Source organism: Notamacropus eugenii, chromosome 2 (genome assembly GCF_028372415.1).
Source record: "Notamacropus eugenii isolate mMacEug1 chromosome 2, mMacEug1.pri_v2, whole genome shotgun sequence".
Classification (NCBI taxonomy): Eukaryota; Metazoa; Chordata; class Mammalia; order Diprotodontia; family Macropodidae; genus Notamacropus; species Notamacropus eugenii.
The window spans coordinates 259,180,592-259,252,680 of NC_092873.1; the positions used below are offsets into that span (position 1 = coordinate 259,180,592).

At 36.0% G+C, this 72,089-nt stretch overlaps 3 pseudogenes; all 3 read right to left on the bottom strand.

Annotated features, from left to right (window-relative positions):
• Positions 1-7,316: 7,316 nt before the first annotated feature.
• Positions 7,317-7,907, bottom strand: LOC140522958 (5-azacytidine-induced protein 2 pseudogene; annotated as a pseudogene).
• A 7,364-nt stretch (positions 7,908-15,271) lies between these two features.
• On the bottom strand, positions 15,272-34,765 carry LOC140522959 (trifunctional purine biosynthetic protein adenosine-3 pseudogene; annotated as a pseudogene).
• A 29,765-nt stretch (positions 34,766-64,530) lies between these two features.
• LOC140523871 (peroxiredoxin-6-like) lies at positions 64,531-65,436 on the bottom strand (annotated as a pseudogene).
• Between the last annotated feature and the right edge of the window lie 6,653 nt (positions 65,437-72,089).

Here is a 72,089-nt window from a genome sequence, read left to right on the forward strand (position 1 = left end):
TACATGTAAAAAATGACTATCAAAAAATTCTAGAGCAGCAGAAGTCACAGAACTACAAAGTGAATAGATTTCCAGTCAAAGGTAACCTGGAAGACTAACAGGAAAGGTCCATCCCATGAAACACTGAGCAAAGTGGAGCCCAGCCCCGACCATGAAGCACAGGGAGGAACAGGACAGGATCAGGCCTCCAGGGCAGAATACTCAGCAGGGAGGGTCCCAGATCCCTCAACCCACAAGCAACAAAGAAAGCTTCAAAGGTCAGTGTGGGAGAGTTTTCCTAGCTGGGCAAGAGGGGAGCAGAATCCCCCCAGCACTGGCCCCAGGGGGTGGCAGAGGCAACAGTAGCAGCAGCAGTCGATGTTCGGATTTTATGGTGGCCGCAGAAGCAGCTTGAGTCCATTGTCCTAGTGGCTCAGCTTAAAGCTTCTGGGGGAATTGAGTAGGGGATGTCAACCTCAGCCCTCAGTGGTGGCCCCACCCCCATCTAAAACCCCTGGGGGAATTGAGCAGCCCTGAACAAGGTCCTGGGGGAAAGAGCAGCACTAGGACCCTCCTCTTGACAAAGGATTCAGAAATCAACTGGCTGGGCAAATGCCCAAACAAGGGGAAAATAATAAGACCATGGGAGGTTATTTTCTTGGTGAACAGGTATCTCCTTCCATCCTTTCAGATGAGGAAAAACAATGCATACTGTCAGAGGAAGTCAAGGCTTCTGTCTTCAGTACCTTCAAAATGAATATGAAATGGCTTAGGCCATAGAAGAGCTTGAAAGGTGAGTCAGCAGCTGGCTAATGGAGAACCAATAAAGTGGTGAGAAAAATGACCCCTTTAAAAAGAGATTAACTCAATTGGAAAAAGAGGCCCAAATAGCCAGCATGAGGAAGAAGGCTTTAAAAAGTTGAATTAGCTAAATGGAAAAGGAGGCTCAAAAGCTCATTGAAGAAAATATTTCTTTAAAAACTAGAGTGCAGTTCAGGAAAGCTAATGAGCACATGATAAACAAAGAAGTTACAAAACAAAATCAAAAGACTGAAGAAATAGAAGAAAATGTGAAACATCTCATTGGAAAAACAACTGACTTAGAAAATAGGTCCAGGACAGACAATTTTAATGAAAAATTATGGGACTACCTGAAAGCCATGATCAAATAAAGAGCCTAGACATTGTCTTTCATGAAATTATCAAGGAAAACTGCCCTGATATTCTAGAACCAAAGGGCAAAATAAATATTGAAAGAATCCACCAATCACCTCCTGAAAGAGATCCAAAAAGAGAAACTCGTAGGAATATTGCGGCCAAATTCCAGGGTTCCTAGGTCAAAGAGAAAATATTGGGAGCAGCTAGAAAGAAACAATTTGAGTATTGTAGAAATATAATTAGGAGAATACAGGATCTGGCAGTTTCTACATTAAGGGATGGAAGGGCTTGGAACAGGCTATTCCAGAAGTCAAAGGAACTAGGATTAAAACCAGGAATCACCTACCCAGCAAAACTGAGTATAATACTTCAAGGGAAAAAAATGGTCATTCAATGATATAGAGAACTTTCAAGCATTCATGATGAAAAGACTAGAACTGAATAGAAAATCTGACTTTCAAATACAAGAATCAAAAGAAGCATGAAAAGGTAAACAGGAAAAAAAAAATCACAAGCGACTTACTAAAGTCAAATTGCTTACATTCCTGCATGGAAAGATAATATTTGTAACTCTTGAAACTTTTCTCAGTATCTGGGTAGTTGGATGGATTGTACACACACGCACACACACACACACACACACACATACACACACCCACATTATATATAGAGAGAGAGACAGAGACAGACAGAGAGAGAGAGCACACAGGGTGAGTTGTATAGGAAGTGATCATATGTAAAAAATTAAAATTAAGGGATGAGAGAGGAATATATTAGAAGGAGAAAGGGAGAAATGGAATGGGGCAAATTATCTCTCATAGAAGAGGAAAGAAAAAGCTTTTGCAATGGAGGGGAAAAGGGGGAGGTGAGAGAGAAAAAGTGAAGCTTGCTCTCATCACATTTGGCTTAAGGAGGCAAAAACATGCACATTCAACTTGGTATGAAAATCTATCTTACACTACAGGAAACTAAGCTAGAAGTGGATAAATAGGGTAGGGGGGAAGATGGAAGGCAAGGAAAATGGAAGGAGAGAGTAATTAGAAGTAAACCCTCTTGCGGAGGGATAAGGCCAAAAGAGAGAATAGAAGAAATGGGGGGCAGGATAGGATGGAGGATATAGTTAGTCTTAAACAACATGACTATTATGGAAGTCATTTACAAAACCACACATATATAGCCTAAACTGAATTGCTTACCTTCTCAGTGAGGATGGGTATGGAGGGAGGAAGGAAGAGAAATTGGAACTCAAAGTTTTAGGAACAAATGTTGAGAATTGCTTTTTTTCACACAACTGGAAAATAAGAAATGCAGGTAACAGGGTGTAGAAATTTATCTTGCCCTACAGGACAAGAGAGAAGATGGGGATAGGGGAACAGAGGGATATTAGAAGGGAGGGTGCGTTGGTGGAAGGGAAAATCAGAATGCAAGGTGTTTTGGGGTGTGGGGAGGGGAGAAATGGGGAGAAAATTTAGAACTCAACATCTTGTGGAAATGAATGTTGAAAACTTAAAATAAATTTTAAAAAAATGTCCTTTTGGAAAGTGTGAAGTTCCATAAAACACTTTAAGCATTTGTAGTTGAATAAGGTTTTCATAATCATTAGACATACCTTTTCCTATAAATCTACATTATATTATCTTAGAAAAGTGCTATGGATTCATGTCTCACTAAGACCAATATTATAGATCTTCCTAAATTTAAAAAGGAACTTAAATGAGTTCCCTTAATGAATGTTTCCTAGACGCCAGAATTCTAGGGATGGAACAGCAATCTTTTTTATGTTATTTGTAGTACTCTTGATAAACACTAATATTTAGTTAGCTGTATACTAGCATTCAGCCATGCAGAAATTTTCTCAAAGAAACTGGACTGATCTATAAAGAAAAAATGCCAGGAAATTGACTAATTACAATCTAAAATAAAAGGCAAAACTTGCAAATTTTCTTCTACTCTATTCCTACAAAACTAGGACACCTAAAAAAAGAAGATCCAAAATGAAGAACCTCTCTAGTGCATGCCTGAAATTCATAGGGCACCGAAATATGACCTGGATAATTATTCATAGTATAATACTGAGGTACTGGACTATTCCCTCCCAACTTGAACTAACATGTATTGTTTGCATCCCTAGGGAATGGCTGCTGCCTTATGTTTTACGGGAAAACTCTGCATGGCTCTTCTTAATGCAGCTTAATTAGCTCTTATTAAAAACATTTACTCATAGGAATAATAAGAAGAATAACTACAAAACATCCTTCCCTCTCCTAAACCTGAAGTACCATTTTTCTATAGGAAGAATGGGCTCAAACTTATACTACTAGTGAGGCTTGTCTAAGATACCTCTCTGACAAAAAATAAGATACAAATCATATTATTTCAGGCCCTGCAAGTCTTTCAAAAAGTCCTCAGACATATTTTCCCAAATATAGTCTCTGCCCTGGGTTCTTAGAGCCTGCTGCTCTCCATATCTATTTGTCTGCTTCCAGTGTTCCTGTTCCTAAATTCTTGAACTTGTTTTTTCTCTTGATTAACTGACTTTCCATCTAGGTGTCTGTCTGGAATGTGTTTTTTTCTGCTGCTTTACTGTACCTCAAAGATTCTTTTACCAAGACAATCTTGACCCACTGAGAAATATAGTTTATGCTCTGAACTCTGTCTTTTCTTCTTCTTTGTACTTGTTTTTTTTTCTTTTTATTTATTTATTTTTAGTTTTCAACATTCACTTCCACAAGATTTTGAGTTCCAGATTTTCTCCCCATCTCTCCCCTCCCCAAACCCCAGGACAGTATGCATTCTATTTACCACTTCCCACAATCTGCCTTTCCATCTATCACCTCCCCCCTTATTCCTTTCCATTCTATTTTCCTATAGGGCATGATAGGTATCTATACTTCATTGCCTGTATATCTTATTTTGCAGTTGCATGCAGAAGCTATTTTTATATTCATTTCCAAAACTTTGAGTTCTACATTCTCTCCCTTCCTCCCTCTCCACCAACCTTTGTTGAGTAGGCAACCATATATATATATATGTAAATATATATTCTTTCCAACTACCCTAATATTGAGAAAAGTCTCAAGTGTTACAAATATTATCTTTCCATCTTTCCTGTAGGAATGCAAGCAGTTCAACTTCAGTTAAGTCCCTTATGATTTCTTTTTCTGTTTGTCTTTTCATGCTTCTCTTGATTCTTGTATTTGAAAGTCAAATTTTCTATTCATCTCTGGCTTTTTCATCAAAAATGCTTGAAAGTCCATTATTTCAGTGAATATCCATTTCCCCCCTGAAGTATTACACAGTTTGTCTGAGTAGGTGGTTCTTGGTTTTAATTCTCATTCCTTTGACTTCTGGAATATCATATTCTAAGCTTTCTGATCCTGTAAAGTAGAAGGTGCTAGATCTTGTGTTGTCCTGATTTTCTTTCCAAAATACTCAAACTGTTTCTTTCTGGCTGCTTGCAATGTTTTCTCCTTGACCTCGGCACTCTGGAATTTGGTTACAATATTCCTAGCAGCTTTTGTTTTGGGGTCTTTTTCAGGAGGTAATCAGTGGATTCTTTCAATATCTATTTTACCTCTGGTTCTAGAATATCAGACAATTATCCTTGATGATTTCTTGAAAGATAATGTCTAGACTCTTTTTTTGATCATGGCTTTCAGGTAGTCCAATAATTTTTAAATTGTGTCTCCTGGATCTATTTTCTAGGTCAGTTGTTTTTCCAATGACACATTTCACATCATCTTCTATTTTTTTCATTCTTTTGGTTTTGTATTATAATTTCTTGGTTTCTCATAAAGTCATTAACATCTATTTGTTCCATTTCAATTTTTAAGAAATTATTTTCCTCAGTGAGCTTTTAGACCTCCTTTTCCAGTTGGTCACTTTTGCTTTTTAAGTCATTCTTCTCCTTGTTGACTTTGTGGATCCCTTTTGTCATTTGGGTCAACCTATTTTAAGGGTTTTTTTTTTTCTTCAGTATATTTGGGTCTCCTTTAGCAAGATATTGACTCATTTTTCATGATTTTCTTGCATCACTCTCATTTCTCTTCTCAATTTTTTCCTGTATTCCTCTTACTTGATTTTGAAAATCCTTTTTGAGGATTTTCCATGGCCAAGATCAATTCATATTTTTTTCATGGAGTCTTTGGATGTAGGAACTTTGACTTTGTTGTCTTCTAGTTGTATGTTTTGATCTGTGTCACCAAAGTAAGATTCTATAATGAGTTTTTTCAACTGTTTGCTCATTTCCCCAGCCAATTATTTGACTTTTTGGTTCTTTGTTAAGGTAGGACTCTGCTTCCAGTGTGGAGAGTTTATTGTCTGAAACTTCAGGGTCTTTGTGAATAGTTTGCAGAGATATTTCTAAGGATCTGTAAATTTTCAGTTCTTCCAAGACTGGATCATCAAAGGAGAGGTGTTTACTCCTCTCCTGGTCTTTGCTGTCATCTGTAAGTGACCACAAACACTCTTTTCTGCCTTGGAACTAGGAAGAGGATTCCATCTCCACCATTGTTACAATCTTCACCAAGTCAGCACTTCCTCTCACCCTAGGACCACCACCCAGGACTGCAACTCAGATCTGAGCATGAGCCAAGCAAGAGAATCTTGCCTCAGTGCCAGCAAAGAGATCACTGAAATCCCCTTTTTATCAAGTTCCTCAATCCCCTTACCATCTGTGAGAGCTCCAGAAGCAGCCTCTGCAGCTATCACAGCTACCACTGACACTGCCCTTAGGCTGAGGTCAGACTGTACTCCTCTCTCACCCAGGTCCAACAGACCTTTCCTACTGACCTTCTAAGTTGTCTTTGGCACTTGTGGGTTGACTAGTCTGGAAACTGTCACAACTGCCAGTGATTCAGTCCTCCTGGGTATAGGGTTAGAGTTTGGGTTAAATTTGTTTGACTCTGTCATTTTGTGGGTTCTGCTGCTCGATAATTTGTTTAGTGTCGGGTTTTTTTTGCTTTGATGACTTGTTTTATTAAAACATATTTTCCCTCCTAATGCAGCATTCATGAAACCAAGGAATGTCAAAAAAATTAAATGATTATGAAGCCTTTTCTTTTCTTCTAGCAATTAAACTTTCTGTAACAGTTACCTACGAAATGCTCACTTAATGTGTTCTGGATGACTAAGAATACCAGAAATCCAAACTATAAATATGTTAACATGCTACTTTAGTAGTTTTGAATGTTCAAACTAAAGAGAAAGTCAATTTTTTTTCAGCCCTAACCAGAATCGCTACCTCCCCTGCACCCAATTCATGTAGCTTAAGAGGTCATAACGTTTTTTTTTATTTCCCTGTGGATCACTTTGGGAGTCTGATCAAGACTATGGAACCATTCTCAGAAGAATATTAAAGGAATAATACACATAGGATTACAAGTAAAACCAATTCTATTGAAATATAGTTTAAAAGCATATAAGTATTAAAGACAAAAACAAGCACAGGGCCCCCAGGTTAAGATTTTATCAAGATACACAAATACCTAAAAATATTTCTAGAGACAAACTCTTGACATGTTTTCTCCTATATAAAGGAAAAACAGACTTTGGGAGATTATGTATTTCACAATCATAATGAAGTTCTAAGTTCAAAAGAGACTTTCTATGTTACCTTATCCAACTTCTATTTGAATAAAAATCACTTCTACAGAATTTGAGACAAGGTAGTCTTGTAGAGTCCCATGAATGAGATTTGTTTCCTCCTGAAAGAAATAAATCCAAAGTTTCAAGATTTGGGAATATTTTCTATAAACTGAACTAACTACCACTGCTCCTGGTTCTGCTCTCTGTGGTCAAATAAAGTGAATCTTTCTTCCAAATTACAGTACTTTAATTCTTGAAGATAGTTATCATGTCTCCCCACTTACATCTTTTCTTCTCCAAGCTAACCACTCCCCAGTTTTCTTCAACTACTGGAAGAAAATTGATGCAATTCAAGGTTTACATAGTTAAGTTCTTCAACAAAATAGCATAATCCAAAGGTCATAGCAAGCCCATAATATATGCTGAAACAATATTTACAAGATATGGTTATATGAGAAGATAGTATATAGTTTTCGTGGCAGAAGATTATTCATTCTCTGTTTCTACAGATGTATTTTAAGTGAACTTTGGGATTCCACAAAAATAGTAGCTCCTATATGGTGATATAGATTGAGGCTATTTAATATCAGAATTCAGTATACCTTTTGTTTAGATTTTTGCAGTTCTATTCTTAGACTAGTATATTCCTATCTCATCAGTTACAGCCCCTGTTCCAAACCATGGATTTTCAGGTCATTGCTCAACTTTTCTACCTCTCAGTTAGGTGAAAGTTGATTTAGATTCCTCATCACTTGCTGAGTCGTGACTTCAGTCTGGAGCTGAAGGAGCTCGAATTCTTTAGTCTATAGTTATTCATTTAATACTTTCAAAGATTCAGAATTATCTTTATTCATTTTATGCATTTTGCTTTTCAAATACTCTCTGTCTTGGCAGATCTCTCAATAAGCATGATAGGCCTTGTTCACTTTTTCCCATCTTATTTCATCTTCATCTAACTGGGTTTCAAAAAGCTTTTTTTCCAGAAATCATATTCTTTTCTTTAAGAAAGAATTCTCCTTTGAATCCTTAAGTCTGTGTTGGATGTCCTTACATGCTATGACAAGGGCAAAGTGTGAAACTATGGACTTATCTCCTCCACAGATTTACATAGAAGTGATGGTTTCTCTCCTCTGAATCTTTCCATGGTTAAGAATATAGATGCCATCTTCCACTAGTGCATCCATGATAATTTCCATCCCCTTAGATTGGCCACCACACTGTTCTAACCAACAGCACACACAGATGCCCAAATAATCTTCCTTAAAGAACACCCCAGAGCATCTCCAAAGTTCTTAGAAGCTTCAGTAATTCCTGACCTCCTGTGTGGTTGGCCCAAAAGAAATTTAAGATCATTTTTTACAGGTATTTAGAAGGGCTTGGATAAAAGCTCAAGCAAGTTCCTGCTTTTACTCTACCATCTTAACTCTGCCCCTTGAACTCTGCCCTAAAGGACTTAGCTCCTTATATCCCTGACCAACTGAGGGAAGTTATTTACTTTAATTCAGTCAGAATAAGTTGTCACATAGCCCAGTGCCACCAGAGTATAAAGTATTATAGTCTAATACATACTAATTATCTCCACTTTTTCCTCTCTAGGCCTTGATGATAAACTCCCATAAAATGTCATCCAGTCTAGTATACACACACACACACACACACACACACACACACACACACACACAGAAACACACCCACATAGATATATACATACATATACACACACACACAGAAACACACACATATAGATACACATACACACACATACAGAGATGTACACATACACATATACATATCTCTTCTCAAAAGATTTCAAAGAAGTCCATGGACAAGAATTACAACAGAGTAGGGGGTATAGATAAATTGAAATCTTCATTTCTGGAAGCATCACCTACATTGATGAGATCATAAATACAGGAAAATTAAACATTGAAGTAGTATTATTTTTTAAAAGTTTAACTATGGGTCATGACAAATTCTCCTACTTTCCCTTATTTGATGTGATAAGTTTATGAAAGGGCAATGATTTCCAATGATCTTCTTCATCTTCTACAAAGAGTTTGATCTAAATAATTTTGAGGATTATTCCAAGTACAAGACTCTATAATTCTGAATTACAATGTTATTCAAATTGCTATCAAACAGAGACCTTTTTCATTATTATATCACTATGTTTAGCAGAGATCATACATGGAGACTTCTTAGAAACCTTTTTCTGTTGTTCTACTAGTACCTTTCCTGTTTCTTCATCTGTGAAATGACATAATTGGACTAGACTATCTCTAAGGGCCCTCTATGTTCTAACATCCAGTGATTCTTTCCTTATTTTGGAGAATGTCAGAAATGCCTTTTTTCCTTAAGATTGTTTTAGGTAAAATCTGAAGTAACAATCTTTTATTATATTGCTTTTTCAATGCCTTTCTGATTCCTTCAATAATCTGATGGAACAACTAATGAGAACTCAAGAAAACACAAAGTTTCCCAAGTAGAGCAGCAAACATTGAATACAAGAATGGAAAATAGATCCTCTGATAAAATAATAAGCCTGGTGTAGGAATTTTTTAACCAAGAGAAGAGAGGTAAATACTGAATTAGTTGCATTTTTATAAATATTTAAAAAGAACTTTAAAAGGTAGACATCAATGATTCATTTTTGTTTTTAACCCTAGATCATGGAAATGGAATACATCAATCAATTAACAATTATTTATTAAGCACATACTGTATGGTAGTTCATATGCTAAGTTATGGGCATGCAAACAAAGAGCAAAAAGAGTTCCTGATCTTAAATATCTCATATTCAAGTGAGCTCCAAGATAGTGGAGAGCATGAATTCACCTTAGCTCTACCACAAATTACTTCAGATACTTGTAAAAAGAGAATTTGAACAAATTTTAGAGTGACAGAATCCACTAGGAGTCAGAGTGGAGCAGATTTCCAGCCCAGGAAAGCCCAGAAGGGAGACAGGAAGGATCTGTTACATGGACCTGGGGGAGCACAGAGCACATAGGCTACAACAGCACAGACTCCATCATAGAAGGGAGGAGAAGGAACAACCAGGGCAGATTGAAGCAAAAGCAGCAGTACAGATTCTCATATGTATCAGTCCAGGATGAGAGTCCAGTGGAACTGAGTGCAAGAGAAGCACAAAGCCCTGGGTAACAACAGCAGGCACTCCTGAGACTATCAGACCACAGATTAAATGTTTGAAAATCACCTATTTGAACTTCCAGGAGCCAAGATGGTGGAGTAAATTGTATGTGCTCTCACCTTCCCCTAGTTGGCCTTGACAAACCCAAAGAATGCTGCTCCAGAAAAAATCCTGGAATAATGGGATCAGCTGAAGGGGTAAACAGACTTTCAACTCAGAGGCTAGGAAAATTGTCAAGAAGAGTCCCACTTGCTGTAGCTGAAGTGAATGACTTCAGGATCATTATTGTCCTGGACAGCCCCACCTCAGTGAACCAAGAGGAGATTCTGAGTCCCAGTAGAGTGGAACCCATAAGGGCCAACACCACGATGTCTTAGCACAGCCAGGGGAATTTGGCAGACACCAATGCAGATGGGGGTTCACCAGTCACTGAGCTTGCCTGTGCTCTAGTTCAGGAAAGGTGGAGATCCCCTGAGGCCAAACCAACCCTCCTCCACACTTCACACAGTGAACCTCATGGAAACCCAGGAGAAATTCAGAAAGACTTCACTTAGTCTTGGTACACATAGGGCAGCTCAGCACCGGTTAAGTTGCAGCATTCTAGCTTCTAGCAGAAAGAACCAGAGGTCATAGCACACAAAGCCTCAGTTCCTAGCACAAGAAACATACGATAGAGACCCTTGTGCCCCAGAAGCAGAGGTTTACTATAAAAATCAAGAAAAAGCAATCACCATTAGTGAGAAGCAAATCAGAAAAAGCAAGACCATAAATTCTTACTATGGGGACAAACACCAAAACATGAATTCAGAAATGGACAGCATTGAGATTGTACTTACACCTGAAGCCTCAAAAGGCAATATGAACTGTTGTTAAACCCAAAGAGCAATCCTGGCAGATCACAAAAAGGATTTTGAAAGGAATATTAGAAAGGTAGAAGAAAAATTAGCCAATGACAATGGCTTTAAAACTACAATTGACAAAATAAAAAAAAAAAATAAGAATTCACCAGAAGAGAACAGCTCTTTAAAAAGGAAAATTGGGCAAATGGAGAAGGAAGCACAAAACCTAACTGGGAAAATTGGACAAATAGAAAAGGAAGTATAAAACATAAATAGAGAAAACAATTCCTTAAAAGGGACAATTGGACAAATGGAAAATGAGGTGCAAAATTTAACTGAAGAAAATAGTATATTAAAAATTAGAATTGGACAAGTAGAAGCTAATATCTCTGAGACATCAAGACTCGGTCAAACAAAATCTAAAGAATGAAAAAATAGAAGAAAATGTAAAGTATCTTATTGGAAAAAACAACTGACCTGTAAAATAGAACCAGGAAAGAAAATCTAAGAATTATTGGTCTACCAGAAAGCCATGATGAAAAAAAGAGCCTGGGCAATATCTTCCAAGAAGTCATCAGGGAAAACTGCCATGAGGTCCTAGATCCAAAGGGCAAAATAGTCATTGAAAGAATTCACAGATCACCTCCTGAAAGAGATACTAAATTGAAAACACCAAGGAATATTGTTGCCAAATTCCAAAATTAACAAGTCAAGGAGAAAATACTGCAAGCAGCCAGAAAGAAGCAATTCAAATATTGAGGAACTACAGTCAGGATCACACAGGACCTTGAAACTTCTACATTAAAGATCAAAGGAATTGTAATATTATATTCTGTAAGACAAAGGAGCTTGGACTACAATCAGGGATCAGCAAAAATGAGCATAATATTTCAGGCAAGGAGATGGATATTCAAAGAAAGAAGGGATTTCTAGACCTCCCTGATGAAAAGTCCAGAGCTCTATAGAAAATTTGATCTTCAAATACAAGACTCAAGAGAGACTTAAAAAGGTAACTGGGGGGGGGGGGGAACTTGTTATTTAATATGGGCAAAATATTTACATCCCTGTATGGGAGGATGATACTTGTTAATCTTGAGGATTGCATATTTCTTATGACATTTAAAAGGGATATACATAGATACAGGCAGTGGGTATAAAATAACTGAGGTGATGTCAAAAACATGATTGAAGGATCCAAGGAGATTGTAATGGGAGAAGAGAAAAGGAGGAGGCAGAAAATTATATCACAGCAAGAGGCACAAAAATATATTGTAGTAGGATAAGAGGGGAAGGAGATGGGCATTGTTTGAGATTTACCCTCATCCGATTTGGTTCAAGGAGGGAATACCATACTCAGTTAATTAAAGAAATAAAACTTGTCCTGCAGGCAGTAGGAATGGAAAGGGTAAAGAAAAAGGAAGGTGGTTAAAAAGGAAGGAAGAATTAGTCATGGAAAGCGGGAATGAAAGGGAGGGAGGTTGATAGAAAGAAGTGAAGACTGAGGGAGGCAGCAGACAAAAATAAAACTCTATTGTGGAGGGTAAGGGAGAAATAAAAGCATAAATGGGGGGAAAGGGTGGAGAAAAAGACAAAGATAGTGATCCTAAATGTGAATGTAAATGGGCTGAACTTTCCCATAAAATGGAGGCAAATAACAGAAAGGATTAAAAACAATAATCCAAAAAATATGTTGTTTACAAGAAACAAATTTGAAACAGGGGAAGACACAGGGAGTAAAGGTAAAATGTTGGAGAAGAATATATTATGCTTCAGCTGATGTAAAAAGCAAGCAGGGGTAGCAATCCTAATCTCAGAGATAGCAAAAGCAGAAATACATCTAATCAAAAGAGACAAGGAAGGAAACTATATCCTGCTAAATGGCACTATGGACAATGAAGAAATTTCATTACTAAACATATATGCTCCAAGTGCTCCAAATTCTTAGAGGAGAAGTTAAGGGAGTTACGGGAAGAAATAAACACCAAAACTATACTAGTGGGGGAACTCAACCATCTGCTCTCTGAACTTGATAAATCTAACCTCACAATAAACAACAAAGAAGTTAAGGAGGGAAATAGAACTCTGCACAAGGTAGTTATGATAGACCTCTGGAAAAAAATCTAATAGGGATAGAAAGGAGTATACCTTTTTTCCCAACTGTTGGAAAATGCACATGGGACATACACAAAAACTGACCATGTACTTGGGCATAAAAAATGTCACAATCCAGTGCAGAAAGGTAGAGACAGTCAATACATCCTTTTCAGATCAAAATACAATAAAAATTATATGTAATGAAGGGCCATGAAAAAACAGAGCAAAAATTAATTGGAAACTAAAGAATCTAATCCTAAAGGAGTGGGGTAAACAACAAATCATAGAAGCAATCAATAACTACGTTGAAGAGAATGACAAAAATAAGACAACCTACCAAAACTTATGGGATGCAGTGAAAACAATTCTTAAGGAAAGTTTTATATCGTTGAATGCCTACAGGAATGAAATAGGGAAAAAGGAGATAAATGAATTGGGCTTGCAACTGGATAAGCTAGAAAAGGAACAAGTTGAAAATCCCCAAGTAAATACTAAATTAGAAATGCTGAAAATGAAAGGAGAGATTAATGAAATTGAAATTAAGAAAAATATTGAATTAATAAATAAATCTAATATTTGGTTTTATGGAAAAAAAACAATAAAATTGATAAACCTTTGGTCAATTTAATTAAAAAAGAAAGAAGAAAACCAAATTCCAATAACAAAAATGAAAAGGATGAATTCACCTCTAATGAGTAGGAAATTAAAATAACACTTAAAAATTACTTTGTCCAACTGTATGCATATAAAAATTGACAATCTAAGTGGATGAATATTTTTAAAACATAAATTGTACAGATTAACAGAAGAGGAAGTAAAATACTTAAATAACCCCATCTCAGAAAAAGAAATTGAATAGGCCATCAATGATCACCCTAGGAAAAACATCTCCAGGGTCAGATGGATTTACAAGAAAATTCTATCAAACATTTAAAAAACAGTCAATTCCAACAATATAAAGACTAAATGGAAAAATTGGCAAAGCAGGACTCCTACAAAATTCATTTCATGATACAAATGTGGTTCTGATACCTAAACTGGGAAGAGCTAAAACAGAGAAGGAAAATTATAGACCAATTTCCCTAATGAGTAAAGATGCAAAAATTTTAAATAAGATTAATATCTTAAATAAATGCAAAAATATTATAGCAACTTATCACAAGAATAATACATTATGATCCGGTAGGATTTATAGCAGGAAGCAGGACTGGTTCAATATTAGGACAACTATCAACATTATTGATCATATCAACAATAAATCTAACAGAAACCATATCATTATCTCAACAGATGCAGAAAAAGATTTTGTCAAAATACAACACCCATTCCAATTGAAAATACTGAAAAGCATAGGAATGAACGGAGTCTTCCTTAAAATAAAAAGGAATATCAACCTAAAACCATTAGCAAGCATTATATGTAATGGTGACAAGCTAGATGCATTTCCAATAAGACCAGGGGGTGAAAAAGGATGTCCTTTACCACCAATGTTATTCAATATGGTATGAGAAAAGTTAGCTTTAGCAATAAAAGAACAAAAAAGAAGTTGAAGGAAAAAAGTGGGCAAAGAAGAAACTAAGATATAACTATTTGCAGATGATATGATGATATAGATAGAGAATCCTAGAAAATCAAGTAAAAATCTATTTGAAATAAACAGTTTTGGCAAAGTTGCAGGTAACAAAATAAACCCACATAAATCATATGCATTTCTACATATTATTAACAAAGTCCAACAGCAGAGGTAGATAAAGAAATCCCATTTGAAGTTACGGTAGACACTGTAAAATATTTGGGAGTATACCTGCCAAAACAAACCCAGGGACTATATAAAACAATTACAAAACACTTTTCACACAAATAAAGTCAGATGTAAGTGGGAAAATATCAGTTGCTCATGGGTAGGCCAAGCTGCATAATAAAAATGACAATTCTGTCTAAATTAATTTACTTATTCAGGATCATACCTATCAAACTACCAGAAAATTATTTTTATTTTTCAATTTTTAAAAACATAAGCTTATTCTTTCATAGTATAATTGAACAAAACAGCGATTGACTCAAAAGAAATTTTCATTTGGTAACATTTAGATACAATTAATGATTATGTTCCTCCAAAAAATGCACAGAGCCAAAACTATACATAGATATTTTAAAAAGCATAAAAGTTAGTGGTGTAAAAATGATGTTAGCATTATTTTTTTGATTCATAAATGGTTTCTGAACTTATAGGAAGTTACCAAGAAGTTTTTCTACTCAATTTGAGACCTGCTGTGTACAAATTTGGTTCAAAGCAGTTCACAATAGTTTTTACTCCATAGCAGTAAATAAAAACCTTAAATTGGGATCTAAGTTAGCCTACTTTAGGGAAACAACACCCTAATCCTAAACTTAGTATAAGAAAATGCTCGTTGCTTGGTACCTTATGTAAAATTTTAGCAATAATTGATGGAGGTTAGGGCTGAGCTAATAATGACTACCATTTCTCTAAAAATATTTTACCTGGACTGTTTTAGGAAAGAGATAGCTCTATAGCCAATGTCTTTTCTATAAACTGCTCCTTCAGATTTAATAAGAGTTATCCCTTTATTGGCTTCTTCAAGAGCTGACATCAGATCTTTCTGGATGACTGTTACCATAAGAACTCTACCACCATTAGTTACTATATCCTCCTTCAGAGATGTGTCTGCTTTGAAAACCTTGAGGCCTAAAGCTTTAGCCTCAAGAATTCCTGGCATTCTGGATCTCTAAGTCTGCAATTAAACTCCAGAACTTTTGGGCCATCCTTGGTAAGCATTATACCAGTATGCAACATTCCTACATATGAAACATCTTCTTGCTGCATGACATCTACGACTTTCTGAAGAATGGTATTTTTAATTTTTAATAACACATCTTTAGGAACTTGAGGTGTTGGACAATAAACTCCCATTCCTCCTGTACTGGGGTCATGATCTTCATCTAGCAATCGCTTATGCTCCTGTGCTGGTGTCATTGGAGCCACAGTCTTACCATCAGTAAAACATAAACAAGACACCTCTTCTTCAAGAACTTATTCAATTAAAACAGTATCACCAGCTGCTCCAAAAACTTTATCCTGCATTATGTCTTGAATCGCTTTGCAAGCCTCTTCTTTATTACTAGCCACAATTACTTCTTTTCCAGCAGCCAGACCACTGGCCTTTATAACAAAAGCAGGAAAGTCTGCACTCATAATGAAGTTGCAGGCTTCTTTAGGGTTGGTGAAAGCTTTCCACCTTGCAGTTGGGATTTCATGTCGGTCCATAAACTCCTTGGCAAATTTTTTGCTGGCCTCTAACTGAGCTGCCTTTGCTGTGGGACCAAAACATCTCCAGCAGATATTAGATTCCCAACAATTCTAGCAGAAAGAGGAGCCTTTGGTCCCACAACTACAAGTTCAGTTTTCTGATCTTTGCTGAACTGAGCAAAGGTGGTATGATCGTTGACTGACACAGCTGAATTTGATATCTTCCCATTTGTTGGCTGTTCCTGCATTCCTCAATTGATAAATAGTCAAAGGGTATGAACAAGTAGTTTTCAGACAAAGTAATCAAAGTTATCTCTAATAATATGGAAGATACTCTAAGTCGCTATTGATGAGAGAAGTTCAAATTACAACAACTCTGAGCTACTACCTCATACCTCTCAGACTGGCTAATATGACAGAAAAGGAAAATGACAAATGATGGAGGGAATGTAGGAAAATTAAAACATCAATGTACTATTAGTGAAATTATATACAGTTCAACCATTTTGGAGAGCAATTTGGAACTATGTCAAAAGGACCATAAAACCATGCATGCCCTTTGAGCAAGCAGTAACATTACTTGGTCTGCAATCCAAAGAGATAAAAAAAAAAGGAAAAGGATCTATGGGTACAGAACTATTTATAGCAGCTCTTGTAGTGGTGCAAAGGAATTGGAAATTGAGGGGATGTCCATCAATTGAGGAATGTCTGAACAAGTAATTGTATGTGATTGTGATGGAATATTATTGTGGTTTGAGAAATTATGAGCAGGATGATCTCAGAAAAGCTTGGAAGGACTTAGAAAACCTAATGCAAAGTATAATGAGCAGAACTAGGAGAATGTTGAACACAGTAACAACAATATTGTATGATGGTCTACTATGAATAACAACTATTCTCAGCAATGCAATGATACAAGATAGTTTTTTAGGACTTAGGGTGGAAGGTGCTATCCATCTCCAGAGAAAGAACTGATGGAGTATGAATATGGATTGAAGCATACTTAAAAAAAAACAAAACTTTTTTTATTATTCATGTTTTTGTTGTTTGTTTTGTTTTGATGCATATTTTCTTTCACAGAATGATTTACAAGGAAATATGTTTTGCATGACTACACATGTATAACCTATGTCAAATACCTTGCCTTCTGTAATGGCAAGCAAAGCTGTTTTCATTTTAGTATAAAGTGCCTCTGAATGGGTACTGAGCTAGCTGGGTAACTCAGCTCATCCTCTCTCTCTCAAGCTCTCTCTCTCCCCTCCCCTTTCCTTTCCTAAAGAAGGTAAATTTGATGTCCAGAAGCAGCCCAGTTAACTTGGGGTTTACTAGCTAGTTTCCTTCCTTCCTTCTTTCCTTCCTTGCTTCCTTTGTCTTCCCCAAAACCTTAGACCCAGTGCACTCTTAAGCCCATACACTGAACAACAATGGGTCCCTGCTTAATCTCCACTCTATGACTGTTTTTGGACCCTCCTGGCTTAGAGTGAATGTCAGTAGTAATTGTTTCTGTTCAAAACAACGACCCTCCCAGCTTGATTTATTTAGTTAGGTAGTATTATTATTCTCATATTACAGTTGAGAAGATTAAGGCAAACCGGGTTAGGGGGTTTGCCTAGAGTCACACAGTGTCTGAAGCCAGATTTGAACTCATGTCTTCCTGACTCTAGGCCTGGTATGGTAGCCACTGTGCCACTTAGCTGCCAAGAGAAAGGTAGAAATGAAAGCTGTTAGCCATAAGGAGCAGTGAAGTGTTTGTCATCAACATGGAAGTTGAAGTAAGTGAGAATAATGGTAAGGGACTGGGATGGGAAAGCACACCTTCAAGTTAGGTTGGTTAGTCATCAAGGAAATCCATCTTGAACCACAGGAGTTTGCAGTTATTTGGAGAAGGTGGCAGAGGTTGATAGCATACACTTAGAAAAAGTTCTGGCTAAACAACAATTTAAAATTTAGAAAGAGAACAAGGAAGATACCATCCTCTCTACTTTACTACTGAGTCTGAGGAAGTAGGAGATAAAATGGCTTCTAGGTTCCCCTTTCATACTATTCATTCATTCATTCATGCTTTCATTCATTCAAAAAATACTCACTGGACATACAACAGTGGAGAAGAATTGCACAAGGTGCTATTGAAACAAATATTAATAAAATGGGATTTGTGCTATTAAAGCATTTTTAATCAAGGAAGTTTCAGCACTTGAGTGTCTTCTTTGAAGATTTGATAAACTATTTCCTCTCTCTTTTGAGACTTCACATAGAATGACGTTTTTATTCAATACAAAGATCTGTGTTCAATGCAAATTGTTTCTACATTTTAAAAATCACTTTTCAGTGTTTAATCAAAAGTGGATGAAATGACCATGCCAATACAAAAGAGAAATGCTTTTAGTCTCTGAGAAGAAGCCTCTGTGGTTTCTCTTATGTTTCAATTCTTCATATGATGAGCTGTATTAATTACTATGAGTGGTGCAGGATGCTTTACTATTAAATAACAGCATTTTCCTGGCATGGAATATCCCATTAGTGCTACATTATAATAGCCTAGTAAATGGAGTTCTAAGTACTTTATCAGCTTCCTGTCCTCTTTTTGAATGACAGCCCAAATCATTAAAAACAGTCAGCACTGAAATGATTTATTTTCATCTAAATAGAGATTACTTCATTTAATTAAATACACTTTTTCATGCTTCCAACAGTGTTTCCTGAAACCTTCCACTTCAATATTTAATACACAGGCACAATGGAATACTACAGGGGATGTGGATTTCAGTCCTTCTTTTGATTTGCCTTGCAAAGTACTTTCAAAACCTATGAAGGTTGTAGAAATGCAATTTCAACCCATCAAATTTGCATAGTCCACACCCACACAAATCAATGGTCACCCTACCCTGGAAGCTTCTCAGCTTCGAATTATAGAGTTGCCCATCAATCATTTCTCCCAGTTCATAATTTAGGAAGACAAATCCATATTTAACCCAGAGACAGAATATCTCAGAGATTTATGAAGACTGAAAAAATGGGTCCATAATTCTTCTACCAATTCTATTACTTTTAATTTTACTATCCTATTATATAAAACCTGGCAAAATATTGGTTTTAAAGGTGGTCCCTAGGAGAATCATTGGGTTTTTATAAGTCCTCTGAGGTGTTCTAATAGCAAATGAGCCTCTTTTTTTCTGGGTCCAAATTATTTTCGAATTGCAGTGTTTACCAACACACACATACATCCACAGATAAAAAAAAGGGGGAAAGAGCAATAAAGAGATTGAAGAGACATCTATAGATATAGGCTTATGTATATGTGATAATACATTAATTTTATTGGTTAAGGGAGTCCATGATTTTATTATGTAAGCATATAATCTCTATATAAAAATATAGATATAAATACGTAATTTCTAATGTATCAATTTAATATATTGTTTGCATTTTGGATATCTCATGTAATTTAAATCAGTTTTTATGTATTAATTCCTTACAATTATAAACTTTAGTTTATATTGATAATAAAACAGAAAAAATAGATTTTATTAAAATTAAAGTTTTTGTTTAATTCACTAGTTTTGATTTCTCATCAGAGGTTTTGAATTTGGATCCTTATAACATTTATTATGAGATCAAATTCTTATCAGTATTTGTTTCAGATTCTTGCTGATTTCTCTTAATAGTATTCACAAGGACCTAAGTGTAGAATTTCTTGGCAGCAATCTCAAAGGTTACTTCTTATTTTCAGGACTAAAAAAGGTTAAAGGAAAATGTTTCACTAGTCTCTTGCAGTTGGCTAGATTTCCATATATATCCATACTATAGTATCATGTAAGACTTTCAACCACAATAAAGTAGAAAGTGGAACAAAAAGTCACTTGGAGCATTTCAGAAATAGATAGTTGACATGAAAATAGCATTATGCATATTTTGCAGAGTGTCTCCATTTGTTTTTTGCAACTTTATGAAGTAGTTATGTATTTTCATCATTTTATATATAATGACTCTGAGGTCCTTAGTGGTTAAGTGGTTTAGCTATAATATCAGAGAATATAACTTTCATAGGCAAACTCAAACCTAGGCTGACATGTCCCCTTCTGTGAAGGTCTGTCCCCTGTAGGTAAAAAAGTAATTTGTACACAAAGCTCTTGTCACCTCATTATAAATGCCACTCCCCCACATTCATGTATACATACACATATATACATACATGCATACATACACACACACACACACACACTGAAAACGAGTACATGAGAGCAATGCTAAAAGACTTTAAGATTCAAAATTTCGCAATACAGCACATCTGACTGGTGGATATCTGACCTTCTCCAGTTTTCAACAGCTAAATGAGAATCCCTAAAGATCACCTACCTCACAGGGTGATAAGGTAAACTATTTACAGGTCATAAATCACTATAAAAAGTGTAAGTGACTATTATATACATTCATGAGTACATACATTTATGAAATCAGCAAATAAATCCCCCTCCCCAACTTCATTATTATTAATATCAAAGGGAATCCATTAAAATTGTCCCTTTCCTGTTATTCTAAACAAATTATCAGCTTATATGATAAAATATCAGCCCTTTGGCAACTTCTCCTATTTAATCCTTTGGGTGTTCATTTTAAGCTGCCTTTATATTTATTGATGAAGAGAGTAGTAATCTGCCTGTACTACTATCTCCCTTCCCAATCTTCCCCCGTTTCCTCAATATCATGGGGATTAATAATGATAATGTGAACTTACTTGCCTTAGAATAAGAGTGAACAAACCAGTGAGATGCTTAACATCAGTGGTGTAAAACTCTAAGAGAAATGGATGCCCTGTGGCATATTGACTCAGAAAACCTCAAATTAACATCATCTACATTATATCATATTTTTCTTTTGGTTAAACTTTTCACAATTATATTTTAATCTGGTTCAGACTGCATTGGGGAACTTTGCTGACAGTAATTCAACACCTCTTCATTAGAGGATATTTCTGCTTTGACTTTGATGGAGTGAAAAGCAGAAAAAGACAGAAAACACAGGAATTGTTCCTGTTTGAACTGGGGTTTGTTTAAAGATCCTGCTGATGTTGAATGTCGCTAAATACTTCTTTTTGACCAAGGATTTAGGAATCATTTCCTAAGAGGACTGGGATAGTTATATTACATGAAAAATAGTTTTGTTTTTATATACACAAATACACATACACTTTAACCAAGATCATGGACAGACAAAACACAGGCAGAAACCATGGGAAATGTGCTGAAATAATTTAGACATGGTAACCTCCATCTGTCCCCTTAATCTCCCACCCTGTTCAGCTTTCCTTTATGTGTTTCCTCCTTCCTATTAGAATGTAAACCCCTTCAGGACTGACACAGTCTTTATCTTTGTCTTCCTAGCACTTAGTATAGTTCCTGGAACATAGTAAATGCTTAATAAATGCTTATGGACTTGCCCTGAATAACTTATTTCCAATTGATTATCTACAAAGAAGTACACTGAAGGGAGCTCAAACCAATGGCATTGAAACATCACCTCTCACCCCTCAAGTGTACCCCTAGAGCACTTCAGGAGATATATTGTCTATCAAGCTCTGACTTGGCATCAGGGATGGTGGGACCTGGGCTAGGGATACCTTAGCACTTACTTGGGTTTGGGTTACACATATATTCATGCTGTGAGATTTTGCTTTTCTGCTTAAGTTATTTTTTTTAACTAAGAATTAGTCTTGCATGGCTTTTTTCAAAGATAAGGCACATCTTTTATTATGCTGTAGGTACGTTGCATGTATTTTGTATTCATTGATTTTTTTATGTGTACATATTGCTTCCCCATATTGAATATAAAATCTGCAGACATCTTTGTATTTCTCTTGGTAAATTCAGCACGTAGAATAATCCCTAGGACACAGCAAGTTCTAAACAAATAAATGTGTGTTGACTAATTGAGTAATGGATGTCACATGTGTCTCCTAGTTCCCAGAGTCTCTAGAAGTGCTTGGGACAAGAATATTCTTTAATAATCACAAATATACTGCCAGTATATTTTTCCACATTATTCTGTCCTGGATATTGAAACTCGTTCTGCTCTCAAACATATTCAGTCACTCTATACCTATAGATATAATCGCAACTACCCAGCACACTTGCAATTGATTTGTGTATTGAAATCTATGACTCCTAACATATTCTCCCACTCCCACCCCATAATTCAGAGTCAAAGATTGTTCAGACTAATGACTGGCTGGGTAGCTGCTTCATGGCCTGCTGTGGCTGTGTTGCCAACTGCAAAATATATATTAAAATCCACCTATACCAATGAATCTTTCTAATGCATTTTAATTCACACTACATCTTTAAGCCTTACTTATAATAATTTCATACACTTCTTAAGTGTAATCTAAACAGTTTTTGGCTCACCTATCAAACTAGAACACGCATCAAGAAAGCTAACTATTATAAAAAAAGGAAACTAACTATTTAAACCTGAATTCTGACCGATAGGAGGGAGGATGATTGTTTTTGTTATTGCAATGAATTTAACTTCATTTTTTGGCAAAATCCTAAGACTATTTATTTTAGTGCATATTTACTAACCTGCATATATTATTTCACAGTTTGGCATCACATTAAAAAAATTAGAGATGATTAGTAGACAATCATAGGGTTCCACAATTATCCTTGTGAAGTCAAAAGAAAGCAAAGGAAGGAGTCTTGCATGTTGGTTGGACTACTTGTGATGAAGTTCTGAGAGAATATAGATAAGAGTTATGCTGGTTGATTGAGCATGGATTAGTTGGTGATCTTCACCCTAAGAGAGAACCCCTGATTCAATTAGGTCACAGAACCATTTGAGTGTACAAATTATACCTACCTAATAGATTATAAATTTCTGTAATTTATCTTTTCCATATCATTAATTGCCAATAATATAGCACATAAAGTAAGCTTTCAATAATTTACAACTGAATTTGAATGTCAAAGATATGAATGAACAGTTGAAAAAGAAAAGAATTAGTGTGAGCAAGCATGGATTAATTAAGAAAAAGTTAAGCCAAAAGAATAACATTTCTTTTTCAAAGGGTTAATGAACTGAGAACTATAATAATTACAAATAATTTGTATACTTTAGGAAAAAAACAATGATGAAGATTCCCTATTGTCTACACCAAAGGCATCAAAACCACTTTAAAATGGATTTGGAAAATATTTAACAAAATAAATAAAAATATAATTGAACATAACTAGTATTAATAGGTGTTTTTTTAAGTCAATATGTAAACTGCAGGTATCCTTATGTACAGCTTAATATTTGAGTTTGAGAAAACTACTCTAAACTATGATATACAGCTAGAAAGTCTAGATTGGCTTTGGAGCTGTCATTAAGATGTGTGTGTATGTGAGTGTGTATGTATACACACATGACAAATATTATAAATGATCAAATAGACCCAGATTTGAACAAAGAAAGAGAATGGGTTAGATCACCATTGGAAAGCTGCACAGTTCTTATAATGGTCTCAAGCTGTTCCCTGAAGCAAAAGACAAACTTTCTAATATTCATATTCTACAAGTACTATTCTATAACCAAATGATAAAGTCTCTGAGGAATTGTAATGGAACCTTATCCAAAAAGCAATGAAGAAGTGCATGGAGGGTATGAACAGGTTAGAGCACATTACAGACAGGGGATTACACAGAAGTGAGTAATGTAAGAGTTGTTATTTGCCCATGTTGTGGGGAGAAGGGAGTAAAGTGGAATCAAGAAGGTGAAATAAAAGTGGGACCCACATAAGTTCTCTCAAGCTGTCCTCTAAATAACTTTAAATTATCATCACAAAATGTAATCTCTAGAGGAAGAACTAATAAAAGAATGATATGAAACTATCTTCCAGTCCAAGACAACTTAGAAGGTCATCAGGAAAGGTCTGTTTCATTGGTATGAGAGAGAAGCACACTCCAAAGTATATAAATTGACAACAACTGCTTCTGGAACTATTGGACAATAAATGGTAAGGGGGTCAGAAAACTCATCAGGAGATAACAGAGTATCGTTTCTTGAAATTGAGTGTAGCGCTCTTACATTACCCATATGCTGTTCCAGGTTCAAGTAGCAGGGCAAGAAGGAACATTAGCACAGGGAAGCCACACAGAAGCAGGGGCCCTGGCCAAAGTTCTAAAGCAGAAAAGAGCTCTTATTGTTATTCACAGACTAAAGCACAGGCCAGGAGAGAAGTGACCATATCTCTCCTTGGATTATACACCTTTGAAAGAACTGAAAACTTGTAAACCTCTCCAGAATTAGCTCTGAAAAGGAAGCAGCAAGAAAGGCTTGAAGCTTGGGACAGTGCCACCTCTGCCCCAAGAGCAGAGCTCAAATTTAACACAAAGTAAAAAGTCAAGAAGTATACTGGAAAAATGATCAATCAAACATAGTAAAAAAGAATCTGACCACAGAAAGTTACTGTGGTGACAGAAAGTCTCAAAACACAAACTTAGGAGAAAACTACAAAGTCAAAGCAGCACTATTCAAAGCCTCAAAGAAAAATGTAAATTGGTCTTGGCACAAGGAGAATTTTTGGAAGACCTCAAAAGGAAGATTAAAAATCAAATTTAAAAAGTAGAGGAAATCTTGGGGAAAGAAATGAAAGTAAGGCAAGAAATCATGAAAAAAGTCAGCAGTTTGATGGAGGCCCAGGAAATAAAAAGAAAACACCTTGAAAAAAACAAAATAAGCCAAATGGTAAAAGAAACACCAAAATCCACTGAAGAGGACTCCTTAAAAAGCATAATTTGCCAAATGGAAAAGGAGATTCAAATTTTCACAGAAGAAAATGATTTCTTAAGAAAAGGAATTGAGCAAGTAAAAGCTAATGACATCAAGAAACAATAAAACAAAACCAAAGAAATGAAAAATAGAGGGAAATGTGAACTATCTTATTGGAAAAACAAGTGATTTGGAAAGCAGGTGAAGGAGAGATAATTTAAGAATTATTTGATCACCTGATTTTCATGATATAAAAAAGAACCTAGACATCTTATTTCAAGAAATCGTTGAGGAAACCTGACCTAGTGTCTTAGAACCAGAGAGTAAAATAAAAGTTGAAAGAATCCACTGATCAACTCCAAAAGAAGATTTTAAAATGAATACTCCCAAGAATATTATAGCCAAATTCCAGAGCTCCCAGACTGAGGAAAAATATTAAAAGCAGCCAGAAAAATAAATTCAAATATTATGGAACCATAATATTACACATTTTAATAACTTCTATAGTAAAGGACTGGAAGACTTGGGCTATGATTATTTTTGGAGAGCAAAAGAGCTGGAGCTATAACCAAGAATAACCCACTCAACAAAACTAAATATAGTCCTTCAGAGGAAAAAATGATCATTTAATAAAACTGAGGTCATTTAAGAATGAAAAAAATAGAACTGAATAGAAAAATTGATTTTCAAATACAAGATTCAGTAATAAAAAGGAATAAAGGATGGAATAAAAGGTAAACAGGAGAGAGAAACCATAAGCAATTAAATAAACTTAATTTTTTTACATTCCTAAATGAGAAGATACTTTCAATCCCTAAGAAATTTATTATTATTAGAGTAGTTAACAGGAATAAATGTATACAGAGGACATATGTGTGAGTTGAATATGATGGGATGATATCTAAAAAAATAAAATTAAGAAGTGAGAAAGTGGGGTGCACTAGAAGAAGAGACAAGAGAGAAATAGAATGGGTTAAATTATCTCACATAAAATAGGTGTGAGAGTGATATTACAATGGAGGGGAAGATGAGGGGGCAGAAATGCTTGAACCTTATTGTCATCAGAATCGGCTCCAAAGGGGAATACAATATACATTCAGCTAGGTATAGAAATCTGTCTTTTGCTAAGAGAAATAGGAGGGGAAAGAAATAAAGGCAGCATTCATGAAGGGAGGTCAGATTTTTGAAGGACATGGTCAGAAACAAAAAAACTTTTAAGGAGGGAAAGTGTGAAAGGAGAGACAGACACAATCAGAGAGAGATAGAACAGAGAGACAGAGACCAAAACAGACAGAGACAGACCCAGAGAGAAGGATGAATGGTGGAAAATAGGATACAGAGAAATACACAGTAAATATAACTGTGAAAAAAAAATTTCTGCAAATTTCTCTGTTAAAGTCCTCATTTGTCAAATATATGAAGAACTAAGTCAATATTTATATATATTATATATCCATTCATATATATATATACATACATACATATATATATTAAAAAGAAAGGAAATTTTATGTGCAAAAATATTTATTGCACCTCTTTTTGTGGTATCAAAAAATGGAAATTGAGGGGATGCCTCTTAGTTGACTGAACCAGTTGTGGGATATATTATTATTATGAGGAATACTATTGTGGTATAAGAAATTACAGAAAGGAAGGAAGAAAGGAAGAAAAGAAAGAAAGAAAGAAAGAAAGAAAGAAAGAAAGAAAGAAAGAAAGAAAGAAAGAAAGAAAGAAAGAAAGAAAGAAAGAAAGAAAGAAAGAAAGTTACCAGAAGGAAGCTTTAAGAAAAATCTGGAAAGTCTTACATGAACTAAAGTAAAGTGAAATGCACAGAACCAGGAAAATAGTGTGTATGGTTACAACAGTATTGCAACATGAGTAGCTGTGATTGTTTTGGCATATAATGATTCAAGACAATTCTGAAGGACTTCTGATGGAAAATGCTATCCCTCTCCAGAGAAAGAACTGATGGATATTCTGAATGAAGATCTTTTAAAGTTTATATTTTTCTTGGGGTTATTTTTGGGGGTCCGCTTTTTTTCCACAGTGTGACTAAAATGAAAATATATTTTAGATGACTGCACCAGTATTACTTATATAAAACTGTCAGCCTTCTCAATGAGATGGGACAGCAGAGAAAGAGGGAGGGAATTTTAAACTAAATTTTTTTTAAATGAATGTTGAAAACTATCTTTACATGTAACTGAAAAAAAGAAAAAAGAATTATTATTAGAAATATAAATATATATGACACATATATATATTTATATAAATGTGTGTGCATGTGTGTATATGTATATATATATGTGTGTGTGTGTGTGTATATGTATATATATGTGTGTGTGTGTGTGTGTGTGTGTGTGTATATGTATATATATGTGTGTGTGTGTGTGTGTGTATACATATATATGACTTAAAGGGAAAAGTCATCAGCATATAGAGAAATGATAGGATAACTGATATAAATTCTACTTCTACATTAATATCTGCATAATATGAAGAAAGGACGTGGAAGGTCTTCAGCATCTTGAAAGACCTGCATGTAGTAATTCTTTCAGAGGACATGGATAACAGTAGCTCTGAATGAGAAATAACATATTTTCTGCAAGAAACATCATTGGAGAGAACACTTAAGATCTGCATTAGGTGTTATAGAAATATTTCCTGGGGCCCCACCACATTAGTCTGACTTTTTTTTTTTCTGTAAGGCCCATCTCACATATTCCAAGTTACTTGTTTTGGTTATTTGTTTTTCCCCTTTAAAAAGTCATTGAAACTGTCTTTGAGCCTTGAGCAACTTAGATGACTAAGTCTCTGGCATTGACACAACTTTTCTTTACCTGAATAGAGAGAGGACCAGGGAGATGACGAACTGTAACTGTTTCCACAGGCTTCTGACCACAGAGTATCAGCAGAGAAAGAGTGCTCAATTTAAATTTGACCATCTCTCCTTATTTAGTGTCCTTTCCATACCAAAGGTAAGGAAAGTCCCTTTTCTTAAGTTCTGAATGCTCCATGTGAATTTTGTTTCTTTCCCAATATTGAACCTGGTCCTGGTCTGGAATTTACTACTGCATTAGGGTAGATAACTTGATGTTTAGTCCTTGGTGGTGACATTTATTTGTCTTTGTGTGTGTGTGTGTATGTGTGTGTGTGTGTGTATGTGTGTGTGTGTGTGTGTGTGTGTGTGTGTGTGTATGTCTGTGAGTATAGAATTTGCAAGATGACTTATACATATCATTTCAAATGATCCTCATAACCCTGTGTTGTAGGAGCTGTTATCATCCTCATTTTACAGGTGATAAAACAAGCTAGAAGAATTTAAGCGACTTAAGTGTTCAGGGTAACAAAGTTACTAAGTGACTGAGGTAAGATTTGAACTTGGATTCCCATGACTAGTAACTCAATGCTCAATCCATTATGCCACCACTCCCCTCATCACTCTCCTTTTTACACAAACAATTAGAAATGAGCAGAAGTTAAACGCACTGCTTCTGGATATAGTGAGTTAATTATCACCAGAGGTCTTCCAGTGCAGGCTGAATGACCAAATTTTCTGTCTGGAATATTATAAAGGGTATTACTGGTCAGTAACATGTTGAACTAAGTGAAATCTGATGTTCTACTTAAATCAGAGAGTGTGATTCCATGACTCTAGCATTTTTAATATTTCTACTTTTCTACTGCCAGCTCTTTAATTCATTCATTGTTTTAGCTTTAAACATTTTACTGAAAATCCTTGCTCATCAGTGTCCTCTTTGGGGAAATATATTTTAAGTATTACCAGGGTAGGATCAGGTCTAATGAATTAATATAAAGTCTGGCTTTTAGTGATCTTAAGGGAAAATGCAAGACCCTTTAGAGAGAGCTCTATAGTACTTCCCCATAGGAGCAATTGAGACTTCACTTGTCCTAAAGCTGTTCAAAAATGGGAGGGTGCATACCACCTATACAGAGACCAGGCAGATAAACATTTACATCAATGGCACAGGGGAAAATATTGATTGGAAGACAATGTAGTATATCAATAAGAAAGGAAGTAATGATTTTTCCCCAGAAAAATAAGTAAGACAGCATCACCGACATTTCAACAATGTTCTCCAATGATTTAATTTCCTTTTCCCCTATATTTTCTTTAAGTGAGGGTGGGAATTAAATGGGAAAGCAGCAAGGAAAGAATGTCACTCCACCTAATCTGTTACATTTGTTTTCCATACCCCATTTACCATGTGTAGTGAAATCAGCACAAATTTTAAGACTAAGCAAGGAAAGGAAGGGAAACGCATTTAGTGGTTGCTATTTGTAAACTTTTAGTGTCAGTAAACCATACTATGCTCAGATTGAGTACTTCATTCTTTTGGGATTGGGAGCAAATACTTAATACTTTAGTTAACACAAAACAACAAGGCAAAAAGAGAAATACTTTGTTAAAAAAGCTCCTTCTAGGCATATTGACCATCTTTTTTTTTTTTTTTTTGCTGCATTACAACTAGCCAATACCAATCTGCAATCTCAATTTTTCTTCACACATTTATACGTGTATGTATGTATGTTTTGCTGTGTTCTACAGTTAGTGAACAGTATGTAATAAGTAGTTCTTTGGCAGTCTAGTAAAATGAGGTCATGAGTACGTTTCAGTGACTTCTAGTGATTTAATATAAGCTCTGGGAAACACTAATTACTCTCCCACCTATAAAGTTCAATGACTAATCCTGTTCAATGAATGGAAATAGAATGAAACATTTATTATTTAAACATTTGTTATATGGCTGGGTTTTTTTATAATAGATACTGTACTGACCATTGAGGACATAAAGATAAAAAAGTAAGCAATTCCTGCCTTCTACGAGACTACATACTGCTGAGAAGAGGACCATCAAGTCTGTTAAGGAACACAATGCTAGTCAGCCATTGGGTGAGGTCATTATCTGTTCAATTGCTTCATTCCCCATTGGGATGTTCAATCAAAATACTGTAAAAAAAAAAAAAGTAAAAGTGAGAACAAATAACTTCAATAATGAATTTTCTCTGCTGAGATATCTCACTTAGCACTCTTTTTGTTGCTTTGGTTTGTTTTTTCTCTTTTTTTAAATTACATATAAAAATTTTAACATTCATTTTAAAAAAAAAAAATTGTGGTCCAAATTCTCTTCCATCCTCCCTATACTCCCACCTCATTGAGAAGGCAAGCAATTTTATGCAGGTTATACATGTTCAAGCAGGCAAAACATGTTTCCATAATTTCCATAATTCATGTTGTGAAAGAAAACAGACCAAGTATAAAAAAATGGAGAAAGTTTTAAAAAAAAGTATACTTCAATCTGCATTCAAGTTTCATCAATTATTTCTCTGGAGGTAGATAGCATTTTTAATTATGAGTCCTTCAGTAATGTCTTGGATCATTATATTGCTGAGAATCGCTAAGCCATTCACAGTTGATCATTGTGCTATATTGTTGTTAAGGTGTATACTACTCTTTTGGTTTTGCTCACTTCATATTGCATCAGTTCATGTAAGGCTTCCCAGGTTTTTTGAAAGCTTTCTGCTGGCAATTTCTTATAGAACAACAGTAGTCCATCACATCTGCTTCAGTCACACCGCGCCACAGCTGGTTCATCCATTCTTCAATAGAGGGGCATCACCTTAATTTCAAATTTTTGCCCCTTCACAAAAAGAACTGCTATAAATATTTTGTACATAAAATTCCTTTTCCTTTTTTAAAATTGATCTCTTTGGCATAGAGACTGAGTAAATGCATTGCTGGCCCAAAAGGTATGCACAGTTTTATAATCCTTTGAGCATAATTCCAAATTGTTCGCCAGAACAGATGGATTAGTTCACAACTCCACCAACACAACACTAGTTTCCCTATTTTCCTGTATCATCTCTAAAATGTATCATTTTCCTTTACTGTAATATTAGACAATCTGAGATATGTGAAGTGGTACCTCAGTGCTGTTATGAATTGCATAACTAATCAATAGTGACTAAGATCATTTTTCACAATCTTAGATAGCTTTTATTTCTGTGTCTGAACACTATCTGTTTATATCCTTTGACCATTTATCAATTGGGAATGACATATTCTTATAAATTTGAATCATTTTTCTATATGTTTGAATAATGAGACCTTAATCAAAGAAAAACTGTAAAATGCTTTCTTGGTTCCCTGCATTCCTTCTACTCTTTTATTTTTTGTGCAAAAATTTTTAATTTAATGTAATCAGAAATATTCATTTTACATTTCATAATGCTTTCTATCTCTTTTTTGGTCATAAATGCTTCACTTCTCCATAGATCTGACAAGTAAAATATTCCATGCATCCCAAATTTATTTATAATGTCACCCTTTATATCTAAATCATGTATTCATTTTTACCTTAGTTTGGCATACAATGTGAGATGTTGGTCCAAATCATTTTCTGCCATACTGTTTTCCAGTTTTCCCACCAGTTTTTAACAAATAATGAGTTTTTGTTCCAAAAGCTTGATCTTTGGGTTTGTCATATACTGGCATTATTATGGTCATTTACCATATTGTAATTTGTACCCAATCTATTTAACTGATCCACCACTCTATTTCTTCACCAGTGCCAGATTTTTTTCATAATTATCACTTAATAATACATTTTGAGATCTGGTACAGCTAGACCATCTTCTTTCACACTTTTTTTCATTGATTCCCTTGAAATCCCAGGCCTTTTATTCTTCCAGATGAATTTTGTTATTATTTTTTCTAGTTCCATAATATAATTTTTGATAGTTTGATTGGTATGGCACTAAATATATGGATTACTTTTGGTAAAAATTATCATTTTTATTATACTGGCTCAACATATCCATGAGTAATTAAGATTTTTCAAATGTTTTAGACAGGACTTCGTGTGAAAAACGTTTTTAATAGTGTTCGTATAGTTCCTCAGTTATTTTTGCCAGGTGGACTTCTAAGTATTTTATATTGTCTGCATTTGTTTTAAATGGAATTTTTCTTTATATCTCTGTCTGCTGGACTTTGTTGGCAATATATAATTATGCAAATGAATTATGGATGTGGATTTATTTTATAATCCAAAAGTTTTGCTAATGCTATAATCTATTTCAACTAGATTTTTTCAGTTGATTCTCTAGGATTTTCTAAGAATAACATCATAGTATCTGCAATGAGTGATAGTTTTCTTTCCTCATTGACTATTATAATTCCTTTAATTTCTTTTTCTTCTATTATTGCTATTTTAGCATAATATTGAATAATAGTGGTGACAATGGGCATAACTGATTTAAAGCTGTCCAAAAGATTTTTCTGTATCATTTGAGATACTCATATGATTTTTGGTTTTCTTATATATGTTCACATTGTTAATTAGGCTGATAATTTTCCAAAGACTGAGTCAGCTTTACATTCTTAGCAAAATCCCATCTGGTCATAGTATATGATCATTGTGATGTCCTGCTGTAATCTTCATGCTAGTATTTTATTTAATTTTTTGCATCATTGTTCATTAGGGAATGGTCTATAATTTTCTTTCTCTGTTTTTGCTCTTCCTGGTTTAGGTATCAGCACCATAACTGTGTCATAATAAGAATTTAGTAGGACTCTTTCTTTGTCTATTTTTTCCTAAATAGTTTATATAGCATTGGAATGAATTATTTTTAAGTGTCTGGAAAAATTCACTTGTAAATTTATGTAGTCCCTGTGATTTTTTTGTTATAGAACTCATTTATGATATTTTCAATTTATTTTTTCTAAACTAAGTTTAGTTATATATTCTCTTTTCTTTTTTGATAATTTATATTTTCACAGATAACCATTTTACTTAGACATCAATTTTATTGGCATTTAATTGTGCTAAATAACTCCTAATAATTACCTTAATTTCATCTTCATTGGTGTTAAATATACTTTCATTTTTGATAATGATAATTTGTTTTTTTCTACTTTTAAAAAATCATATTAACCAATGGTTTATCTGTTTGATTCTTTTTATTTCATAAAACGACCTCCTAGTTTTATTTTTTAGTTTGATGGTTTTCTTGGTTTTATTTTATTAATTTTTCTTTTGATTTTCTGGTTTTCCATTTTAGTGTTGAATTGTGGATTTACGAGTTGTTCTTTTTCTACGTGTGTTTTTTTTTCCCAATTGCATGCCCAATTTATTAATCTAGTCTTTCTCCATTTTATTGGTATGAGTATTTACATATATAAAATTTACTTTAAGCTCTGCTTTGGCTGAACCTGTAATTTTTTTTATCTTATCTTGTTATTCTTTAATGAAATTATTTATTGTTTGTATGATGTATTGTTTGACCCACTTATTCTTTCCAATTAAATTATTTAGTTTCTAATTAATTTTTATTCTATATTTTCTTGGCTCTATACTGAATATTATTTTATTGCATTATGATCTCAAATATACATATTTAATATTTCTGTTTTCTGCATTTGTTTGTGAGGTTTATTCCTTCATACATGGTAAATACTTTGAAGGTGCCATGTAGAGTTGAGAAAAAAGGTATATCCTTTTCTATACCCATTCAATTTTCTTCAGAAGTGTGTCATGTCTATCTTCTTTAAAATTCAACTCATCTCTTTAACTTTTTTCTTATTTATTTTACGGTTCAATTTATCTAATTCTGAGAGGAAAAAATTGAGGTTCCCCTCACTTAAATTTTCTTTTAAAAACTTTAAGTGGTCTGCCATTTGGTGCATATATGTTTACTTATGATATTACTTCATTGTCTGTGGTACTTTTTAAGCAAAATGTAGTTCCCTTGGTTATCTCTTTTAATTAGGTCTATTTTTGTTTTTGCTTTGTCTGAAATGATGATTCTATCCCTGCTCTTTTTTTCATTTTAGCCAAAACATAATCAATTCTGCTCTAGCCTCTTATTTTTATTCAGTGTGTTTCTCTCTGTTTCAAGTCTGTTTATTGTAAGCCACATATTGTTGTGTTCTGGTTTTTAACTGAACCTGCTATTGACTTCCATTTTATAGGTGAGTTCATCCTATTCATATTCCTGGTTATGATTAGTAACTATATATTTCCCTTCATCCTATTTTCCATGTTTATTGTCTTCTTTCTCTCTTTTTATCCTTTTTCTCTTTAAAAATCTACTTTCCTTCTGACCATTTCCTCTCTTAATAAGCTCACCCTTATATGAATCCCTGCTTCTCTTATCCCTATTCCCCTCTACTTTTCTGTAGGGTAAGATAGATTTCTATACCCAACTAAATATATATCTTATTGCCCCTTTCAGTCAATTCTGATGAAAGTAAGATTCAAGTGTTTTCAGCCCTGCCCTATTTTCCTCTTCTCCCCATTCTACCTCTCCCTTTACCCAGTGCATCTGTCTTTCTCATCCCTTAATTTTATTTTTTAAGTCATCATATCAACTCACATATGCACCCTGTGTTTATGTATGTTCCTGCTAATTGTTCTAATACTGAGAAAGTAGGATTGTCAAGTGGATTGAAACCAGCTTTTAATTTGTGGATGGCTGGAGCTGAACAAACAGAACAGGCTACAGACAAGAGAGTAGTCAAAGAGAAGTTTAATTAATTTCATAGTGAAGAAAATTATATATATGGATGGAAGTTCCCCCTACACATACCCAAGAAGGAGGGCTTAAGGCTGCTATAGCTGGGACCACTTATACATGAAATGGGTTGACCCGCAATGCAATCATTCTTGGATCTTGAGATAGTTCTCATGGTTGGCATTTCTTAGGACAATACAGGCATTCTTGGGTCCCATGAGAAGAATCATTGTCTTGTGGGTTGTTACCACACTGCCAGGTACAGAACCAGAGCTCTGTGAAAGGAACAAGAGTACAGTACATGTCAGTGACTGTGAACATGTGATTAATGGCTAAATAGAGGGTGCTAAACCTGTCAGTGAACACCTTGTCCTGATCCAAGCAATACGCTTTGCCAGAGGGTGATATCATCGTGAGTGCAAAGGATCATTCATTGTTATGCCAAACTCAGGGCATAGTCTGTACTTATTAGGACTTAACTCTAAAAAACAAGGTATCTCCAAAATATTTTGAGATGATTTACAAGCATCATCTTCTCATAGATAAATATAGTTTAAGCTTATTGAACCCCCTTTGATATCTCTTCCTGCTTAATTTTTTTATGTTTCCTTTGCGTCATGTATTTGAAAGCAAAATTTTCTATTCAGCTCTGGTGGGTTTTTTTTTTTTTTAAACAGGAAGACTTGGGAGTGCTCGATTTCACGAAATATTCATGCTTTTCCCTGAAGTATTGTTTTTTTGTTTTGGTTTTTCCTGAGTAGTTGATTTTTGGTTATAGTTCTAACTCCTTTCACTTTCAGAAGATCATATTGCAACTCTCCAGTCTTTGGCTGTATCACCTGAAAAAACTTACGTGATCCTAACTGTGACTCTACAATATTTGAATTGTTTATTTTATGTTTTTGTTTTTGCCTAGCTACTTGCAATATTTTCTCCTTGAACTGAGAGTTCTGGAATTTGGCTATAACATCCTTGGAGGATTTTCACTTTGGGATCTCTTTCAGAAAGTGATTAGTGGATTCTCTCAACTATTATTTTAATGCCTGGTTCTTGGATACAAGGGCAGTTTTCTCTGACAATTTCTTTACATATGATGCCTAGGCTCCTTTTTTGATCATGCTATTCAGGTAGTCCAAAAATTCTTAAATTATCTTTCTTTGATCTATTTTCCAATAAGATATATTATTTCCTTCTATTTTTTAAATTTGTTTTTAATTTTGTTTTATTGTTTCTTGGTGTCTCATAGAATCATTAGCTTTCATTTGCCCAATTCTTATTTTTCAGGAATTATTTCCTTCAGTAAACTTTTGTACCTCCTTTTCTATTTGGCCAGTTCTGCTTTTTAAACAGTTCCTAACTTCAGTGGATTCTTGTGCCTCTTTTATTATTTCACTACTTCTCTTTTTAAAGGTATTATTATCTTCAACATTTTTCTGTCTCTATTATCAAGCTGTTGTTCATAATTTTCTTGCATCATTCTCATTTCTCTTCCCAAGTTTCCCCCTATCTCTCTTATCTAATTTTTAAAATCTTTTTTGAGCTCTTCAAAGAAATTTTTTGAGCTTGTGTCAAATTCAAAATTTTTCTTTGAGGCTTTGCTTGTAGTCATTTTTAACATTGTCTTTTTCTAAATTTCTGTCTTGGTCTTCTGTGTCATCATGGTAATGCTTAATGGTCTTTTTTTGTTCTTTGCTCATTTTCCACCTTATTTCTTGATGTTTAACTTTATATGAAAGTTGGGCTTTGCTCCAAGGATGGTGGGGGTACTGTGTCAACATTCATGTTTTGCATGCTGCTGTTTTCAAAGTTAGATCTGATGATCTGTATGTTTCCAGTGCTTGCAAGGGGGTACCATCTAAGGAGTAGTGTGGTCACTGTTCTCCAGGTCTGTGCCCTGGTCTTTCTCCAAGAATAAACCTTGTTCCCTTGTGACTACAAGGGACCCTAGAACTGTGACCAGGACCCCTGCTGTCTTGCAGATGAAAGTGTTATTGTTTCTTTCTATTTGGTAACTCAGACCAGAATCCTTGCTCCTGTGATCACAAATACTCTTTTCCACTAAAAAATTGTGATCAGGACCCCTATTGTCTTCTGATTGCAAGTGCTAGCACTCTTCTTTGCTCTGGGACTGCAATACCAAATTATATGGATATAAAAAAGTGTTCCTGAACCCAGCACCAGCAAGGGGTCCATTTTCTGACCAGTTATCTGACCCACTTACAGTTTGTGGGCTGATACTTCCTAAGCTGCTGCTGCAACCAGCACTAAGGGCTGCTGCTGCTGCTGTCTCAGTGTGATCTGCACTATACTCCCTGGCTGACCTCTACCAAGGTGTAACAGACCTTTCCTACTAACCTCCCATGTTGTCTTAAACTGGAAAATTGTGTTGTTTTTTGTTACCGTTTCTTTGTTCTGTCACTCCAAAATTCAGTTCAAAGCATCATTTTAAAGGTTTTTGAAGGCGATTCTGGGAGATCTCAGGTGACTTACTGCTCTGTTCCACCATCTTGTCTCAACCTCTCAGCATTGTTTTTGTTAAGAATTTATTTCATTGAAATCAAACAGAAGCTTTATTTCTTTCCCTTCACTTCATCTAAGGAAGTGGTTATTTTTCTTAATATATCCAATGTAGTTTGGCTATTTTTACCTATTTCTGCCTAGTGGTGATGAATTTTAACTAAGCAAAATCCAAATCATTCACTTTTCTTCTCTTCTAATAAAATATTCTATTTTATATATGCTTGTGCTCTTCTCTAATTATTAGAAAACTCTCCATATGATTAAACAAATTCACACTAATGAGTGATATTCCCATGATCCTACTAGTATTATGAGTACTTTTGAAAGATTATGCTCATATTAATAACTAACAAGTGAAGATTTTCCTTCACTGTAATAACATGAATCAAAAATCTTCAGGTATTGTGGGTATTGTAAGGTTAGTAGACTTTTAGCTTATCTACCTAGCCAAAAACTCACAAAGGAGGTAATCAACTTTTCCTCATCAGGGATTGATGCACTGTAACTGTCATATCAGTCTCAACAGAAGCCTGGAAGGCAATTCCCTTCCCAGTCCATAAGGAAGAGATGTAAAGACCATTCCACATTGCAGCTTCATACGATAGGGCAAATCAAGGGGAATTTGACCAATCTGAAATTTCTCTAATGTGTTCTTTCCAGTCTTCCTGATCTTTCTGAAACTAATGTGTTCTTTCCAGTCTTCCTGATCTTTCTGAAACTTCTGAAGCTTTTGGTCATACAGACTTTTTTGATACTGTGTCTTGTGTTTTTTTTTTCTGCAAGACTTTTGTATACTGGTAGACCTATGAAAGTGACAGCTCCCTCACTGTTATTCATTTACTTATTATGCTTATTCACTATTTGGATGTGACTATAAGGTTCTGTCCATACTTCATCACCTAGCACACTGCTTGACATATAGGAAGCATTTAATAGAAGCTTGCTGACTATTCTTCTTTTCCCCCCTCTATAAGTCTTCCTTTATAAACATGACTTATACACAGAGTTTCAACCACTACCACTTGGAGATATTTTCCAAACCTACAAATCCAATTATTTTCTCTCCTTCAAATTATATTTTCTCATGTAATGTGTTGAATATATCTGCATGGATGTTTTGCTGTCAAGTCAAATTCAAAATATGAAAAAATTGACCTATGGTACTTTCTCCAATGTGTGCCTCCAAACATTCCTTTTTTCTATGAGTGGTATGACCATTTTCTTAAACTCAAACTCTCTCCTCTTGTTTAGCACAAAATTTGATTGGTTGTCAAGTGATCGTTGGGATAAAGCATAGTTCAGGGGAAAACAAACTAGATAGAGTCAGAAGATGAGGGGTATAATGATATTTAACAACCAGCTCCTCAGGGAGGCAGAGTCAAGATGTCAGAGTGAGAGCATCTACTCACCTAAGGTCTCCCACAAATTCCTTCAGATATCTCTAAAAAGAGAGTCTGAACAAATTTTAGAGAGGCAAAATCCACTAGGAGAAAGGGTGTGGCAGATTTCCAGCCCAGGACAGCTTGGAAGGTGAATAGGAAGGATTAATTACACTGGGCAGGGGGACATGGAGCTCACAGGCTGCATAAGCACAGACCATACTATAGCAGAGCAAAGCAGGAACCTCCAGAGTGGACTGAAGCAGAAACAACAGTGTGTATTCTCAAACAATTCAGTCCAGGACAGGAGTCCAGGGGAAGTGAGTGAGAAAGAAGCCCAGGACCCCAGGTTATAGCAGGAGCCACTCCTGAGACTATCAGCCTACAGATTAAACGTCTGTAAGTCACCTACTTGAAGTTCTGGAAGCCAAGATGGTAGAGTGATGAGTAAGTGTTCTCCTCCTCCCCTTTGGACCATGAAAAACAGAGAGAATATTTCCCCAGGAAAAATCCAGTAACACTGGGATCAGCCAAAGGGTTGAACAGTCTCTTAGATCAAAGAGACAACCTCTTGCTGTGACTGATGGGGAACAGTGCAGGACCAGAGCTATCTCACACAGTTCCATGTCCATGAACCATGAGGAGATCCTGAGTCCTATGAGGTAGAGTCCTTAATCACCCACACCAGGACCCCAGAGGTGCCTTAGCATAGCCAGAGGAATCAGAAAGACATCAGCACAGACAGGGTTTATCAACTACTGAGCCTGCCTGTGCTCTAGTTCAGAAGATGAGAACTCCTTGGGCCAGATCATCCCTCCCCCGCATCTCACACAGTGAGCTTCAGGATAAGGCCCAAGAAACTCAAAAAGACTTCACCTGCCCTCTGTCTTGGTACACCAGCTAGCTCACAAGCTACAGTATTCTAGCTTCTGGCTGAAAGAACCAGAGGCCACAATACACAAAGGATCAAGTTCTCAGCACCAGGACCTTGGGACAGAGCCCCCTGTGCATGAGGAGCAGAATCCACTTTAAAAGCCATGAAAAGGGCAATCATCACAAGCAGGAAACAAACCAGAAAATAAAAGAACATAGAATCTTACTATGAGGATAAATTTCAAAACACAAATACAGAAGGAATCAGCATTGAGACTGTACTCCCATTTGAAACTTCAGAAGGGAATGTGAACTGGTCTCAAGCCTGAAGAGCGTTCTTAGAAGAGCTCAAGAGAGATTTTAAAAGCCAAATTAGAGAGGCAGAAAAAATGGCTAATGATTTTAAAAATATGAAAAAAGTTCACCGAAGAGAACAGCTCCTTAAAAAGGAAAATTGGGCAAATGGAAAAGAAAGTACAAAACTTAACTGGAGAAAAGAATTCCTTAAAAGGAACAATTGGAAAATGGAAAAGGAGATACAAAAGTTAACTGAAATAAACATTCTATTGAAAACCAGAATTGGGCAAGTAGAAACTAATAACTCTATGAGACATCAACATTCAGTCAAATGGAATCTTAGTAATGAAAAAAATAGAAGAAAATGCAAAATATCTCATTGCAAAAACAGAGAACTAGAAAACAAATTCAGGAGAGAAAATCTAAGAATTATTAGTCTAACAAAAAGCCATGATAAAAAAAAAAGAACTTGGGCATTATAGTCCAGGAAATCATCCATGAAAACTGCCATGAAGTCCTAGATCCAGACAGCAAAATAGTGATCAAATGAATTCACCAATCAATGGACATCCCTTTGATTTCCAGTTTTTGGCTACCACAAAACAAATTAGGGGAGCAAGGAATAATATATTTGTCAGATTTATAGAGAATGGAGAAATTTTTAACTTAACAAGAGATAGAGAATATTACGAAGTGCAAAAATGGATAATTTTGGTTATATTCAAATGAAATATTTTTGCACAAACAAACTCAATACAACCAAGATTAGAAGGAAAGCAGAAAACTGGAAAAGAATTTTTGCAACTAGTATCTGTGATAAAGGCCTCATTTCTAAAATATATGGAGAATTGTGTCAAATGTACAGGAATACAAGTCATTCCCCATTGATAAATGGTCAAAGAATATGAACAAGAAGTTTTCAGAGTAAGTAACTAAAGCTATCCATAGTCATATGAAAAAATGTTCTAAATCACTATTGAATAGAGAGATGCTCATCAAAACAACTCTGAGGTACCATATCACACCTATCAGATTGGCTAACATGACAAAACAGGAAGATGATAAATGTTGGAGAAGATGTGGGAGAGTGGGAACACTAAATCATTGTTTGTGGAGCAGTGAGCTGACCGACCAATTCTGGAATGCAATTGTTATTATGCCCAAAGGGTTACCAAAATGTTCATAGCCTTTGACCCAGCAAGGTCACTTCTAGGATTATATTGCAAAGAGATCATAAAAATAGGAAAGAGTCCCACATGTGGTTGCCAAGAACTGGAAATCAAGGGAATGCCCATCAATTGGGGAATGGCTAAACAAGTTGTGGTAAATGAATGTAATGAAATACTATTGTACTATAAGAAACAATGAACAGGAAGACTTCAAGGAGGCTTGGAAAGACTTATATGACTTGATGCTGAGTGAAAAGAGCAGAACCAGGAGAACTTTGTGCACTGCAACAACCACAGTGTACAAGGAATTTTACTGGTAGACTTAGTATTTCACTGCAATGCAAGGACTTAAACAATTTCCAGGGGACTCTTGCAGCAAAACATATTCCATAGAAAGAACTATGGAATTGGGTCGCAGACAGAAGCATACCATTCTCTTTTGTATTATGTTTTGTTTGGTTTGGTTTGGTTTTACGGTTTCTCCCTTTCATTTTAAATCTTCTGTGCAACATATATCTAATAGGAATGTGCATGTAGAACCTATATAATATCTCAGGGAGGGAGTGAGAAAAGAGGAAAGAATGAGGGGGAGGGAGTGGAAAAAATCTAAGATATGTAGAAGTGATTGTTGAATGCTGAAAATAAATAAAATAATTTAATTAAAGTAAAAAGAATCCACCAATCACCTCCAGAAAGACATCTCAAACTGAAAATGTCAAGGAATATTGTCAAATTCCAGAACTATCAAGTTAAGAAGAAAATACTGCAAGCAGCCAGAAAACAAAATGATTCCTATATCAAGGAACTACAGTCAGCATCACACAGAACCTTGCAGCTTCTACATTAAAAGATCACAGAGACTGGAAGATGATATTTCTTAATGCAAAGGAGCTTGGACTGTAACCAAGGATAAATTACCCAGCAAAATTCAATACAACATTTCAGGCAAGGAGATGAAAATTCAATGAAATAAAGGATTATGAGATCTTTCTAATGAAAAGGCCAGAACTCAATTGATCTTCAAATACAAGTCTCAAAAAGGCACAAAAAGATAAAAAGGGAGTAAAAAACTTATTACACAATGTGGGCAAACTGTTTAAATCCTTATAAGGGAAGGTGACACTTGTTAATCTTGGAAATTGTACAATTGTTATGATACTTAAAAAGGATATACAGAGATAGAAGGAGTTGGTATAAATTAAGTGGTGTGATGATTAAAAAATGTGTCAAGGGAGTGAAGGGATTGTAACTGGAGATGTGAAAAGGAAGAGACAGAAAAAGGTAAACTACATGACAGGAAGAGGCACAAAAATATATTATAGTAGAGGGAAAGAGGGGAGGGAGATGAGCACTGTTTGAGATTTACTCTCATCTGACTTGGTTCAAGTAGGGAACAATAAACTTAGTTAAATATAGAAGTCTAACTTGTCCTGTAGGCAGCAGGAGGGGAAAGGGAAAGAAAAGAGAGGGGAAGTTAAAAGGAAGGAAAGAAGTAGTAAGGTATAAGGGAAATGAAAGGGAGGGAAGACTGAGGAAGGTGGTGATCAAAAATTGAAACTTTATTGTGGAAAGGAAGGGTGATGGGAGAACCAAATGCATAATTGAGGAGAGGGAAATAGGATGGAGAGAAAGACACAGATAGTATCCATAACTGTGAATGTGAATGGGATGAACTCTCCCACAAAATGGAGGCAGATAGCAGAATGGATTAAAAACCATAACCCAACACTACGTTATTTACAAGAAACAGATTTGAAACAGCAGGATACACACAGGGTAAAGTTAAAAGGTTGGAGGAGAATATATTGTGCATTACCTGATGTAAAAAAAAAAAATCAGGGATAATAATCCTAATCTCAGACAAAGGAAAAGCAGAAATAGACTAATCATGAGAGAGAAGGAAAGAAGCTACACCCTGCTAAAGGCTTCACAGACAATGAAGTAATATCATTACTAAACACGTATGCACCAAGTGGTATAGCATGCAAATTCTTAGAGAAGATAAGAGAGTTACAGGAGGAAATAGACAGCAAAACTATACTAATGGTGGACCTCAACATCTCCCTCTTTCTGAATTTTATAAATCAAACCTCAAAATAAACAAGAAAGAAGTTAACATGGAGAATAGAACTGTGGTTAAGGTAGATATTATGTATCTCTGGAGAAAATTGAGTGGGGGTATAAAGGTACCTTTATCTCAGCAGGAAATGGCACCTACACAAAAACTGACCATGTATTAGGTCATAAAACCTCACAATCCAGTGCAGCAAGGCAGAGGCAATTAATATATCCTTCTCAGATCATAATGCAATAAAAATTATATGTAACGAATGGCAATGGAAAGATACCAAAAATTAATTGGAAACTAAGTATTGTAATCCTAAAGGATGAGTGGGTTAAACAACAAATCATGGAAACAATCTATAACTTTACTCAAGAGAATGACAATAATGAAACAACGTAGCAAACTTATGAGATGCAGTGAAAGTATTTCTTAATGGAAGTTTTATATGTCTGAACACCTACATAATTAAAACAGAGAAAGAGGAAATCAACGAATTGGACATACAGCTGAAAAAGATAGAAAAAAGAACAAATTGAAAATCTTCAAGTAAATACCAAATTAGGAATACTGAAATCCAAAGGAGAGATTAATAAAATTGAAATTAAGAAAGATATTGAACTAATGAATAAAACTAAGAGCTGGTTTTATAAAGAGAAAGAAAATTGATAAACCTTTGGTCAATTTGATTTTAAAAAAGAAAGAAGAAAACCAAATTATCAGTATCAAATATGAAAAGGGTGAACTCACTTCCCAAAATGAGGAAATCAAAACAATAATTAGAAATTACCTTGCCCAACTGTATGCCCATAAATTTGACATCTAAGTAAGATGAATGAATATTTTAAAAATATAAATTGCCCAGATTAACAGAAGAGGAAATTAAATACTTAAATAATCCCATCTCCAAAAAAGAAATTGAGCAAGCTGTCAAATGAAATTTCTAGGACAAATCTCCAGGGCCAGATGGATTTACAAGTGAATTCTGTCAAGAACAATTAAATCTAATACTATATGGATTATTTGTGAAAATTGGTGAAGAAAACTGTTTGACAAAAACTGCTGGGCAAACTGTAAAATAGTGTGACAGAAACTGGGCATAGACCAATGCCTGACAACGTGTACCAGAATAAAGTCCAAATGAATATATGATCTCGGTATAAAGACTGATACTATAAAAAAAAAAAAATAGAGCAGCAAGAAATAGAGTATTTGTCAGATTTATGGAGAATGGAGAAATTTATACTGAAACAACAGATAGAGAACATTGTGAAGTACAAAATGGATAACTTTGATTACACTGAAGTGAATAGTTTTTCCCCAAACAAAGGCAATGCAACCAAGATTAGGAGGGAAGCAGAAAACTGGGAAAGAATTTTTACAACTCGTGTCTGTGATAAAGGCTTAATTTTTAAAATATATAAAACCTGAGTCAATATTCTTAAGAATACGAGTCATTCCCTAATATTGATAATTGGTCAAAGGATATGGACAGGCAGTTTTCAGAGGAAAAAATTAAAGATATCCATAGTCACATGAAAAAATGCCATAAATTATTATTCATTAGAGATGCGAATCAAAACAACTCTGAGGTACCTCATCACACCAATCAGATTGGTTAACATGACAAAACAGGAAGATGATAAATGTTGGAGAAGATGTGGGAGAGTTGGAACACTAAATCGTGGTTGGTGGAGCTGTGAGCTGATCCAATCATTCTGGAGAGCAATTTGGAACTATGCCCAAAGGGCTACAAAAAAATGTGCATACCCTTTGACTCAGTGATATTGTTTCTAGGACTGTATTCCAAAGAGATCATAGAAATGTGAACAGGTCCCACTTGTATAAAAATTTTATAGCAGCACTTTTTGTGGTGGCCAAAACCTGGAAATCAAGGGAATGTCCATCAATTGGGAAATGGCTTAACAAGATGTGATATATGAATGTAATGGAATACTATTGTACTATAAGAAATGATGAACAGGAAGACTTTAGAGAGGCCTGGAAAGACTTATATGACTTGATGCTGAGTGAAAGGAGCAGAACTAGGAGAATTTTATACATAGCAACAACCACAATGTACAAGGATTTTTTTTTTCTGGTAGACTTAGAACTTCATTGCAATGCAAGGACTTTAAAAATTCCCAATGATCTCGCTCTCTTTTTTTTTGTGAGCAAACTTAATATATTTTATTTTTTTATTTAACTTTTAACACTCATTTTCACAAAATTTTGGGTTCCAAATTTTCTCCCCTTTTCTCCCCTCCCCTCACCCCAAAACACCGAGCATTCTAATTGCCCCTATCACCAATCTGCCCTCTCTTCTATCATCCCTCTCTGCCCTTGTCTCCATCTTCTCTTTTGTCCTGTAGGGCCAAATAACTTTCTATACCCCTTTACCTGTATTTGTTGTTTCCTAGTAGCAAGAACAGTACTCAACAGTTGTTCCTAAAACTTTGAGTTACAACTTCTCTTCATCCCTCCCTACCCACCCCTTCCCTTTGGAAGGCAAGCAATTCAATATAGGCCATATTTGTGTAGTTTTGCAAATGACCTCCATAATAGTCCTGTTGTATAAGACTAACTATATTTCCCTCCATCCTATCCTGTCCCCCATTACTTCTATTCTCTCTTTTGGTCCTATCCCTCCCCATGAGTGTTGACCTCAAATTGCACCCTCCTCCCCATGCCCTCCCTTCCATCATCCCCCACACCCTGCTTATCCCCTTTTCCCCCACTTTTCTGTATTGTAAGATAGGTTTTCATACGAAACTGAGTGTGCATTTTATTCCTTCCTTTAGTGGAATGTGATGAGAGTAAATTTCATGTTTTTCTCTCACCTCCCCTCTTTTTCCCTCCTCTAAAAAGTCTTTTGATTGCCTCTTTTATGAGAGATAATTTGCCACATTCCATTTCTCCCTTTCTCTCCCAATATATTTCTCTCTCACTGCTTGATTTCATTTTTTTAACATATGATCCCATCCTCTTCAATTCACTCTGTGCACTCTGTCTCTATGTGTGTGCGTGTGTGTGTGTAATCCCACCCAGTACCTAGATACTGAAAAGTTTCAAGAGTTACAAATATAGTCTTTCCATGTAGGAATGTAAACAGTTCAACTTTAGTAACTCCCTTATGACTTCTCTTTCCTGTTTACCTTTTCATGCTTCTCTTCATTCTTGTGTTTGAAAGTCAAATTTTAGTTTCAGCTCTGGTCTTTTCATCAAGAATGCTTGAAAGTCCTCTATTTCATTGAAAGACCAATTTTTCCCCGGAAGTATTATACTCAGTTTTGCTGGGTAGGTGATTCTTGGTTTTAGTTCTAGTTCCTTTGACTTCTGGAATATCCTATTCCACTCTCTTTGATCCCTTAATGTGGAAGCTGCTAGATCTTGTGTTATCCTGATTGTATTTCCACAATACTTGAATTGTTTCTTTCTAGCTGCTTGCAATATTTTCTCCTTGACCTGGGAACTCTGGAATTTGGCCACAATGTTCCTAAGAGGTTTTTTTTTTGGATCTCTTTTAGGTAGTGATCTGTGGGTTTCTTAAATACTTATTTTGCCCTCTGGTTCTAGAATCTCAGGGCAGTTTTCCTTGATAATTTCATGAAAGATGATGTCTAGGCTCTTTTCTTGATCATGGCTTTCAGGCAGTCCCATAATTTTTAAATTTTCTCTCCTGGATCTGTTTTCCAGGTCAATTGTTTTTCCAATGAGATATTTCACATTATCTTCCATTTTTTCATTCTTTTGGTTTTGTTTTGTGATTTCTTGGTTTCTCATAAAGTCATTGGCCTCCATCTGTTCCATTCTAATTTTGAAAGAACTATTTTCTTCAGTGAGCTTTTGAACCTCCTTTTCCATTTGGCTAATTCTGCCTTTTAAAGCATTTTTCTCCTCATTGTCTTTTTGAACCTCTTTTGTCAATTGAGTTAGCCTATTTTTCAAGGTGTTATTTTCTTCAGCATTTTTTTGGGTCTTCTTTAGCAAGATGCTTACTTGTTTTTCATGCTTTGCTTGCATGTCTCTCATTTCTCTTCCCAGTTTTTCCTCCACCTCTCTAACTTAATTTTCAAAATCCTTTTTGAGCTCTTCCATGGCCTGAGCCCATTGGCTGGGATACAGAAGCCTTGACTGCTGTGTCTTTCCCTGATTGTAAGCATTGTTCTTCCTCATCAGAAAGGAAGAGAGGAAATACCTGTTCACCAAGAAAGTAACCTTCTATAGTCTTATTTTTTTCCCTTTTCTGGGCATTTTCCCAGCCAGTGACTTGATTTCTGAGTATTCTCTTCACACCCATTTTGCCTCCAGATCCGCCCAGCCAGTGCTTGGGGTCTGAGATTCAAATGCTACTTCCCAGACTCAGGGCTTTGGGTGGGGGCAGGGCTGCTATTCAGTGTGAGATTAAGTTCAGGTGCTCAGGTGGGGGCAGGGCTGCCACACGGGACTCAGTTCCCTCAAGAGGTTTATGTGGAGACTTTCAACAATGGATCTGAGCTCCTGCCTGCTTGGGGAGCGCTTGTCTGCTCTCACCTCCACTGCTGCCTCCCGAGGGGGCCTGAGTTATCGAGGGACCCCACTCTTCTCTCAGCAAGCTGAGAAGACCCTCTCACCAACTTTTGGGGCCCATGGGTGGAGGGACCTGCGTGGCCACTGGAGATTCCTACCCTGAAGCCTGCTCAGATCTGCTCCTTTCAGTGCCATGTAGCCAAGGCAGGGCTGGGCTCAGCTCTGGGTCCGGGGCATGATGGACCTTTTGCGAGAAGTTTAGAGGGCTCTCTGGAACAGAAATCTCGTCTGCTCTGTTGTTCTGTGGCTTCTGCTGCTCCAGAATATTTTGGGAGTTCTTCTTTACAAATATTTTATGGGCTGTGGGTTTGGAGCTAGTGTATGTGTGTCTTTCTACTCTGCCATCTTGGCTCCGCCCCCCCAATGATCTCTTATGACAAAATGCCTTCCACATCCAGAGAAAGAATATGGAATTCAATCACAGAATGCAGCAGATCATTTTCTTTTGTACTACACTTTGGTTTGCTTTATGATTTCTCCCATTCATTTTAATTCTTCGATGCAACATGACTAAGGTGAAAATGTATTTAATAGGAATGTATGTGTAGAACCTAACCTAAACTTAAATTGCATGCCATCTCAGGAAGGGAGTAGGGAGGTAGGGGGGAAGGAGGGGAAGGAGGGGAAAAAATCTAAGGTATATAGAAGTGATTATAGAACACTGAAAACAAATAAAATAATAATAATATAAAAATGAAAAAAGAAATGATCAGCAATTGGACTTCAGAAAAACCTGGAAAGGCTTATATGTATTAACATGAGTTAAATGAGCTAAAACAAGAGAACATTGTACACAGTATCAGCCCCAGTGTGTGAGGACTGTTTCTCATAGAACTAGTCCTCCACAGCAATGCAAAGATCTAAAACATTCTAAAAGGACTCGAGGCACAATGTCATCCACATCCAGAGAAAAAGCTATGGAATTGGAACATAGAATGAAGCAGAATATTTTCTCTTGTGTTTTGTTTTGTTTTTTTCTCATGGTTTATCCCATTCATTTTAATTCTTCTATGCAATATGATTAATGTGAAAATGTGTTTAATAAAATGTATGTGTAGAACCCATATCAGATTGCATGCCATCTCATGGAGGGGGCTTAGAGAAGTGGGGAAAAAATCTGAGATGTATGAAAGTATTGTAGAAAACTGAAAACAAATAAATTAATTTTAAAAAAGCAACCAGTTCTTCAAAGGGGAGAAAAGTGGATGAGAAACTTTTACATTTATTCTCCTCAATCAACATTTTTCTGAACCAACTCCTTAAATTTGATTCAACAAAATAATAAAGATGTGACTTGTAGCATTTGCCAATTTTTAAAAATGCTAATACTGACATTTTAATAATCACCTTTTTTCAGCTTTGAGTCAGTTCAAGCTAGCTCCAACAAATTTCACTTTTAAAAAAATTAATTAATTTGTTGGTTTTCAGTTTTCAACAGTCATTTCCATAAGTTTTGATTTTGCTCCTCCTCCTTTCCCCAAGCCTCCTAAAGATGGCATACAATCTTACATGGGTTCTACACATACATTATTATTAAAAACATTTTCAGTTTAGTCAGGTTGCATAGAAGATTTAAAACAAACAGGAGAAACCATGAGAAAAACCAGAACAAAATAAAATGTACCAAAAGAGGAAATAGTCTGCTTCATTCAGCATCCTGACTCTGTACTTCTTTCTCTGGATGTGGATGGCATTTCGCCTCAAGAGTCCTTTGGAAATGTTTTAGGTCCTTGCATTTCTGTGAAGGGCTATCTATCGGAAACAGTCCTCCTATACTCTTGCTCTAACTTGTATAGTGTTCTCCTGGTTCTGCTCATGTCACTCAAAATCAGTTCCTATAAGACTTTTCAGTTTTTTTTTCTGAAGTCTGACTGTTCATCCTTTCTTATAGGAAAATAGTTTTCCATTACATCTATATACCACATTTGTTTAGCCATTCTCCAATTGGTGGTAATCCCCTCAATTTCCAGTTCTTGGTTAACACAAAAAGAGTTGCTACAAATATTTTTGTACATGTGGATGCTTTTCCCATTTTTATGATCTCTTTGGGATACACTCCTAGAAGCAATATAGCTGGATCAAAGGGTATGCACATCTTTATATCCCTTTGGGCATAGTTGCAAATTGCTCTCCAGAATCATTATCAGCTCACAGGTCAACAAACAATGAATTAGTGTTCCAACACTCCCACATCTTCTCCAGCATTTATCTTTTTCCTGTTTTGTCATGTTAGTCAATCTGATACTTGTGAGGTGGTTCCTCAAAGTTGTTTTGATTTTCATCTCTCTAATCAATAGTGCTTTAGAGGATACTTTTAATTTCTTCCTCTGAAAACTGCCTGTCCATATCCTTTGACCAATTATCAGTTGAGGAATGATTTATATTCTTAAAAAAAATTGACTCAGTTCTTTATATATTTTAGAAATTAGGCCTTTATCACAGACAGTAGTAAAAGTTCTTTCCCAGTTTTCTGCTTCCCTCTTTATCTTGGTTGCATTGGGTTTGTGCAAAATCTTTTTAATTTCATGTAATTAAAGTTATCCATTTTGCATTTCATAATGTTCTCTATCCCTTGTCTGGTCATAAATTCCTCCAGTCTCCATAAATCTGACAAATAAGCTATTCTTTGCTCATTTCCTTTGTTTATAGTATCAGTCTTTATACCTAGATTGTATGCACATTTGTACTTTATTCTGATACATTGTGTCAGGTGTTGGTCTATGCCCAGTTACTACCACACTATTTTACATTTTTCACAATAGTTTTTGTCAAACAGTGAGTTCTTATCCCAGAAGCTGGGGTCCTTGGGTTTATCAAACAATAGACTGTTATAATCAATAACTACTAAGTCTTGTGTACCTAATCTATTCCACCCATCTACCCATCTATTTCTTAGCCACTATCAAGTGGTTTTGATGATTGCTGCTTTATAATACAGTTTGAGATCTGGTAGGGCTAGGCCACCTTCCCTAGCATTTCTTTTCATAAATTTCTTGATATTCTGCATATTTTGTTCTTTCAGATGAATTTTGATATTATTTTTCTAATTCTAGAAAGTAATTTTTTGGTAGTTTTTTTTTTTCAGTGTGGCACTGAATAAGTAAATTAATTTAGGTCCAATTGTCATTTTTATTATATTAGCTCAGCCTAAATATGAGCTACTGATGCTTTTATAATTATTTATATCTGACTTTATTTGTGTGAAAAATGTTTTATAATTGTGTTCATATAGTCCCTGGGTTTGTTTGGAAGGTAGACTCTCAAATATTTTACCATGTCTACAGTAACTTTAAATAAAATTTCTCTTTCTGTCTCTTGCTGTTGAGTTCTGTTAATAATATACAGAAATGCAGGTGATTAATGTAGGCTTATTTTGCATCCTGTAACTTGGCCAAGGTTGCATATTATTTCAAGTAGTTTTGTTTTTACTTGATTCTCTAGGGTTATCTAAGTAAATCATCAATCACCGGCAAAGAGTGATACCTTACTTTCTTCTTTGCCTATTCTAATTCCTTCTATTTCTTTTTCATCTCTTATTGTGAAAGCTAACATTTCTAGTACCATATTGAATAAAAGTAGTAATAATTGGCATCCTTTTCTCACCATCAATATTTTAAATGTATCTGGTTTATCCCCATTGTCAGTAATGCTTGCTGATGGTTTTAGTTAGGTTCTACTTATCAATTTAAGAAAGGCTCCATGTATTCCCCATGCTCTCCAGTGTTTTCAATAGGAACAGGTGTTGTATTTTGTCAAAAACTTTTTTTTGCATCTATTGAGATAATCATATGGTTTCTCTTAGTTTTGTTGTTGATATGATCAATAATGCTGATAGTTTTCCTAATATTCGACCAGCCCTGCATTCCCAGTATAAATGATACCTGATCAAAGTATACTATTCTCCTGATGATTTTTTTTTGTAATCTTTTTGTTAATATCTTATTAAAATTTTTGGACCTACATTCATTAAGGAAATTGGTCTATATTTTTCCTTCTGTTTTGGCTCTTTCTGGGTTAAGAAACATAATTGTGTCATAAAAAGAATTTGGTAGGACTCCTTCTTTGCCAGTTTTCCCAAAATAGTCTATATTGTATTGGAATGAACTCTTCTTGAAATGTTTAATAGAATTTGCTTGTAAACCCATCTATCTGGCCCTGGAGATTTTTTTCCTAGGGAGTTAATTGAGGGCTTGTTCAATTTCTTTTTCTGAGGTGGGATTATTTGAGTATTTTACTTCCTCTTCTGTTAATCTAGGCATTTATATTTTTGTAAATATTCATTCATTTCACTAAGATTGCCAAATTTATGGGCATAGAATTGGACAAAGTAATTTCTAATGATTGTTTTGATTTCCTCTTCACTAGATGTGAGTTCACCCTTTTCATTTTTGATACAGGTAATTTGTTTTTCTTCTTTCTTTTTTAGAGCAAATTGACCAAATGTTTATCAATTTTATTCTCTTTTTCATAAAACCAGCTCTTAGTTTTATTTTTTAGCTCAATAGTTTTCTTAATTTTAACTTTATTAATCTCTCTTTTGTTTTTCAGTATTTCTAATTTGGGATTTTCTTTGGGATTTTCAATTTGTTCCGTTTTCTAGTGTTTTTCAGTTGCATGCCAATACAATGATCTCCTCTTTCTCTATTTTATTCATTTAAGTATTCAGAGATGTAAAACTTTCTGTAAAAACTGCTTTCACTGCATCCCATAAGTTTTGTTAGATTGTTTTATTACTGTCATTCCCTTGAATGAAGTTATTGTTTCTATGATTTGTTGTTTGAGCCACTCATTCTTTAGGATTAGATTTTTTAATTTCCAATTTCTTTTGGTCTATCTTTCCACTGCCTTTATTATATCTAATTTTATTGCATCATGATCTGAAAAGGATGGATTGAATATTTTCTGCCCGTTTGCACTGAATTGTGAGGTTTTTATGCACTAACATATGGCCAGTTTGTATGTATGTGCCATGTACCCATTCAAGTTTCCCCCGAGGTCTACCATATCTACCTTTTCCAGAATTCCATTCACCTCTTTAACTTCTTTCTTGTTTATTTAGAGGCTGGATTAATCAAGTTCAGAGACAGGGAGGTTGAGGTCCCACAATAGTGTAGTTTTGCTCTCTATTTCTTCTTGCAACTCTCTTATCTTCTCCTCTAAGAATTTGGATGTTATACTACTTTGTGCATATGTGTAGTAATGATATTATTTCAATTTGCATGGTCACATTTAGCAGGATATAGTTTCCCTCCTTATATCTTTTGATTAGATCTATTTTTGCTTTGTCTGAGATTAGAATTGCTAATCCTGATTTTTTACATTAGCTGAGGCATAATATATTCTACTCCAACCTTTTACCTTTACCCTCTATGTATCCCCCTCTTTCAAATGTTTCTTATAAAAAATATATTGCAGGATTGTGATTTATATTCTTTTCTGCTACTTCTGTTTTATGAGAGACTTGATCCCATTCACATTCACAGTTACATTAGGATCTGTGTCTTTTTCTCCATCCTATCCCCTCTTTTATAATTTTATTTCTCCTTTCTCTCTTCCCCTCCACAAATGAGTTTTATTTTGAACCACTGCTTCTCTTAATCTTCCCTCCTGTCTATCAGCCCCTCTCCCTTTTCTTTCCTATTTTCCCTCCTATTCCTGTAGGGCAAGTTAGATTTCTATACTTAAATGAATATGTGGTTCCCTCCTTGAACCAAAACCAAAGAAATTGAAGCTCAAATAGTGTTCAACTTCCTTCCTTCTTTTTTGTTTTGTGCCTCTTCCAGAGATGTAATTTACCCTTTTCTTCCACCTTCTTTCCTCTTCACCCCTTACAATCCTTTCTCACCTTTTAATTAAATTCTTTGTCATCACATCAGTTAATTTGTATCTACCCACTCTATCTATGTATATTCTTTTAAATATAATAAAAATACAATTTTCAACATCAATAAGTATCTTCCTCCCATGTAGGGATGTAAACACTTTGCCCATATTGAATAACAAATTTATTTTTCTTTTCTTTCCCCCCATTTCCCTTTTTATACCTCTCTTGAGTCATGTATTTGAAAAGGAAATTTTCTATTGAGCTCTGGTCTTTTCATTGGGAAGGTCTGAAAATCCCTTAGTCACTAAATGTCCGTCTCTTTGCTGAACAATTGTGCTCAATTTTGCTGGGCAATTGAACCTTGGTTGTAATCCAAGCTCCTCTGCCTTATTGAAAATCATATTCCATTCCCTCTGATCATTTAATGTAGAATCTACAAGGTCTTGTATTGTCCTGATAGTAGTTGCTCAATATTTGCATTGTTTCTTTCTGGCTACTTGTAGTACTTTCTCCTTGTCTTGATACTTCTGGAATTTGTCAACAATATTCCTTGGCATTATCAATTTGGTATCTCTTTAAGGAGGTGATCAGTGGATTCTTTTGATAACCGTTTTGCCCTCTAGATCTAGGACCACAATGCAGTTTTACTTGATGATTTCTTGGAAGATACCGTCCAGGTTCTTTCGTTCATCATTGCTTTCTGGTAAACCAATAAATCTTAGATTTTTTTCTACTGGATATGTTTTCCAGGTCAGTTGTTTTTCTAATGAGATATTTTATGTTTTCTTCTATTTTTTTCATTCTTTAGATTTTCTTTCACTGATTCTTGATGTCTCATAGAGTTATCAGCTTCTGCTTGCCGAATTCTAATTTTTAAAAATTGTTTTCTTCAGTTAACTTTTGCACTACCTTATCCTTTTGTCCAATTTCACTTTTTAAGGAGCTGCTTCCTTCAGTGAATTCTTTTTTCATTTTATAAATTGCATTTTTAAAATCATTGGTCAATTTTTCTTCTACCTCTCTAATTTGAGCTTTTACAAGAATGCTTTTTGGGCTTGATACCAGTCCATATTCCCTTTTGAGGATTTAGATATGGATATATTGTTAGTGCTCTCCTTTTCTGAATTCATATTTTGATCTTCCCTGTCCCTGAAGTAAGATTCTATGGTCTTTGTTTTTCTGATTTGCTTCTTCCTCATGGTGATTGCTTTTTTCTAACTTTTAAAGTGGATGTCTGCTTCTGAGGAACAGGGGACTCTGTCCCACATTTCTTGCACTAGGAGCTTGAGGCCTGGTTACTGGCTTTGTATGTTGTGACCTCTGGTCCTTTTAACTAGAAGCTATATAATGCTGCAGTTTAGCTGGTGCTGAGTTGGCTGGTGTGTGCAAAGCCAGGTGAAGACTTTCTGAATTTCCCTGGAGTTATACTGAAGTTCATGGTGTGAGGTATGGGGGAGGGGTGTTTGACTATAGGAGGTCTCCTCTTCTCTATGGTTGAGATAGAGCACAGGCAGGCTCAGCAGCTAGTGAAGCCCCATCTTCACTGGTGTATTTCCAACTCCCCTGGCTATGCTAAGGCATGCCTAGGGTCCTGGTGTTGGCACTTATAGTCTCTACTTCCTGGGGCTTAGGATCTGCTGCAGGTTCTCTGAGGTAGAGTTTGCTGGTACACTTGTAGTCCTGCACTGGTACCCTTGAACCACAGCAAGAGGGACTCTTCTTGTCCATCTCCCTAGCCTCCTGCACTTAAAGACTGTTGTACCCCTTCTGCTGGCTCCTCTATTCCCAGATTTTTCCTGGGGAAACATTCTCTGGGTTTTTCAAGGTCAACAAGGGGTGGGTGGGAACACTTATAGTTTACTTAGTCATCTTGGCTCCGATAAGTTCAAGTAGGTGACTTTCAAACATTTAGTCAGTTGGCTGATAGTCTCAGGAGTGGGTGCTGCTGTGACCATGGGCCCTCTGCTTCTGTCTCACTTAGTTCTGCTGGACTTCCATTCTGTTCTGAGAGGCTTGAGAACCTGCACTACTGCTTCTCATTCAGTCCACCCTGGGTTGTTCCCCTTTTGCTATGACTGATTCTGTGCTAGTGCAACCCACACACTTTGGGCTCCCCAATTCTCATGTAACAGATCCTTCTTGTCAACCTACCAGGCTGTTCTGGGCTGGAAATCTGCCATACTCTGTCTCCTAGTGGATTCTGCCACTCTAAAATTTGTTCAGATTCACTTTTTAGATGTATGTGAAGAAGTCTGTGGAAGAGCTCAGTTGAGTCCCTACTTTCATTCCACCATCTTGGCTGCATCTGCCCACTTCACTTTTGCCAAAGAACCAATATTAAATCATAATTCTCTTCTTATTTCATTTGCAACAACAGGAAAATAATTTTGCCTCTCTGGTTCTGTTTCCTCATCTTTAAGAAGAAAAGGTTATATTTCATGACCTCTAAAGTCCCTTTTAGTTCTAAGTCTGTGATCAATGTATGGCATACCTGGAAGGCATAAGGTTTCTTTCTTCCTTTAAAGTGAAGATTCCATCAATTCTATCTCTAAAAATAATTTTCTTCCGTCCTATTCTCTGAACTCACATTGACATCATCCTAGTGAATAGGCCTTTATTGAATCTCTCCTGGATTACTCTAAGAGCTGATTTTTCTTTCATCCATAATAAACATTGGTACTCTTGAAGGGATGAATATATCTGACCTTTTCACTATTTCTCTCAAAAGTCCTGTATCTTAAAAACATCTGGTTCAACAACTCTCTTCACATAAGACAATACACTTCTTATTCAAGCAATCCTTACCCTAGGGGTTCAGACTGTTCTGAGACATATCCCACATCAGGTATTTTCGACACACTGGTGCATCTTGACAAATTTCTAGACTTCTCAATCTAAGGCAGGGGTGGGGAACTGGTGACCTCAAGGTCACCAGTTCCTCATTCCTGAAAGGTATATCCTAGTTGAAGGTCAGCTCCTATGTCTATCTGTCCTCATTACCTTGACTAGAAGGCTAAATATATTTCTTCCTAAGACCAAGGGCAAATCATCCAAGTCCTTCACTCAGTTAATTTAGCCCCTCCTTTGATGAATTTCCTTCAAGGGCTTGATATTGTTGATGGTAAATATTTGAAGTAAGTACTCACCTGGTCTTAAGTACAGGTCTCTCAGGGCACTGTATTCCCCTTGCTCTGCCTGTTACAAGATATCAGTCTGGTATTTTTCCCCATCAATGGTCCAGCTTCCTGTATGAGTCCCAAATATTGGCATTGTGCTCATCCACAAAGTAGTTCTGAATGAACAAAGTCAACATTATCTTGACCACATCTCTTGCTTCTATGACTAGCTGGTAATTGGTCATTCTTGCCTGATAACCATCAACACAGATATACTCTTTCATTTTCCTCCTTCCCCTTCTCTAAATCCTCCTCATCAATCCTCACCACCTTATCTACCATCTCTAGCTTAGCTTCCTTTATAGCACTGGCTAAAATGCACAACTATTTCTACCACAATTTTACTTCATTCCTCTCTAGTCTGGATGGGTTGTTTCCTTGTCCATGGACTCCAGGAGACTAGGGCACAGACTCACATGCATTTGACCCATATTCCTCTTCATCAGGACAATCCTTTATATACTTGAGGAGAGTATATCCCTCCATCTGTCTGCACCTAAATCTCATTTCCAGGCTGATCAATTCATTAAAATAATTGTGATATGGCACAGATTTAGGGCTTCCCACCATCTTGCTTGCCTTCTTCATGACACTCACTGATTTATCAATGCCATCTCCTTAACCATGGCAATGAGAAATGAACAATATAGCCAGACCATCCCAGTCCAGTGTGCAGAATGCAGACCAGTGTGGAGTGCAGATCAGTGCAGAGCAGAGACCAGACCAATGCAGAGCACAGACCAGCTTGGAGCCAGCAGGGACAGGACCCAGAACAGGCTTCAAGGCCCCACTGGCAGAAGTTTCCAGATTGCTCAACCTACAAACACCACAGATACCTTCAAAGGTCAGTGGGAGGACTCCTTTACCCAGGAGAGAGGAGCATGGTCTGTACCTCTGGTGATAGCTGCCATTTTGGAGAGCCCTCTGCCTAGAGGCCCTGGGGGAATTGAGAAGCTGATCTGAATCTCAGTCCTGAGTGGCAGCTCTGTGAGACCTCCAAGTAAAGGTCCTAGGTGAATTGAGTCACTGATTTGATTCTCAGCCCTCAGCTCCTCCCAGGAGTGAGGAGGAGCACTGGCAGTGAAGCTAGAGGGGTTTGCATTGAGGGAATTCCAGTTGCAGATTCTGGGCAGAAAAGTTCTTGGTTGCTTCCAAACCAGTGTGCAGGGCAGGAGAAGAGTAAACTCCTCTCACTTGATTGTGCCACCTTCAAGGAACTGAGAAGTTACAGGTCCCCAGAGCATACCCTCCTCTCAACAAAGGTCTCAAAAGTCAAATAAGTGTTTGGGAAAATGCTCGAAAAAGGAAGAAAAAATAAGAATAGAGAAGGTCACTTTATTGGTGAAGAAGTATTTTCTTCCATCCTTTCAGATGAGGAAGAACAAAGAATAACATTAGAGGAAGTCAAGGTTTCTGCATCCAAAACCTACAAAATAAATATGAAATATTCTCAGGCCAGGGAAGAGTTCAAAAAGAATTTTGAAAATCAAGTAAGAGAGGTGGAGGAAAAATTGGGAAGAGAAATGACAGTGATGCAAGAAAATCATGAAAAGCAAGTCAGAAGTTTGTTAAAGGAGACCCAAAAAATTCTGAAGAAAATAACACCTTTAAAAATGGGCTAACTCAATTGGCAAAGAAAAGTACAAAAAGCCAATGGGGAGAAGGATGCTTTAAAAAGCAGAATTGGCCATATGGAAAAGGAGGTTCAAAAGCTCACTGAAGAAAATAGTTCTTTAAAAATAAGAATGAAGAAGATGGAAGCTAATGACTTTTGAAGAAACCAAGAAACTACAAAACAAAACCAAAAGAAAGAAAAAATAGAAGATAATGTAAAATATCTCATTGGAAAAACATCTGACTTGAAAAATAAATCCAGGAGAGACAATTTAAAAATTAAGGGACTACCTGAAAGTCATGCTCAAAAAAAGAACCTAGACATCACTTTTCATGAAATTATCAAGAAAAACTAGAACCAGAGGACAAAACAAATATGGAAAGAATCCACTGATCATCTCCTGAAAGAGATATAAAAAGAGAAACTCCTAGAAATATTGTAGTCAAATTCCAGAATTTTGAGGTCAAGGAGAAAATATTGCAAGCAGCTAGAAACAAACAATTTGAGTATTGTGGAAATATAATCAAGATAACACAGGATCTGGCAGCTTGTACAGTAAGGTATCAAAGGGCATGGAATATGATATTTCAGAAGTCAAAGGAACTGGAATTAAAACCAAGAATGATATACCCAGCAAAACTGAGTATAATACTTCAGGGGGAAATGGTCATTTAATGAAATAGAGAACTTTCAAACATTCTTGATGAAAGGACCAGAATTAAATAGAAAATCTGACTTTCAAACACAATAATTAAGAGAAATCATAAAGAACTTTCCAAAGTTGAACTGTTTACATTCCTACACGGAAGGATAATATTTGTAACTCTTGAGACTTTTCTCAGTATTGGGGTGGTTGGAGGGATAATACACATTCACATACACACACACACAGATACATACATACATTCATACACACACACACACACATATATATATATATATATATATATATATATATATATATATATATATATATATATATATACATATAAGAGAGAGAGAGAGAGAGAGAGAGAGAGAGAGAGAGAGAGAGAGCACAGGGTGAGTTGAATAAGAATGGATGATACCTAAAGAATAAAATTGAAGGGTGAGAGAGGAATATATCAGAAGGAGAAAGGGAGAAATGGAATGGGGTAAATTGTCACTCATAAAGGAGGCAAAAAAAGCTTCTTCAGTAGAGCAGAAAAGGGAGGAGGTGAGAGGGAAAAAGGGAAGCTTACTCTCTTCACATTTGGCTTAAGGAGGGAATGACATACTCACTCAGTTTGTTATGAAAGTATATCTTGAGGGGATGTAGAGCCAAGATGACAGAGTAGAAAGACACATACACTAGCTTTTCTCCCATAGCCCATAAAATATCTGTAAAAAATGGCTCTCCGGCACATTCGAGAGCAGCAGAAGGCACAGAATGACAGAATGAAAGAGATTTCCAGCCAAATATAATGTGAAAGGCCAATCACGGGACACAGAGAGGAGTTCAGCCCTGGCTGTGTAGCACCAGGATGAAAAGGACCAGAACAGGCCTCTGGGACAGAATCCCCAGCAGGGAGGGTCTCAGATCCCTCAACCCACAAACACCAAACAAAGCTTGAAAGGTCAGTGAGAGGAATTTCCCAACTGGGTGAGAGGAGAGCAGGGTCCCCCACAGCAGTGTCCCTAGGCAGTGGTGGCAGCACAACATCAGGGTAGTAAGGCTATGTGGCAGTGGTGGAGTCAGACTGCATTGGGCAACAGCTTCCATTGTGGGATCAGCTCAGCTTAAAGCCTTTTGGAGAACTGAGTAACTGATCTGAACCTCAGCCCTGAGCACAGTCCTGGGGGGATGAGGAGCACTAGGACCTTCCTCTTGACAAAGGATTCAGAAGTCAAATAACTGGCTGGGAAAATGCCCACAAAAGAGAAAAAAATAAAACCACAGATGGTTACTTTCTTGGTGAACAGGTATTTCCTTCCATCCTTTCAGAAGAGGAAGAACAATGCATACTGTCAGAGTAAGTCAAGGATTATGCATCCAGTACCTCCAAAATGAATATGCAATGGGCTCAGGCTATGGAAAAGCTTGAAAAGTGAGTCAACAGCTTGCTAAAGGAGACCCAAAAAATGCTGAAAAAAGTAACACCTTTAAAAATAGGCTAACTCAATTGGGAAAAGAGGTATGAAAAACTATCTTACACCTCAGGAAAGTAGGGGAGAAGAGGACAAGTGGGATGAGGGGGATGATAGAAGGGAGGGCAAATGGGAGAAAGGAGGAACTAGAAGTAAACACTTTTGGGAGGGGACAAGGGCAAATGAGAGAATAGAAAAAAGTGGGGGGTGGACATGGTAGAATGGAGGGCAATATAGTTAATCTTACACAACATGACTATTATGGAAGTCTTTTGCAAAATGATACATATATAGCCTGTATTGAATTGCTTGCCTTCTCAGTGAGCATGGATGGAAGGGAAGGAGGAAGAGAAGTTGGAATTCAAAGTTTCAGAAATGAATATTGAGAATTGTTGTTGCATATAACTGGAAAATAAAAAATACAGGTATAGGGATATAGAAATCTATCTTGCCCTACAAGAAAAGAGAGAAGATGAGGATAAGGGAAGGTGTGATAAAAGGGAGGACACATTGAGGGAAGGGGTAATCAGAATTCAAGGTGTTATGGGGTGGAGGAAGGAAAGAGATGGGGAGAAAAACTGTAACTCAAAATTTTGTGGAAATGAACATTGTAATCTAAAAATGAACAAATAAATAAATTTTAAAAAAATAAAAAATAAAGTTAGGAAGATTCTTCAAAGGGAGAGAAAGCAATGGAATTATAGCTTTGGAAGTCAGGAAGAATTTGAATTCTGTTTGAATTCTGCCACTGACTAGCTGTATGATCACGGTTGAGTTTCTTTCTGAGTCCCAGTTTCCTTATTTATAGATATTATCATCCTCATTTTACAAAAGAACAGAAGCCCATAACATTTCTGAATGCAGCCAGAACAAAATTAAAATGTCGTTGGGAAATAATTGACAAAATAAATAAAAATATAATGCAACACATAAAAAAAAGAAAGTATATCTTTCACTACAGAAGCGTAAGGGAGAAGGGGACCAGTGAGGGAGGGGGATGGTAGAAGGGAAGGAATATGAGAAAAGGGAGTAATCAAAAGTAACCACTTTTGATGAGGTATAAGGTCAAAAAAGAGAATAGAAAAAATGGGGGGACAGGATAAGATGGAAGGAAATATAGCTAACCTTATACAACATGACTATTATGGAACTCTTTTGGAAAACTACACATATACAGCCTACATTGATTTGCCTGTCGTCTCAGTGGGTATGGGTGGGGAGAGAGAAAGTGAGAGAAGTTGGAATTCAAACTATAAGGAATGAATGTTGAGAAATGTTTTGAAAAGTATGATAGATATATTTTCTCATTTGACCCTCACAATAATCCTCTGAGGCAGCAACTATTATTGTCCCTATTTTACAGGTGGAGAATGAGGATGAGAGAGCTAATCACTTGTTCAACGTCACACATCTAGCAAGTATCTAAGGAAGGATTTGAACTCAGGTGTTCTTATATCCAAGCCCACAAATCTCCATTCAACATGATCCACCAGTAACAAAGTGTACTCATTTCTTATCAGTTTTGGAAGTGAAGATCATCACTCCACCAATGAAAAGACTTAGATTCACTATCACTTTCTTTTTTGTTTTTTTTTTTATTGTTTTATTTGTTTTCAGTGTTCTACAATCATTTCTATATAACTTAGATTTCTTTCCCCTCCCTTCCCCTCCTTGCCTCCTCCCTCCCCACTCCATCCCTCAGATGCCATACAATGTCATATAAGTTCTACACATACATTACTACTAAATACATTTTCACCTTACTCATGTTCCATAGAAGAATTAAAATGAATGAGAAAAATAATAAAACAAACCAAAACGTAGTACAAAAGAAAATGATCTTCCACATTCCGCTATTGAATCCCATAGCTGTTTCTCTGGATGTGGAGTGCATTTTGCCTTAAGAGACTATTGGGAATTCTTTTGTCCTTGCATCACAATGAAGTTCTAAGTCTACCAGAAAAAAATCCTCCCATACTGTGGTTGTTGCTGTGTACAAAGTTCTCCTGGTTCTGCGTCTTTCACTCAGCATCAGTTCACATAAGTCTTTGCAGGCCTCTCTGAAGTCTTCCTATTCATCATTTCTTATAGTACAATAGTATTCCATTACAATCATATACCACAATTTCTTCAATCATTCCCCAATAGATGGGTATCCCTTGATTTCCAGTTTTTGGCTACCACAAAGAGTGCTATTATAAATATTTTTGTACATGTGGGACCATTTCCCATTTTTATGATCTCTTGGGGATATAGTCCTAGACACAGCATTGCTGGTTCAAAGGGTACACACATTTTTGTAGCCCTTCGGGCATAGTTCCAAATTGGTCTTCAGAATGGGTGAATCAGTTCACAGCTCCACCAACAATGAATTAGTGTTCCAACTCTCTCACATCTCCACCATTTATCTTCATCCTGTTTTGTCATGTTAGCCAATCTGAAAGGTGTGATATGTTATCTCAGAGTGGCTTTGATTTACATCTCTAATCAATAGTGATTTAGAGCATTTTTTCATATGGCTAGAGATAGCTTTGATTTCTTCCTCTGGAAATTGCCTGTTCTTATCCTTTGACCATTTATCAATTGGGGAATGACTTGTACTGTTTTACATTTGACTCAGTTCTCTATGTATTTTAGAAATGAGACCTTTATCACAGACACTAGTTGCAAAAATTCTTTCTCAGTTTTCTGCTTCCCTTCTAATCTTGCTTGCACTGCATTTGGCTGTGCAAAAACTTTTCAATTTAATGTAATCAAAATTATCTATTTTACACTTCATAATGCTTTCTATCTCTTGTTTAGTCAAAAATTCTTCCCTTCTCCATTAATCTAATAAATATACTATTCCTTGCTCCAGTAATTTTTATAGTATCAATCTTTATACCTAGATCATGTACCAGTTGGGATTTATTCGTGTGTATGGTGTCAGGCATTGTTCTATGCCTAGTTTCCACCATATGGTTATCCAGTTTTCCCAGCAATTTTTGTCAAACAGTAAGTTATTATGCCAGAAGCTGGGGTTGCTGGGTTTATCAAGCACTACATTCCTATAATCATTGACTACTGTGTTTTGGGTAACCAGCCTTCAGTTTCTTAGCCAGTACCAAGTAGTTTTGATGACTGCTGCTTTATAATACAATTTGAGATCTAGTAGAGCTAGGTCACCTTCCCTAGCATTTCTTTTCATTAATACCCTTGATATTCTGGACCTTTTGTTCTTCCAGATGAATTTTGATATTATTTTTTCTACCTCAACAAAATAATTATCTGATAGGTTGATTGGTATGGCACTGAATAAGTACATTATTTTAGGTAGAATTATAATTTTTATTATATTGGCTTGGCCCACCCATGAAAAACTGATGTTTTTCCACTTAATTAGATCTGATTTTATTTGTGCAAAAAGTGTTATTTAATTGTGTTCATATCCTCCCTGTATTTGTTTTGGCAGGTAGACTCCCAAATATTTTATAGTGTCTACCATAGTTTTAAGTGGGATTTCTCTTTCTAGCTTTTGCTGTTGGATTTTGTTAGTAATATATATAGAAATGAAGAAAGTTTGTGTAGGTTTGTTTTTTATGCTGCAAATGTGCCAAAGTTGTTTATTATTTCAAGTAGTTTTTTACTTGATTCTTTGGAATTCTCTAAGTATATCATCTTATCATCTGCAAAGAGTGATAACTTAGTTTCTTCTTTGCCTATTCTAATTCCTTCCATTTCTTTATCTTCCCTAATTGCTACAGCTAACATTTCTAGTACTATATTGAATAACAGTGATGAAAATGGATATCCTTGTTTCACCCCTGATCTTCTTGGAATGCATCTATCTTATTCCCATTGCATATAACGCTTGCTGAAGGTTTTAGGTAGATACTGTTTATTAATTTATGGAAAGTTCCATTTATTCCCATGTTCTCCAATGTTTTAAATAGGAATGGGTGTTGTATGCTGACAAAAGCTTTTTCTGCATCTATTGTGTTCATCATTTTTGTTTCTGTTAGTTTTGCTGTTGATATGATGAATAATGTTAACAATTTTCCTAATATTGAACCAGCCCTGCATTACTGATCTAAATCTTACATGATCATAATGTATCATTCTCGTGATAAGTTATTGTATTCTTTTTGCTAAAATTTTATTTAAAATTTTTGCATCTATATTCATTACAGAATTTGTTCTATAATTTTCTTTCTCTGTTTCTTCCTGGTTTAGGTATCAAAACCATATTTGTATCATAAAAAGAATTTGGGAGGACTCCATCTACCCCAATTTTCCCAAATAGTCTATAAAGTATTGGAATTGACCCAACACTATCTGAAACATACAAATTATTACAAGTTCTTGGTGATAAACCTAGGGAGGTGAAGCTCAAAACTAGACACGTTAAATTGTCTCCTCTCTCAAATGGATAACTAGAAAAAGAGATGATTTATCTATTAGGTCAGTTAAAGAAGTCGTATTCCTGCAATGCTCCCTTTTCTGCTAATTGGCTGATGACAAAGATTGCAACAGATATCATAAAGATTTAAAGTCCCAAACAGTGCCATCCTGAAGATAGCCAGCAGAGCAACAAAGGGGTTCAATGACCCAAGTTAAATGCTGGTAAAGGCACAAGGAGAGGAATCATGGGTGACTTTTAGTGCCATTTTCATTTAACAAGCCATTAGTAGAGTAGTCCAAAGACTCCTAACTTCCATCACCCCAAGATGTTTAAATCAATTACTGTAGGAAAACATGATTGGCAGGCTGGTATCCTTCCTCGTAGGGATCTTCAAGAGAGGCCCAGCCAGATCCCAGCATGGTCTTGCTGGAGTAACCCAAGGCTGATGGGTGTACCATAAGTATTTCTTGCCTGAAGGGAGCTCTTTGGTGAAGACATCTTTAGGAAACAGTTTTTTAGCATCCTCTTCAGGGATAGTTGGAACAACCATAACACTATCCCCACATTTCCAGTCAACAGGAGTAGCAACCTTCTTGTATGCTGTCAACTGAAGGGAATCGACTTCTCTGAGGATCTCATCAAAGTTCCTGCCAGTAGTTGCTGGGTAGAGGATAGACAGCTTCAACTTCTTATCAGTGCCAAAGATAAATACCACAGAAGCTGTCAGAGGCATGCCCTGCCCATCTCGTTCATCTGAGTCTAACATGCCCAACTTGATGGCAAGGTCCCATTTGTGATCATCAATAATGGGGAAAGGCACCTTCTCTGTGAGTTCATCTCCATTGTATGCATTGATATTCTTACTCCAGGAAAGATGGTCTTGGACGGAGTCAATAGAAAGGGCAATCATCTTAACATTCCACTTCGCAAATTCTGGTGCCAGCTTCGCAGCACAGCCCTGCTCTGTTGTACACACTGGAGTAAAATCCCAAGAATGAGAGAAGAGAATGCCCCATGAGTCTCTGAGGAGGTCTTAGAAATGGATACAGCCAATCATGATGTCCGCCTGCAAGTTGAGGGCCTTGTCCCTGAGCAGCAGACCTCCTGGCATCCAGCAGCGGCGAAGGGCAGGAGAGGGAGGAGGAGCCGCAGCCAATGTGGGCGCTTATTAGTCTAGAGTTTTAGCTTTTGACCCCTGCCTCCCTCAATCTTCCTTCCCTTCTTTCAGCACCCCACTCTTTTAATCCCCCTTTCCCTTACTACTTCTTCCCTCCCTTCTAGCCTGCCCTTCTCTTTTCTTCCCCCTTTCCCCTCCTACTGCCTATGGAGCTAATACTTAACTGAGTTTGTTATACCCTCCTTGAATCCAATCATATGAGAGTACCTCTCAGACAATTCTCATCTCCCTCCCCTCTTTCCCTCTACTGTAATATATTTTTGTGCCTCTTCCTGTGATGGAATTTAGATTTTTTTGCCTCCTTCCTTTCAAATCTCCCATTACAATCCCTTTGCACCCTTAAATCATATTTGTTATCATCACATCATTTAATTTATACCCACTTCCTCTATCTATGTATATCCCTTTTACATTTCCTAATAAATATACAATTCTCAAGATTAACAATTATCATATTCTCTTATAGGGATGTAAACAGTTTGCCTATATTGAGACACAAGTTTTTCTTTTTTCCCCATTTACCTTTTTATGCCTCTATTGAGACTTGCGTTTGAAGATCAAATTTTCTATTGAGTTCTGCTCTTTTCATCAGGAAGGTCTGGAAATCCCTTATTTCATTTATCTCCTTGCCTGAAATATTATGCTCATATTTGCTGGGTAATTAATCCTTGGTTGTAGTCCCAGCTCCTTTGCCTTATGGAATATCATATTCCAATTCCTTCAGTCTTTTAGTGTAGAAGCCGCAAGGTCCTGTGTGATCCTGAGTGTAGCTCCTCAGTATTTGAATTGTTTCTTTCTGGTTGCCTGCAGTATTTTTTCTTCACTTGATAGTTCTGGAATCTGGCAACGTTATTCCTTGGTGTTTTTAGTTTGGGATCCCTTTTGGGAGGTGAACAATGGATCTTTTTTCCCGGAACTGGAAGGCTCCACTGTTACTTTCACTGTCATATTCAATAGCAATAACTTCTGGTTGTTTAAATGGGGGTATAGAGAGACTCAACAGAAAAAACTTGCCCCTTGGCCACCTAGATTTTGTTAATAAAGGAAAATTTCCTAGTGAGTCACAAATTGAATGCATTACTTCTTTTCAGAGTCATAGGAAAGAAATAAGCATTTATTAAATACCTACTAGGTGCCAATAACTACATTAATAATTTTGTAATCATTATAGCATTTGATCATCACAATCCCACTTTGGCCTAAAAAAGTAAAAACAAAACAAAACAAAACAAAATATTTTTATGGGAATAACCATGTGTCTTATTTTTCTATGATTGTGGTGACAACTGTAGTTTTATTGTGTTCAAGTCATTACATGTAAATATGTAATGTTGTTTGTTGTTGTTGTTGAGTTAAAGACTCCCTGATGGTCCCTAGATCATAAGCTTAGTGGTTCAATTTGCTCTCAATTACTATATTCATTACTGAGTCAAGATTTCCTTCTTAGTCGATATACACATAGTTCTCAGCAAATATTTCTCCTTCAGCAGCAAAATTGGGAGGTTACTTTATTGATTTAGATTAGTTGGCTTGAAGTCAAAGTCAGAAATTAACAGGAGTCTTGGTAATCCAGTAAAGTTAGGATGCAGCAGACAATACCAGGGGGAAGTTGAGTGATCAACCCTGATCAAGCAATCAACCCTGATTTTCAGACAAATCTCTCCATCTTTTATATCAGAATAGCATGAGAAGCTTCATTAAAAGTTTTGTTAAAATCTAGGAAAACTTGATCTATAGCACTGCTCTGATCTGTCATTTTAGTAACCTCTCAAAAAAAAAAAAGACAATGGAGTTGTGCTTGTGTCATCATTTCTTGATGAAATCATGTTAATTCTTGGGTTGTTTTTCTTTTTTTTTTTTTTTACCACTTTTCTATATGTTCTCTAAAGTTCTTTTTAATAGTGTATTCTTGGGTTTTCCAGGAAACAAAGGCAAGGGCACTGGAATATAGTTAGTTAACTTTACTTCCTTTGTATGAAAAACTCAGACAATTATACCTTACATAATCTTCAATACTTGCCCTCTTTTCCTTGAATTTTCAAATATCACTTGTATTTTTTTATTTATTTGTTTTGTTTTCAACATTCATTTCCACAAAATTTTGAGTCCCCAACTTTCTCCCCATCTCTCTCCTTCCCCCACCCTAAAATGTTTTGCATTCTAATTCTCCCTTTTACCAATGTGCCCTCCCTACTAACAACCCTCCCTTCCCTTATCCCCATCTTCTCTCTTTTCCTGTAGGGCAAGAAAAATTTCTATACCCCATTACCTGTATTTCTTATTTCCCAGTTGGACACAAAAACAATTCTCAACATTTCTTCCTAAAACTTTGTATTCCAACTTCTCTTCCTTCCTCCTTCTCCACCCATCCCCACTGAGAAGGGAAGCAATTCAATATAGGCTATATATATGTGTGTAGTTTTGCAAATGACTTCCATAATAGTCATGTTGTGTAAGACTAACTACATTTCCCTCCATCCTATCTTGCCCCCCATTTATTCTATTCTCTGTTTTGACCTTGACCAATCCCAAGAGCATTTACTTCTAATTGCTCCCTCCTCCCATTTGCCCTCCCTTCCATCATGCCCCCATCCTGCTTACCCCCTTTTCCTCTACTTTCCTGTAGTGTAAGATAGATTTTCATAACAAATTGAGTGTAGATGTTATTCCTCCCTTGAGCCAAATATGAGGAGAGTAAGCTTCATTTTTGCCCTCTCTCCTCCTGCCTTTTCCCCTCCATTGGAGAAACCTTTCTTGCCTCCTCTATGAGAGATGATTTGCCCCATTCCATTTCTCCCTTTCTCCTCCCAATATAATCCTCTCTCAGAACTTAATTTTATATTTTTAGATATGATCCTTTCCTATTCAACTCACCCTGTGCTCCTTGTCTCTCTGTCTCTATCTCTCTCTGTCTCTGTCTGTCTCTCTTCCTCTCTTTCTCTACATGTATGTGTGTGTGTGTATGTATAATCCAGATACTGAGAAAAGTTTCAAGAGTTATAAATATTATCTTTCCATGTAGGATTATAAACAGTTCAACTTTAATAAGTCCCTTGTGACTTCTCTTTCCTGTTTACCTTTTTTGCTTCTCTTGATTCTTGTGTTTGAAAGTCAAATTTTCCTTTCAGCTCTGGTATTTTCATCAAGAATGCTTGAAAATCCTCTATTTCATTGAATGACCATTTTTTCCCCTGAAGTATTATACTCATTTTTACTGTGTGGATGATGCTTGGTTTTAATCCTAGGTCCTTTGACTTATGGAATATCATACTTCATGCCCTTTGATCCCTTAATATAGAAGCTGTTAGATCCTGTGTTATCCAGATTGTATTTACACAATACTTGAATTACTTCTTTCTAGATGCTTGCAATATTTTCTCCTTGACCTGGAAACTCTGGAATTTGGCTACAATATTCCTAGGAGTTTCTCTTTTTGGATCTCCTTCAGGAGGTAATTGGTGAATTTTTTCAATATTTATTTTGTCCTGTGGTTCTAAAATATCAGGGCACATTTTCTTGATAATTTCAAGAAAGATGATGTCTAGGATCTTTTTATGATCATGGCTTTCAGGTAGTTCCATAGTTTTTAAATTGTCTCTCCTGGATCTATTTTCCAGGTTAGTTGTTTTTCTAATGAGATATTTCACGTTATCTTTTATTTTGTCATTCTTTTGGTTTTGTTTTGTAATTTTTTGGTTTCTCATAAAGTCATTAACTTCCATCTGTTTCATTCTAATTTTTAAAGAACTATTTTCTTCAGTGACCTTTTGAACCTCCTTTTCCATTTGGCTAATTCTGCTTTTTAAAACATGCTTCTCCTCATTGGCTTTTTGGACCTCTTTTGCCAATTGAGTTAAAGTTGTTATTTTCTTCAGCATTTTTTGGGTCTCCTTTAGTAAGCTGTTGACTAGCTTTTCATGATTTTCATGCATCTCTCTCATTTGTCTTTCCAATTTTTCTTCTACCTCTCTTACTTGATTTTCAAAGTCCTTTTTGAGCTCTTCCATGACTTGGGACCATTGCATATTTATTTTGGAGGTTTTGGTTGCAGAAGTCTTGACTTTTAAGTCTTCTCCTGATGGTAAACATTGTTCTTCTTCATCTGAAAGGATGGGAGAGAATATCTATTCGCTAAGAAAGTAAGCATCTATAGTCTTATTATTTTTTCCTTTTTGGGGCATTTTCCCAACCAGTTACTCGACTTTTGGGTCCTTTGTCAAGAGTAGGGTATACTCAGGGCACATATAAGTTCTCAGTTCCTCTAAAGTGGCACAATCGAGAGAGAGGAGTTTATTCCCCAGCCTGGCTGGTGGCTGAGATTCATATCAGCTGCTCAATTGCCCCAGGGGCTTTAGATAAAGGTGAGACTGCCACTCAGGGCTGAGGTTCAGATCAGCTGCTCAGTTCCCCCATGGCTTTAAATTGAGTGCTCCAACAATGGAACAATGAACACCAGCAGCCACTGCAATTGCCCCAGCCTGCTGCTGCTGCCACCACCTGGGGCCAGGGCTAAGGGAGGACCCTGTTTCCTTGTCATGAAGGTGAAAAAGCCCTCTCACTGACCTTTGAAGCTGTCTCTGGCATTTGTGGGTTGAGGATTCTGGGAACTTCTGCTGCTGCTGCTACTGGGGATTTTGGCCCCAAGGCCTGCTCTGGCCCTCCCCCTCCTGATGCCACATGGCCAAGGCCAGGCTGTTCTCCACTCCATGTGCATCTGGTGCAATAGACCTTTCCTGTCAGCCTTCCAAGTCACCCTGGGTTGGAAATCTCCTCCATTCCATCATTCTGTGGCTTCTGCTTCTCTAGAATTTGTTAAGAGTCTTTATTTACAGGTATTTTACAGGCTGTGGGGAAGAGCTAGGTCAAATAGCACTTTTGATAGTTTAATAATCACATCTTTCAGGGGATTATCTTACTGCTTTATTCTTAATGGCTCCCATTTTTAGCATAATGGATGCAGTGTCCTTTATATAGCCTATGCTCAAAAAATGTTTTCTAGATGAAATGGAATCAGTGAAGTCTCTAACAATAAAACAAATGTATATGCATATATCATATATAGTGATACATACATATAGCATGTATATAGTATGAGTGAAAGTTGGGATAGGAGTTTTGAGATATGATGTATCATATATATTTATCTATAGATGTGTATTTACATATATAAATATGTGCCTATAGATACACATTGCAATAGTGGAACCTTCTATTTTAAGCAATAAATCAGTATCACCTTTCAAGGCTGGTCTTTTAAAATGAATGTTCAAAATGGCTCCTGCTAATGATAACAAACAACATGAGGCTATTTTTAAAGTCATATTTTAGAGCAATTTTATTCTACATCCAATAGCATAAACAACTCAGTAAGACAGTATTTGTTTTCTTTCAATAAGTTATATAATTGTAACTGCAGTTAATGTGACTGTGTGCTTTTAAGACATTTCCTGAAGATGTCTATTTTCTATATATGTAATCCAACCATTTGACTAGGCAAAAAAAATAGTATTAAATGTTTCGGGGATGAATTTTGAAATTTCCTGTATTTTTTCCTTGTAAAAGTCTTTGGAATTTTGATCAAACCCTGGAATTTTTTTTAAAGAGATTGATAACATAACATTAAACTCATTAGATGCAGAGCAAATCCAAATTTCAGAGAGCTAAAATCATATTTATTTTCATCTGTAAATTAGACACATTGGATATTTGTTTTGTATACCCTAAATATATCCACATAATTGAAAACTATTTTTCCAACTTCTACCCACACTTATTAGTTCCAGGAACACTGCTAGAATGAAGATGCAAATAAGGGAAGTCCTCCAGACCTCTAAAATTCACAAAGTCTTCCTCCCTTCAAGGGTGAGAGTCACAACATCAAAACCAAGGACAGGGAATCTGCTCCTCCCTCATTCCCCACCTCCAATAGTTACTTCTCAAGGCTGAAACTTTCTCTGCTCTTTACTTGCTAAAATCTCAAGATGCTTCTTTATAAAATACAGCAAACTTACAAGGTATGACCAGATTTATTCATCCAAGCAGAGTAGATTTCCCAAGCAATATCACAATAGTTCATATAGTGGTTTTCAAAGATGTCTTAAATTGATACAAAGATTTTTCCTGCTTACTTCAAAACCTTTGAATGAGTCATGATCTCACTGTGTTAAGGGTTTAGCATTTTTAATTTACTTTAAATGGGATAGGGTACTCATTTGCAAAATCAATCCCCACCGATGCATTCATGTTGTATATATGTACATGATGGTGTGCTAGCATTTTGGAACAGATCCTCCTGGCTAAAACCTTGATTAAAAGTTCAAACCAGAAAGGGAAAGGCAATCACATGAGCAACAAGATGGAGAATTAGATATTTTTTTCTGATCTACATGGCCTCTCAAACTTCTCCAGAGCAGAAATAATGCACCAAAGATAAAGTACCTAGAATCCAAAAGAAGGTTAAAAAATCCACCAAACCCAGGAACTTATGTTTTCTAACCCTAAGCTCATGCAACACCCTTCTTCATCTTTGGTGGCAAGGCTACACTAGTAAACCCAATCATATCAAAAATATAACATTATATCAAAAC